Source organism: Sminthopsis crassicaudata, chromosome 5 (assembly GCF_048593235.1).
Source record: "Sminthopsis crassicaudata isolate SCR6 chromosome 5, ASM4859323v1, whole genome shotgun sequence".
In the NCBI taxonomy this organism is placed as follows: Eukaryota; Metazoa; Chordata; class Mammalia; order Dasyuromorphia; family Dasyuridae; genus Sminthopsis; species Sminthopsis crassicaudata.
Window position 1 is genome coordinate 195,157,246 of NC_133621.1, and position 70,836 is coordinate 195,228,081.

At 41.6% G+C, this 70,836-nt stretch overlaps 3 protein-coding genes and 1 long non-coding RNA gene across 5 annotated transcripts; 2 read left to right on the forward strand and 2 right to left on the reverse strand.

Annotated features, from left to right (window-relative positions):
* The first annotated feature begins 259 nt into the window (after positions 1–259).
* NRIP2 (nuclear receptor interacting protein 2) lies at positions 260–14,169 on the forward strand. Its single transcript, XM_074269293.1, has 7 exons — positions 260–510; positions 828–1,220; positions 4,863–5,015; positions 11,983–12,065; positions 12,221–12,342; positions 12,585–12,637; positions 13,085–14,169. The coding sequence occupies exons 2-7, from the start codon at positions 1,026–1,028 to the stop codon at positions 13,175–13,177; spliced, it is 699 nt and encodes a 232-aa protein (XP_074125394.1). The 5' UTR covers positions 260–510; positions 828–1,025; the 3' UTR covers positions 13,178–14,169.
* Positions 14,170–14,589: 420 nt separating this feature from the next.
* On the reverse strand, positions 14,590–31,053 carry ITFG2 (integrin alpha FG-GAP repeat containing 2). 2 transcript variants are annotated; one of them, XM_074269285.1, is made up of 12 exons: positions 30,758–31,053; positions 21,839–21,934; positions 21,186–21,227; positions 20,829–21,000; positions 20,141–20,280; positions 19,649–19,782; positions 18,858–18,955; positions 18,614–18,667; positions 18,441–18,532; positions 17,776–17,893; positions 16,946–17,119; positions 14,590–16,851 (listed from the first exon to the last, which is right to left on the reverse strand). In XM_074269285.1, the coding sequence occupies exons 1-12, from the start codon at positions 31,007–31,009 to the stop codon at positions 16,748–16,750; spliced, it is 1,476 nt and encodes a 491-aa protein (XP_074125386.1). In that variant the 5' UTR covers positions 31,010–31,053; the 3' UTR covers positions 14,590–16,747. The 2 variants fall into 2 exon arrangements, with proteins under 2 accessions (XP_074125386.1, XP_074125387.1); XM_074269286.1 differs by lacking the exon at positions 30,758–31,053 and adding an exon at positions 27,812–28,008.
* A 4,645-nt stretch (positions 31,054–35,698) lies between these two features.
* On the reverse strand, positions 35,699–45,248 carry FKBP4 (FKBP prolyl isomerase 4). Its single transcript, XM_074269294.1, has 10 exons — positions 44,204–45,248; positions 41,368–41,512; positions 40,592–40,734; positions 39,490–39,610; positions 39,010–39,166; positions 38,745–38,835; positions 38,553–38,636; positions 38,072–38,263; positions 37,545–37,784; positions 35,699–37,073 (listed from the first exon to the last, which is right to left on the reverse strand). The coding sequence occupies exons 1-10, from the start codon at positions 44,306–44,308 to the stop codon at positions 36,966–36,968; spliced, it is 1,386 nt and encodes a 461-aa protein (XP_074125395.1). The 5' UTR covers positions 44,309–45,248; the 3' UTR covers positions 35,699–36,965.
* Positions 44,507–50,043, forward strand: LOC141543688 (uncharacterized). Its single transcript, XR_012482491.1, has 2 exons — positions 44,507–44,654; positions 48,669–50,043. It is a non-coding gene; the product is annotated as an uncharacterized LOC141543688 (long non-coding RNA).
* The last annotated feature ends 20,793 nt before the right edge of the window (positions 50,044–70,836 follow it).

Consider the following 70,836-nt stretch of genomic DNA (forward strand, 5'->3'; position numbering starts at 1 on the left):
AGAAAAAAAGCGCTTTCCTCACAGAGTTATTGTAAAGATCAAGTGAAATTGTAAAGCGCTTGGCCCCTCAGCTTTCTCTCCCTTGCAGGTAGTAGGTCCTAAAGCATACTTGTGAAGTGACTCGGCTTCTGCTTGGATGAGAGAGGAAAAGCCCGGAGAAGTGATCTCTCCCCTTCAGACATAGACCCTTGGGCTTGGGGGTTGTATGGCGCTGGGGGCCGGGCCGGGAGTCAGGGGGTGGGGAAGTGCGGTGAGGGGAGGGAAGGAAAACAGGAGGAAGAGTGTCTTCCCATCTGCCCTGTAGCCCAGCTCCCATCTCTAAATCTGGGACAGGTCCTCCTGCTCTCCAACTCCCGGGCTCCTACCGTTCTTAAGCCTCAGTCCCGGCTCACAGAGAGGCGGCATCTGTCCACCCCTGGGAAGAGAGTCAGTCACCCTCCCTCCGTCGCCGCGAAGGGCAGAGCTGGGGACACGCACTGGCCGGTGTCCAAAGCACAGACGTCTGGGCAGGTAGACAGACAGGGGAGGATGCTGTTAGGAGCATCCCAACAGATTTTCAGTCGCTCCCTCCCCCGCGCCCAGCGTTACAGCAGTATAGCCCCCTGGCCCGTGTCCAGGAGATGGAGAGAGCGGACCGACTGCTGCGGGCTGCGGGGCCCACCAGCCCCCCCTCTCTCCACGGCTGGGTTTTTCCAGCTGGAGCCTCCCTCCCTCCTCTACCGCAATCACTGAAAGCCGCTACTCCACCGCGGCTGCTCCCGAGCATCCTTTATTTATTTATTTATTTGCTTATTTATTTCTTTCCTCTTCCCTCCCCCCCCCCCCAGTACCAGCAGACCCCCCTCGGAGTCAGAGAGAGCAACGTTGCAGTCCGTCAGGGAGAGAGTCCCCGCTGTAGGGGAGGAGGCGGCTGAGAGAGAGATCGTGCGCGGAGCGGAGGGAGAGCCCGGCGCAGGAGGGCTGGGCAGCTGGGCAGAATCTCCGCGCGTCCCCTCCGTGCCCCTCCAGCCGCCTCTCCCGGAGCCATGAGCGCTCCTGGACAGAAGGCTGAAAGGAGAGATGGGACCATGGGCGGGAGCGAGCACGAGACGGAATTACGGGACAGAGCCCACCTGAGCCAGGAGCGGAGGCTCAAACAGGCTACCCAGTTCGTCCACAAGGACTCCGCTGACCTCCTCCCGCTGGACAGTCTCAAGAGGCTTGGCACCTCCAAGGACCTGGTGAGACCCCCGGCCCCTACCTCTCCCCTGCCCCGTTGGGTCCCGGCTTCCTGGTCCCGGGACCTTCCCAGAAGGAGCGGGGGCCACCAGAGCGACTTTCGGAGATCCATCCCTTACTTAAAGTAACGTGGGGGCGATCCCACCAACTTGGGGTATTCACTGCGCCCACTGGTCAGGAGGCCATGTCGGATGTCTCTTGTCTGGGGAAGGGGCTGTTCAGCATCTCACCTTTGACCTTAATGTCAGCCTAGAGAAAGCAGGGTCCAGACAAGTGGAGGGATGCTAGGACAGGTATAGAGGCTTGAGGGAGAAAAAAAAAAAAGGCCCTTGGGATGCCGGGAAACTTGCTATCAGTAGAAGGGAGGAAGGAATACAGAGAAGGCCGGGACTGGCCTCTCCAAATCTATTTTAGCCACCAAAGAAAAAAAGGGTAAGAGGATTCCGATTTCAAAGCAGCAGAAATTACCAACAAGGTAATTTCTCCTCTCTCCGGAATTACCTAAAGAGCCGCCTGGCTTCTCGGCAGTCCTTCCTACCCTCCCTCCTCCTGGATATCAGAGTTTGGGCTGTCATTTGATGAGGTATTTTCCTTTCTGACTTGGTCTTCATCATTTCTCCCCTGGCTCAGAGGCATTATTCTCTGTTAACAGTCATCTCCCAGAAGAGGTCTCTCGGGACATTGCTGATTTTAGAGGGGAGGGCAACTGAAAGGGAGAGAGTAAGGGTTCCCCCCCCTTTTCCTGCTCTCCTTATGAATCAGAAAAAAAGTCCATTTTGGGAAGCTCTGAGAAATCTATGGGGACATGATGATAAGGAATGAAGGGCCTATGAGAACAGAATGTAAAGGATTGAAATAGAAAAAGTCACAGGGAAAGAGCTAGAAGAAGGCAAGAATGAAGATAATAGAACCATGAACATGTCAGTACTATCCCTATAGCTGCCCCCTTCTATTTCTATCTATAGCCCCACTCAATTGCCCTGGAGATGCCACCAAATACCTAGAAAAAACTGTCAGAACAATTACCTAAAACCAGGAATTCTTTGTGTCATGGATCCCTTTGGCAGTTATGATCTAGGAAGCCTTTCTCAGAATAATGCTTTTGAATGAATGAATGAATGAATGAATACATAGGATTACAAAAGAAGCCAATTGTATCCAAATACATTTAGTAAAACATTAACAATAACAATTATTAACAATAGTTAAGAACCCCTGCTTAAAAAGTATTCTAGTAACTTAGGGCCTTCTTGTGACAGCTTCCTCCTTAAGGAGGCTAAGAGAGTGGAGGCTTCTCACGGCCCCTCGTACTCCATCCCTGCCTTTGCCAGCAAAAGGTCCTGGCTCTCTGTTGTTAGGATGTAAGCCAAGAACCCTAGTTGCCAACTCACCAAACCCTCTGTGTACCACTCAACCCCTTCCTCTCCAAATCTATTTTAGCCACCAAAGAAAAAAGGTAAGAGGATTCAGATTTCAAAACAGCAGATCCAGATTTTATAGAAACAGAATTCCCTATAGCTGCCCCCTTCTATTTCTATCTATAGCCCCACTCAATTGCCCTGGAGATGCCACCAAATACCTAGAAAAAACTGTCAGAACAATTACCTAAAACCAGGAATTCTTTGTGTCATGGATCCCTTTGGCAGTTATGATCTAGGAAGCCTTTCTCAGAATAATGCTTTTGAATGAATGAATGAATGAATGAATACATAGGATTACAAAAGAAGCCAATTGTATCCAAATACATTTAGTAAAACATTAACAATAACAATTATTAACAATAGTTAAGAACCCCTGCTTAAAAAGTATTCTAGTAACTTAGGGCCTTCTTGTGACAGCTTCCTCCTTAAGGAGGCTAAGAGAGTGGAGGCTTCTCACGGCCCCTCGTACTCCATCCCTGCCTTTGCCAGCAAAAGGTCCTGGCTCTCTGTTGTTAGGATGTAAGCCAAGAACCCTAGTTGCCAACTCACCAAACCCTCTGTGTACCACTCAACCCCTTCCTCTCCAAATCTATTTTAGCCACCAAAGAAAAAAGGTAAGAGGATTCAGATTTCAAAACAGCAGATCCAGATTTTATAGAAACAGAATTCCCTATAGCTGCCCCCTTCTATTTCTATCTATAGCCCCACTCAATTGCCCTGGAGATGCCACCAAATACCTAGAAAAAACTGTCAGAACAATTACCTAAAACCAGGAATTCTTTGTGTCATGGACCCCTTTGGCAGTCATGATCTAGGAAGCCTTTCTCAGAATAATGCTTTTGAATGAATGAATGAATGAATGAAATACATAGGATTACAAAAGAAGCCAATTGTATCCAAATACATTTAGTAAAACATTAACAATAATTGGAGTAGTTGGGAAGTTTAAGTTGGAGCCAGAAGAAGGGGGTAAAGCCACTTAGATGTACTAGCTTCCCCCCAAAGTAGGGCAGGATGCTCATTTATTCAGGCAGACAATATGGTATTCTCTTAGACTGGGATAGATTTTTGATTTATTTTGCTATTTTTTGGCCTGAGATTTCATAAAATGAAGGAGTTTCTGGTGAGGGACCTTCTTCTCCCCTTGTAGACTGGCAAGGTAGAGTCATTGAAATAATAATGTTATTATTTAATTTTATTTAATATTTGTTTAATTTAATATTACTTTAATAAAAAATAATAGTCATCTAAATAATAGAATTCAGTTATCCTATTTAATAGCCTGAAGACAGTAGTACTACAGAAGAGAATTGGTCAGGTCAGCTGATGAAACTGAGCCTGTAGCCCCTTACTCACAACATGCTTCATTATTTCAGGACTTTGGGTCCTGGGACTCTATTTTGGGGAGCGAATTGGGAGAGGGGGGAAAAGACAACATCCCAGCTCTCTAGCTTGCCTGATTGGTGAACTGAATTGCAGTCAACCATGGGAAAAGGGGCCTCCGTGGGAAAGATGGGAGGGAAAAGCTGGAGAGATAGAAAGGAACAACTCTGCTGGCAGTCCCAAAAAGCTCTTTGCCCTTTTCCCAGAGCTAGTCCCACTGGCATGGCAGTTCAAGCTGTCAGGGAACAGCCTCAGGGGGCTCATTAAACCTTGGGATATAAAAATCCCAGGAGCTGGGCAAGAAGAGCAGGTGAAGGGGAGGAAGAGTGAGGGAAAGGAGAAGGAAGCCATTGATATCTTCTGTCTCCATAATATTTCTTAACAGCCTAAAGGGAGGGTATGAAGGGAAGGAGAGTCTTCCAAGTTCAGAAGAACCTACTTCTAATAGAAACCCTAAGTTGGGGACAAAGTCTCTGACAGAGATGATCCTGGAATAAAACTCTCCTTGCCTAATTAGCCAGTTTGATCATTGAGATGATTGTGATTATCTTTTCACCATTTTTTTTTTCATTGCATTCTCTTCCAGTACCATTCTGGCTGGTTTTAACAAGATAGGCTCTAGAGAGGGAATATGTTTTGGTTTTATGATTCACTGACCTCAATTAATAGGCTTTATTATGTATCCCAGGAAACTCCATCCCTTTCCTGTGACTCTCCATACCTTATTCTTTCCTACTCATCCCCTTTTCCTACCTAGTCCTGGGAAAAGGGTAGAGTTGGGAATGGGGAGGCCCAGACACTGCATTTAACTCTTGTCCAATTGTCTCATGATGGAGCCAGCAGCCACACAGTGTGATCCAGCGTCGCCTGATGGAAGGGAATCTGGACCAGTTTCTCGGGGAGTCCTCCTTGGTTTGGGGCCAAGTTCATGGAGCAGAGAGTACTAGAAAGCCCAGCAGAAAGGAGACCCCGGCTCTTCTTGTCCACTGTAAGGTGAGAGGAGCCTCTGACCATCATCATGGAAACTAGAAATTGATCCCTGGAAAGGGTTAACTGTGGATGTCTCCACCTTCTTTCCCTCTGTACAGGGGGGTACAAACATTCCTCAGATTTTCCTCTTAGTCTAGGTCAGAAGATGGAAAGCTTTTCTTGCTTCTTTACCTCTATCAGTTTTGCTACTTCCACCCCTGCTGTTTCCCCTTTGCCCTAAGTAAACTCATAGAGAGTGTGTATATATATGTGTGCATGTACATATGCATATGCACACATATACATGCATGCATGTGTGCATAAGAATATTATCTATACTATACATATGTGCATATACTCTGATTTTCATTTGTGAATTGTGAACACATGTGATTACAAGATTGTAAGTGGATATATTTTGGAGGGTAGGATTATATACCCATGTATATACAATTATATATGTTTGTATATATACATAAATGTATGCATATAACTGGATCTTTTCTTTGAAGCTTTTTTTCAGTAACCCTCTCTTTTGAAAAAAGAAAAGAAAAGAAAAGAAAAACCAAATCTCTGTAACAAATATGAGTCATCAAACAAAACGAATTCCCATAATGGCCCTGTAAAAATGAGCTTTGTTCTGTTCTTTGCATCTGGTACTTCTCTGCCAGCAAGGGGGTAGCATGCATCATCAGTTCTCTGGAATAGTAATTGTGATCATTGCACTGAACAGAATTCTTAAAGTTTTCAAAGTTGTTTGTCCTTACAATGTCGATGCTAAATAAATTGTTCTCCTGGTTCTACCCATGTCACATTGATTGAATTTATACAAGCCTTTCATAATTTCTTACAGCATAATAATATGCCATTATATTCATGTACTAGAATGTGTTTAGGTATTTCTTCCCCAGTTGAGGAATACTTTCTTAGTTCTTTGCCACAACACAAAGAACTGCTATAAATATCTTTATATATATAGATCCTTTTCATCTTTTTTTTTTTTTTTAAACTCTTTGGGTATAGACCCATTGATGGGTCAAAGGCTATGAACAGTTTGTAGATGTTTTGAGCAAAGTACTAAATGGCTAGACTTGTTCACTGTTCTCTCAACAGTGCATTAATGAATCAGTTTAACCAGTTAATAACATTTGTTATTTTATTTTATTTTTTGGTCAACTTTGTCAATTTGATAGGTATGTGGAGTTGGAGCTTGATAAATATGTAGAAGTTTTCACCTTAGTCTCTGGGAATGCAAAGATGAAAAATAATATGGGACTGGAGCTCAGGAGAAAGATTAGGGCCATATATGTGGAAGTCATTAGCGTAACTGTAATTAAACCCTTATGAGCTGATCTCATCTAGGGAGATAGTTCTTACTCTCAAGGAACTTGCAGTCTAATAGGGTAGTTAATGTGCAAATTGTATTGTTTAGGATAAAATAAAGAGAGGTATGAAAAATTCAGAGAAGGAAGGCTCATTTTTAACTGAAGGAATGATGGAAGGCTTCATAGAAAAGGTGGGCCCTAAAAAGGAAGGGAAGAATTTTAACAAGAATTCCCTGCAGGTATAGAAGATTAAATTAAGAAATGACTCATACAACCATGAATATATATGAGAATGTATGGTGTAAGAAGGGGAATATTATGAAATAAGGTTGAAAAATATGTTGGAACCAGGTTGTGGTATATTTTGAATGCTAGAGTAAAGAATTGTATTTTATCTTTTAAGCACTGGGGAATACTAGAGGTTTTTGATTAAGGAAATGCAGAACTATATATTAGCAAGATTTTTCTGGCAAATATATATTACAAACCCTTCATCTCTTTAATGACATAGTGAATGGACAGAAGGCTAAATTTGGACTCAGAAGACTCCAAATGGGGATAAAAGGGCTATGTGAGGATGAAATGAGATGATATACATATAGCACTAATATACTATGTAAATGTTGGCTCTTACTGAAAGATAATACAAAGTTTATGTTTTCTAATCATATACCAGACATTGTGGTAAGCTTTAGGGATGCAAAGACAAGTGAAACAGTCCTTTCTTCTAGGAGCTTCAGCCCAGAGAGAAAACATGTACAACAACAGAGATGTTCAGAGCAGATCCAAGGGGAAAGCACTCACACATTTTTAATGACCATGGAGGTGATGGCAGGAGGCCGCCCAGCTGGGGCCAAGTCTGGGAAGATGCCCCTGTAGAATGGTGGCTGGCAGCCTGCTGCTGGCCATTGCTCTTTTTAGTTGCAGGTGCCAGAGTAGGTTGCAAAGGTTGGGGACAAACGATAACAATGTTCTCTTCTGACCAGAGGGGAAAAATGTACAAAATGAAGAGGTGGAGCATGTATCCAAACTAGATTAGCTTCAAAGCTATCCCACTCTGAAGGATCTGGCTCTCTTGATAAGGATCAAACTCTGAATTGGGTCAGGAAAAGGCTGAACTAACTGGTTATCAATTAGCAAACTTGAGCATGAAATCTGATGGGACACTTTTCTAGGACTCATGCAATAAAAGCAACTGACATAATTTCCAAATACTTTACAGTAGTTAAAAAAAAAAACAAAAAACTCAGCATTGACTAGCTTAGTAGAGGTTTTTAATCTGGAGTCCACAAATTCCCAAGAGATCCATGGATAAATTATAGGTGGTCTATGACTTTATTTTTTCTTTTTTTCCCCCTTTTTAAAAAAAGTTTTATTTTTTTTCTGGTTATACATGTACATTTCTTTATGAATCATGTTGGGAGATAAAAATCAGAACAAAAGGGAAAAATCACAAGGAAAAAACAAACAAGAAAAAGGAAAAAAAATCATCATAGCATGTATTGATTTACACTTAGTTTTCCTAGTTCTCTCTGAATGTAGATGACTTCTTTTAATATTTTGATAACTCAAATTCCTTTATAATTCCATGTATTTTATGTTATGCATCTAAAAACACTATTCTGAGAATTATTGGGAAGAGAGGGATGGAGTAAGACATGATATAAAACAGGTTAAGAACCTCTGTGTTAAGGGAATGATGTTTCTCTGAATAAAACTCTGGGCAGTACTATGAAGATGGGGCTCATTCTGAATCTGCTCCTCAAATGTTATTCATATACATGTACCAAGCAAGAGGAGCATGATCACCTACTTCCTGAAGGCTAGCTCTCAATGTCGCTCCACAATGGCTGCATAACTCATATTTTTCTATTGATATTCTATGATTCTTCTAAGTGGAAGAAAGGCATTAAAGACCACTGTTTGAATGCTTTCTGTTGGCAGCTATTAGATCCAGCTCTGCCTTTCCGTTCTTGCAGACCTGCCTTTTTTTGGAATGATTGAGTAGGATGCAGGATTTCCCCTTATTTTTTCCTGTCTACACTTAAAAAGGTTGTCTAGCAGAAAACTGTCTAGCCCATTTCTGTCAAACAATAACATTTAGCATCTTTTGTAGCCTGGAAGGAAAAAGACACCACCAGGATAAATACCCGTTCCAGGATCCTGGATGTAGACGAGTTGCTTCTCTTTGACTAAAGCTTTTATCTCTTACAAGATCTATTACAAGAGACTAAAGCAGAAGTTTAGCATCTATTTATAATATGGCATGACATATTACTGATGTGACAGGTTTTGCAAGTCAGACAGTAGGATAAATTTAATCATAAGAAGATCTAACCTAACACTAAATTGCCTGTCGTCTAAGTTAAGTTTTTTTAAACTAAGTACTTCAGCAATATGCCAGTACTGGGTATGGTTATTTACAGTGGAACAATTTGAAGTAATATATTATGCAGTTGAACAACAACAAAAAGAAGAAGAAAGATATTTTTAGAGGAAAAGCTCTAGCATCTGGAAGAATCAGAACAGGCTTTATGTATATGGTGGTTCTTGAATTGATCCTGGAAGGAGACCAGGGATTCTAAGAGGTAAAGATAAAGAGGGATTACATTCTACTGAAAGGTAGACTATAACTAGAAATAGGAAATGGAATATTGTATATGATGGAGAATAGAAAGGCCAGTATGTCTGTAGTGTTTGTGACAGAGGTTGGGACTAGGTTGTGTAAGGCTTTCATTGTTAAAGAGAAGAATTTCCCATATATAGGGAGCTAATGTAACTAATGGAATAGGGGAAAACATGGTTAGACTTGCTCATAAGAAAAAATTGTTTTGAACACTGCAAGGAAGACAGATTGGGTTAAAAACGGTTAGGAAGCAGACCACTTTAGCTATTGAAATAGTCGAGGTGAGAGAGCATAAGGTCCTGAGTTAGACTGGTAGCTTTGTCAGTGGAAGAGAAGTGGACAGGACTTGGGGCTGGAGGCAGATCTGGGTTGGGGTGGGCTGGGAGCAGCACTCAGAATCCCATTAGGTATCAAAGAAATTGTGTTAGTAGAAAAGATGGAGATCTGGTAACTGATTAGTTATGTGGGGTGAGAATGAGGAATTTGAAAGGTGATACTAAACTTGGGTGACTGGATGGTTGTACTCCCAACAAAAATTGAAAATTTTGGAAAAGGCGAACTTCTGGGAGAAAAGACAAATTTCGTTTTGGACATGTTTCATGTGAGTTATCTATAGAACATCTGGCTTGAAATAGATAATAAGCGGTTAGTGATGTGGAATGGAGTTCAGCAGAAAGCCCTTGGTTAGCATATATAGTAAACATATATATAGATATAGATATTATATATAGATAAGGGAGTCATCAATATAAATAATATTGATAATGATTATGATTTAAGAAATGATGACAATGATAGCTTCAGAAAAATCTAAAAAGACTTATTTGAACTGATGCAAAGCAAAGTAAGCAGAATAAGGAGAACATTGTACGCAGTAACAATAATATGATGATCAACTATGAATGACTTGGCTATTTACAGCAATATGATGATCTAAGGAAGTTCTGAAGGATTTATGATGAAAAATGCTATCCATTTCCAGAGAAAGAATTAGAGGCTTTCAGACTCTGATTAAAGCACACTTATAAAAACTGTATTTTTCTTGATATTTTTTGCTCTGTGTTTTCTTTGACAACTTGGCTAATATGGAAATACGTTTTGCATGACTCACATGTATAAGCTTGACTTTTCAAGGAAGGATGAAAAGAGAAAATCTGGAATTAAGAAATTTTTTAAATAAATGCAAAAAAATTGTTTTTATATGTAATTAAAAAGAAAAACCCATAACTGATAAAAACCCATGACTTGATGAGGTCACCAAGAAAGAGTATAGCAAGAGAAGAGGAACAAAAGACAAAACCGTGGGATAACACACCCTCAGTAAAAAGACAAGATACCTAAGAAGAACCATAAAGGAAAACTGATAAAGGAGAATCAGGTCAGAACAATGCTATTAAAACTCAGAAATAAAGATAGTATTCAAGAGGAAAGCATAGTCAACAGTAGCAAATACTGCAGAGAAGTCAGGGAAAGTGAGATTGGAAAAAGACCATCGGGTATGGTAATTATGAGATCACTGATAATCTGGGAGAAGAAAGCTTCAATGAGTATGGAGTTTAGAAACCAATTTTCTGAAATTTGACAAATTTCAGGAGAGAGAATAATAGTGTATATTGCTTGTTTTCTAATTTATCTGAGAAAGGGGGAGGGGGGAGAATGATCACTAGGCAACAGGGAAGGACCTAATGGAGGAGAGACTGAATATTAGGGAAAAGGAAGCATATCTGGTGAAGATGGAAAATGAAATAAGGACTTGTAATAACTGTTAATATTTATAAAGTGATTTAAGGTTTGCAAAGCACTTTTTAAAAATAGTATTCTCATTTCATCATAGCAAACTTGGGAGGTAGATGCTATTATTATTGCTATTTTACAGATGAGGAAACTGGGGCAAGACTGGGTTTAGGGACTTGCGTAGGCTCACTATGTAACTGAGTTCAAATCCCCAGTCTTTTTGATTTCAGGTCCAGTGATCCATTGAATCGCTTAGCTGTCTTGTATTGGGGTAGACTTGGTAAGAAGATTCACCTCTTTATTCAAGCTTGAAGAAGACAGTTGTGAGATGTGAAGAAGATAAAAGGGAGTTCTCAGCACATGGCCATTTTTTTTTCAATAAAGCAAAAGACAGACAAGGTTGTGAGAGTAAAGGAAAGGAGGGTGGTGGTTGTGGGAAGCTTAAGGAGCTTCTTTGGAAAATAGGGTAGAGATCTCTTTAGGAGTCAAAGGATTGTCTTTCTATCCTGAGGGTCCAGTTGGTAGCGTAGAGGGCGATGGCGAAGATCCCAGGGAGTGAGCCTCCTGGGTATAGCTGGGTGAAACAGGTTATGAGAGTAGATTCAGGGAATGGGAAGGCTGGGTGTTTAATAGAACAGCAATAACACGTAAGCTGGACAGGAATTGGGGTGAAGGGGAAGAAGCAAGCCAGCTATTAAACTTCTTGAGAAAGAAGAGAGAATAAATCTGATTGCCTAGAGCAACAGCAACTAAGATCTACATTGGGTGACAGATCTGGATAGAATAAATATCAAAGGAGGAAAAAAAGTGGTGGTGGCAGAGGGGAATGGCTGATGGTTCCCTGTCAAGTGAAGAAAGTACTCGGATATCCATGTATATAAGAGACTGAACTCAACTCTTTTCTATCTCCAAGTGACATGTCCTCCTTACCTAAGAACTTCCTAATGTGAAGTTCCTTTCCCAGAAGTTCATTCCTCTTCCCAAATGGGGACCTTTCTCCTTCAGTTCCCCAAATATCCGTCTTTTGGTTCCATATCTATTGTTTGATTCAATATTTCCTAAATTTGTGATGTTTTTCATTTAACTTCATTCTTTTCCTCATTCTACCTTTTTATTGTGCTAGTCCTGGCTTTCCCATTTAATCTTTTTCTTTTTAATTGGGGAGTCAATTAAATTTCTTCACTCTTCTAAAGAAAAGTGCACTGATTTGGCAGGGGGTGGAGGAGGAGGAGAGAGGAATGGAGGCAAGGGAAGTTCCTGGGGTTGACCCCAACTCATTCAGTCCATTTGGTTTCCTCTCACCCAGTGCCGGGACCAGATATTAAGAGTGGCAGTGGATACAGGTACCCAACACAACCAAATCTCTGCCAGATGCCTCAGTCGCCTTGGGTAAGAACGTGATTCCCTGAAGGTATGAGGGGGTATATAATAGACATGACTACATGCAGTAGGACTCCAGGAAATGGTCAGCAGACCAAATGATTGGGGGAGGGGTTGACTGACTGATAATTGGGTCAGCCATAACCACTGCTTCTCTACCACAGGCTAGGGGAGGGAACTCTAACAGCCCCAAGTGGGAAAAAGGCTTCTGGACCCCTGACCCATGTGGAGCAGCTGGAGCTGCAGTTAGGGCAAGAGACAGTAGCATGCTCAGCTCAGGTGGTTGGTAAGTTTTGACTTTTATCAGTTTTTTCATATTCTCATCTCTTCTACCATTCTTTTTGTGGTTTAAAAAAAAATCCACAAAGAATTATTCTTCCCATCTCCTACTGGTAACTGGGAACCCCCTCTACCCCGGTGTTCCCACTGTTCCCATTCTTTTACAACATTTCTAGATCTGGGAGATGTTAAGTAGTGACACCCTTTGGGTGCCTTCCAGCTTTTTTCCTTTGCTCCTTCCATTTCTAGATGATGAGAGTCCTGAATTTTGCCTGGGATTGCAGACACTGGTATCTCTCAAGGTAAGATGCCTACCCTATAGTGCCTGGTGGGAGAGTTTATGCCTGGGACAAGAAATAAGGATCTGGGAGGTTACTGGTAAGAGGAGCTCTGAATTAGGACTCAGAATTTCTAGTTTCAAAGCTAAGCTTTGTTTCTCAGATACTGGAGCATTTCCTGGCCTGCTTTCTCCCAAGTAAAATAGGAGGGCAGGGTCTTGCTCTCTCCCAGATGGAAATTCAGAATGAGAAGATGGAAAGAGATAATTTTAATAGAGATTGGAAAGAAATGGGTGGGGATTGTGGTTATTATCTCAGAGGAAGAGAGAAGATAAGGGGTGGGGAAAAGATAGATGCAGACTTGTTGGGTAAATTGTTTTATGGACAGAAATCTATGGATGAGGAGGACTTGCTCCCTGGTAGCTTTTCTACATGGTTGTTCAATTTCCTTCTCATATTTTTTCCCAATAGTGCTGTATTGACCTGGAGCATGGTGTGCTACGGCTGAGATCCCCTTGCCCAGAGCTACCATTCCTGCCTTTCCACCAGGAGCCTGGCCAGTGACAACAATCCCTGTCTGTCCCCTGGAGAAAAAACAAAACCTTAGGGGAAGAGTCATGGGCAGTGGCAGGGCTGCCCACCCCCTGACCCTTATTCATATGTTTTGTTTGTCCACATGCATTCTTTGCATTTTCACCAACTTCTATATAAAAGGCCACATCCTAAATAAATTGGAGGAGTAGGGAAGTAAATGTCTTTAGCAACTATGGATTAGGGTAGAATTCATGACCAAACAAGGGATAGAGAGAATCACAGAAGATAAGATGGACAATCTTGATTACATAAACTGAAAAATTTTTATACAAATAAAATCAGTGCATTTAAAATTAGAAGGGAAAAGATTAACTCAGAAATAAAATATTTTCAGCAAGTTTCTCTAACAAAAGTTGGATTACAAAATAGGTAAGAATCTGAATATAGGAAGCTATTCTCAAAGCATCTGAACTGGCAGTTCTTAAAGGAAGCAATTCAAGCTTTCAATAGCCATATCTAATCAATAATGATAGGAGAAATAGCCTTGTTTTTCCAGGAGATAGTCCTCAGAATGTTAGGGAAAGTTTTGAACTAAGGTTTCTTTTTTCCAAAACTACTCCCTAATTCCTCAAAAGGCTTTCATAAAAGAAAGAGCCCTCAGGCAATGATGTCTCAGAAAGTGATGAAACTTAGGACTGGAGTCTCCGAGATTTGGTAACGAGTTCATTTGCATGACTGCCAGGTCCCCATCACTGATACTCAATATTGTTCCTTAATGTCTTAACATCTGCCACACCATATGAGTCTTCTTGATATCCATCACCTAACAGCTATACCTCCTAGTAGCTCCATGGCGGATGCTCTGACACTCACCGTTCTAATTCCCTGCATATCAGTTCTTTAATAGTTTTTTTTTTTTTTTTTCCCCCCCCGGATGCCAACCCACCTCCTGCTGCCTGGCCTTGATCCTATGTTGGTCCCTACATTTTCCTGAATTATAAACTCATTTGTAATCTTTCCCACCTCGGCTGCTTTTGTGTCCTCTATTTGGTCTGGTATTAGACATGATTGTTATTGTTTTTTTTCTTTTTTGTTTACTGATGACTTCTCTTCTTTAAGCTAGTCATTTTTAAACATATGATCTACCCTATGTGCCCACCATCAATTTTTCCTTTAAGTAAAGCAAGCCTTTAGGTAAAATCCAACCAATAAATCGACCCACTAATAGCTTATGATACATGCTATATCTAACGTCCCTTACCCTATTATGAAGAGGAGGGAAGAATATTTATCACTAAAGCTCACTGGTATAATTAATCTGTTTGTATACATTTCTATTTGCATCATTCTAGTCATTGTATAGGTTATTCTCTTGGTTTTATTTTTTGATTCATCAGTTTCTACAAATCTTCCCACTTTTTTCAAATATCTCACACTGGTTGTTTCTTATAGTACAACACTCCATTTTATTCATTTACCACAATTTATTCAGCCTCTCCAATTCCAATGGATTGGTAACAATTTTATTTCCACTTGTGTTGTTTTTTTTGCCACCACGGAACACTGTTGATTATTCTCTATATTATGTAAAGGACTTTTCTTTCTCTCATTAACTTTGTTAGGATATGAAATGGAATCACTGGGTTACAGGGTATGAAGAGTTCCATGACTGACTGCATGGCCACACTCTGTAAGGAATATTTCTCCCCTTAAGTATGAGAGATGAGAGTAGAAGTCGATGGCTTTAACCTTGGAGTCCCATCTAATTGCTCTGGATTTCTTTATATTTCCATTCTCCATTTCTACTCCCATAAACATAGAGTTCACCTCATCTGAATCCTAGTAGCATTCCTTAGCTGGATGCTGAGCCCAAAGAGAAAAGAATATCCTTTGATTTCATTTTTAGGAGAGAGAATGGATGCCAAAAGGTTGGGTCCTAGAGTACCCTTCTGGCTAATTGTCTCCCTTCTCTCAAAATATGGCTCAAGGGTAGAGAAAGATATGGCACTGACCAGTGGGCTAGGCTGCCATAGGAATGGAGTCTCCTTGGTTCTGGGGATAACTTTTACCCGTCTATTCTCTTGCTATGATTGAGGTGGATTAGAATAAGGAGGGATACTTCTTTTCCCAATCCCTTTCCAATAATTCCTCTAAAATGAAAGATAAGATCCCACTAAATTATAATCTTGCCATATCTGAGGTCTCAACAAGTCTCTTTCATTCCCCTTAATCTAATTTTCCTATGTTCTCTAGTCTGAAACTTCTTAAACTGAGTTGCAACCCCATATGGGGTCTCATAACTGAAAGTAGGGGTTGCAAGATCATGATTTATTAAAAGTAAATGTTTGATTTATATATCTTTTTTTATGTATCTATATACCCAGGGTCTTGTAAAAGTTTCTCAGGAGAAAAGGGAAAAAGTTTGAAAAGTCTTGCTCTAGTTGTTCCTTTTTCATTTCCCTCTATCTGCTATTAGCAAATCTCCATTAGACCCCGCCCCAAATGCCTCTTCATTTGAATAAATACTATTTTCCTAATGCTAAGTCTTTTCTGGCTCCCTCTTACCATTAGCCCCATCCTTGCTAGAGGAAACAACAATTAAAGTAATGCATATGAAAAACTGTGCAAACCTTAAAGCTCTATATAAATGATGACAATATTATTATTATTTGTCTCTCCTCAGGGAAAAGCGGGAGAAAGGATGGAACTTGAATTCCATCTGACTCATAAATAGGGCTTATTAATAGTATAATCCCAAAGGACAATCAAGAAAGCAGACAGATCAAATCAGGCCTAAAAAATGATTCAAACTGACTCCCCAAGTGCTATCCAACATCTAAGGCTACCACTAGATTTTACATGGTAATTTTCCAGGTGAATAGCCCTCCAAAGAGTTGAGAAGGGGAGGGGAGGTCTTTGATTCAGAAAAACAAAAACAAAAACAAAACTTTCACAATATATGTGACCAAGGGCAAGTCACTTAAAACTCCCTGGGCCTCAGTTCCCTCATCTGTAAATGGAGAGGGTAGGACTAGATGGTCTCAAAGATTCTTTCTACCTTCATGAGCCAATGAACATGGCTCTTGTAAGAGTCAGGTCAAATGATTTCTTTCTGTATTTGGCTCAACTTTCTGCCAAAATATGCTATCTTTCCTTCTGTGCTCCAAGTTTCTTTCTTGGCAACCTGGGAAGAAAAATGTCAGAGACGCTCTAAAGATGAATGTCAATAAAGTATATCTCACTCTTTGTCTAAAAAGTACAGGAAGAAAGAGAAGGCATTCCCACTAGTTACCATTAATGACGACGTGTCCAGCATCGCTACATACAATGTAACATTCCGGATAGGCCGGGACACCTGAGTAGTTTTCCTCCCCTGAGCCCAAAAGGGTACAGGAAGTAGGAAACATGACAAAAGGGGCCACAGATGATTCTATCTCCTCCTTTCCTTTTCTCCCCCTGACAAAATACAAGCAACAAATTGATGGTGCGAAGTGAGGGAAGGCTAAAGTTGAGCTTCGGCCGTTGGTCCCAGCCCAGTGGTGCTCGGACCATTAAGTGTCTGCATCACTCTATTCTGGTTATTTCCCTCATTCCCTCCAGTTAAGAAGGATCTGGGTTGCTTGAAGGACTATCTGGCTGCGGCTGATCTGGATAGTAAAGTGTCTGATGGATCAATGCTCGGACAGCAGTGAGGTCATCAGGATCTAAAGGCAAAAAAAAGGAACGATAGGAAGCTGCTGGACTCCTGGGAAACCCGTCCGGCTGGACTTCCCACTCCCTACTTTCCTAAGGACTCACCCACACCCAGCTCCTGTAGCAGGCCCCGGTACTCCGGCTCGGCCTCCAGAACCTTCACCAGATTGGTGGACTCCATGCGCTCAAGCAGCACGTCCCAATATATGTAAATCTTCTGGTTGAAAGTCACATACACTAAGCAGGGACTGTTTTGACCTCCTTTGCAGGCATACAGGCCTGAGGGTAGAGAATAAAGAAGAAGAGTTTAATGGTTCATGCCCACAAATGATTAAGTGGGGGACAAATCTTGGATTGAGAACTGGCAGTCTTCTAACCGCTCTCTAGTACTGAGCAAAACATAAAACTACCTGGGCTACTGCTGAGACCAGCTCATTAGAAAGCGTTTGAACCAGACTGGCAGATGTTTCCTTGCCCAGACTTGGCAGCAACAAATAGATGAACTTAAAAAAAAAAAAAAAAGTTGTTTTTGAAGCCTTTTCTCACCTAGATGACAGCACCTGAGTGGACTAGAGGGTCAGACACAGGAGACACACAATCAGCACCTGCCAGTATGCACTTACATAACCAAGTTCTTCTGCAGAGTTAGCCCCTTCCTGGGAAGGAATCTTTTCTTCTTCTTTTTTTTTTTTTTTGCTGAGGCAATTGGGGTTAAGTGACTTGCTCAGGGTCACACAGCTAGTATTAGGTGTCTGAGTCCAGGTTAGAACTCAGGTCCTCCTGATTCCAGGGCTGGTGCTCTATCCCCTGTGCCCCCCGGCTGCCCTCCAATTATATTTTGTAAATGAGAGCTTGTCTGCCAAGGCCTGTCTGCATGGAGGCAAGAAGGAAAATATGTGGCGTGTGACAGTCAAAGGAGAGGCAGGGAAGCTCACCTGCACAAAAGGCACGGACATTCTCATCCACCTGGAAGCGAGCCACAGATCGGTTATGATCAATAATGTATGTCTGTCCATCCCAGGCACACGCCACTACTTCCTCACTTCCATTGCCCTAAAAGGAGTCAGGGGATGATAAGAATATGGGAATGAAAAGGACTCTCTTTGAGGGTTAGAAACAACTGAAGTGAGTCTCAGCCATCACTTTTAGAAAATAAACACTGAAGAAGATGGAAAGCAAGAATTCCAGGAAACAAATCAAGGCTCCGCCTTTCCCCCCACTCCCTAAAGTTGGGAGAAATATCTCTATCCTGGGAAGAGCAGCATATGTGAAAAAAATCCAGTACATATTGGAACGAGGCCCACACTACAATGTTTCTTTTTGCCCCATGATCTACAACAGCATTACTAATTTTGAAAAATATCAAAGTAATACAGATTTAAGGCAAATATAGATTGCTGGGATGTGAGGGCTATTTTAAATTCACTTCCAAATGATTTGTCTAAATTTTAAGTGAATGCTGCTATTTTCTTTCACTGCAGATTTGGCTAACACAGTTTAGTGAGAATGGTGCAAATTTAGTGGCAGTATAAAAATGTCCAATTTGCCATTGGCCCCCAGGAAAGGAGAAGTGCTATCTTTGCAACAATCTTCTACTTACTGTAACGTCCAATTTTTCTAGAGCAAAAAGTTGGTGATCCACCTGCACTGACCACAGCAACTTGTCTGCTCCTTCCATGAGCTTTAGAGTTCCTGCAGAAGGAAAAAGAAATACAAGGAGGTTCAGCTCTGAGGCCGATGGACGCCTCTCCTAGTCCATCCCAGAGAACTCACCATCAAGGGTGCAAAGGGCAAAGAGACTCGAGCCACTATTCTCGTCTCTTCGACCTGTGTGGAATAAAAAGATAAGGGGATCAAGGAATCAGGGAGGTACATAAGGAAGATGAGAATAAGAACAAAGGTGGGAGGATGAAGCTGAAGGGAGATGACTGGGCATGGGAGGAGCAGTGGAAAGAGCAGAGGAAAAGCAGAGCTGGAGGGCCGTCACCCGTGTAGCCAAAGGGACAGCCTTCCTCACCATGTCGGATGTTGCCAATGAGGTGGGTGGAGACGTTCTTATTGTGGATACGGCCAGACGTCTGGTGCAGGATGACATCCCGGATAGCAGTGGCCTCTCTGTGGGTAGAAGAGGACACAACTCAGTGGAGAGGCAGCAGGGTCGAAAGGAAAGAAAACTGGACTTAGGGAATGGGGAGCCCTGGGATCAAATCCTGCTGCAGACACTTTCAGTGTCTGAGTGAAGATGGGCAAATTGCTTAATCTCTCGACCCTCAGTTTCCTCATCTGTAAAATGGGAAGTGAATTCCAGAAGTATCACAGTTACAGGACTGTTGCAAAAATCAAATTAACTTCCAACTGTAATTGTTAGTATCAGAAAGTCAAAGGAACTGATTTCCCAAAGGAACCTAAGCCAGCCTGAAGTCTCTATAATGAGTACCCTTGTCTCAGGGATTATGGAATATGCTACATTCCCTACACCAAGTAAGTAGAGATGAGGGAAATGAGGCTGCCTTGTTCTTTCTTCCAGATAGTGCAGAAATAGAAACCACAGTTCCCTGAGTCCTTGAATGTATTCTATGAAGTGAAGGGTTCATATCATGTCTCACAGGAACATTAGGTTGTGCCTAATTATGCTAAGCCCTTCTCTCCCTGCCCTCAGGAACCCTTCTCACACAACTTGTTATCCCTGAGTCCATCTTACTTCCCTGTGCTAATTCTACTCCCCCAAACACACACACACACACACACACACACACACACACACACACACACACACACACACACACGACTACTCCCAGTGGCTCTTACCTGTTGCTCTCTTCAGGGACAGGGAGAGATCCCTTGTTCCAGGTACACAGGAGGATGGCATAAGCACAGCCTGGCTGGGACACCATCAGTTCAGGGGTCCCCTGAGGTCCCAGAGTCACTGAAAGATTGTCTACCTGTATCAAGAAGAGGTGACTTAGTGTAGAATCGGAAGAGTGAGAAGTTTGACAAGGAAAGAAATGGTATTCTGCATGCAGTAGGGGGGAAAGACAATATAGAAGGATGCTGAGCAGACCATGAAGTATTCTGGAGTTCCCAAAATTATCATATTAAATGATCCTCTCTTTGTGGCCTTTTCCTAAATGCTCCTGCTTCCTATCAGTAATTTATCACAAGACCTTGATCCCTAAATGGATCCTTCTGATGTTTGCTATCAAGACCCCTCTCCTGCCTCATCCTTCAACCCATCAAACCTTTTCTGTTTTGCCCCGCCCCCCTCTGTCCTGATGCCTGGTCTCCATGCCCCCTGCTCACCTGTCCCTCCAGTAGCCATTTCTTAAGTGATACCAGCTGTCCAGTCACATGGTCTGTACCATCACCGGCATCCTCCCATCGGAAGGCTCTCACCACACGGTCTGTGTAGCCAACCACCAGCTCACAGCGCCCATCTCCATCTGTGAATACAGACATGAGGGGTGGTCTAGAACTCCAATTATACTCACTGGTCTTAGCCACACTTGCTCTCCCCACTACTGTTCCCTCCTCCACCTGATGTCCATATTGTGATCTGTTCTATAACACATTCACCCTGATACTTCTTACCAACTTATCTACTCAGTCTTTAACTCCAACCCACAATGATGTGAATCACAAACAGTCTGGATCTAGCTCTTGTTATCCTGTACCCCCAAACACCCTCTTATCCAACTTTATTTCTTCTCTCCTCGTCTATTGTCTTCCCCATTTGTCTCCCTCAATTTTCTTCTGTACTAGACTCCCTATATTGCAAATGATTTCTGGATACTACCTAGAAAGCACTCCCCTAACTGCCTGCCCAAGATTCATAGCACTTTCACAGACAAGGTTCTCCTCAGGAGATCTGCTCTTTCAGGGCTCATTCCTCTAAGAGGGGTCTTCCTGACCATCCTGCCCTTTCTCTTCCTCTACCAGGATCTGACCCTTGCTCTACCCAGCGGGTGCCTGAAAAGCCAGGGAGGCCCACCAATATCACTGATCAGTATGACTTTGGTGTTGGCAGGGATGTGCTGCTTGAACACTGGTCGATGCTCCTCGCCCGCCGGCGCCTCGTGGTGCCCAGAGCTATCTGCAGTCTTGGCAGGCATCAGGTCAAACAGGTGAAACCAGCCCTCAGCACTCACTGCCACAACCAAGTTCTGAGAGAAACAAGGCACACGTGAGAAACCCCGGCGAATGGAGAAGAATAAAGCAATAAGAAAGGGCTGGTCGTGTCATGGGTTACGGGCAGAGCCCTAAAGGAGGGCCGGGTCAGAGCCACTGCTTTGGGTGGGCTTGGGGGGAAGGAGAACCACGTCTTCAGGCATACAATCAGGATGCTTACCTTTCCCTTGTTACATATGTCTCCTACCCCAACACAAGTAAGCTGCAAGATAAAAGAGAAGATGGTGCAGAGAGCCACAAGCTGCTAAGGAAACATCAATTCACCTGATCCCTCTGGGATAAAGAGAGAGGAGGGAAAGCTTTAATAGTTGTCATTCCCTGAGAACTTGTCCAGATATATATTCTGCATACACAGACATGCTATTGAGCTCCAGGCCAGGTCAGTACAAAGAAGCTGAAAAGAATTGTGGCAGTAAGAGCGCCACAGTCTAACTAAGCCCTCCCTATATCAAAAGTTTCCTATGTGCAGGGCAGTCCGTGCCCTAAGAAAGCTTCCGTTCTAATGGGGGAGCACAGCCCACAAAGAGGCAGCCAACCATTGGGCAGATCCTCGGGTGGCTCTGAAGGAGGCAGAGGATTCTGAGGGGCGGGGCTGACCTGGATCTATTTCAGAAAAGAGTCTGGTGTGTCTGTAAGTGCAACAAGAAATATGGCTTCCTGGCTCTCCAGACTGATCCAGACTAAGCTCCCTCAAGCAAGGCTATGCTCCAGACCGAACAGCCTCCTTTCCCCCGCCCATACGAAGTCTTATAAAAGTCAGGGAGAGAGGGGACAATGTGCCCCTCTTGGAACCCCTTCGAGGGAAATACTGACCATTCCCTGGCAGGAGCAGGTGATCCAAGGCCGGGTGTCATCATTCTTGTACACTGACAGCTTCCCACCAGTGTCCCCCACCACCAGCTCATTCAGCTTCAGAGAGAAAAGAAGCATCTCGTCACTGGGCATGGAGAATAATTATCCTCACAAATTTTTCACTTTGCACTCAGCCCCAAGGAAATCCTAGAACTCCCACTGAATGTTGTTAAACTGTGTTCTTAGGGCGCCCATCAACTGGGGAATCGTTAAACAAAGCTGTGGTATATGGGTGTGATGGAACACTGCTGTGCTGAAAGAAATGATGAGCAAGTACATTTTAGAAAAACACAGAAAGATTTGCATGAAATAATAAAGAATAAAATGAGCAGAACCAAGAGAATGCTGTACACACTAGTAACAATACTGCTAAAAGAATAACTGTGAACGACTAAGTTATTCTAAGTATTATATAAATACTCAAATTGACCATAAAGGACCTATGAAAGAAGATGCCATTCACCTCCAGAGAATTAACAGAAGCCTGCACAGAATCGCTGCAGATATACACACATACATATACATGTATGTGTATATACACACACATATGCATACGCCAAATGATGACCTTTTCTAATACAGGGTGGGAAGAGAGACAGCTCAGAACTTAAATGTAACAAAAAATTAAATTAAAATAAAATAAAGCTTTGATTTTTTTTTTTCCATTACCATCAATTTGTTGGTTAATAGGCCGGTCTCAAGTCTTTCCCCACAACAATCCACCCTTCATTCAGCTATCAATGTAATTTTTCTGAAGTGCAAGCCAGACCACATCACCTCCCTATACAATAAACTCTAGTGGCTTCCTCTTTCCTCCAGATGCAAATATAAAATGCTCTGTGGCATTCAAAGCCTTTTATAACCTAGATCATTCTTACCTTTCCAGGCTTTTTATACCTCACTCCCTAGCACATACTCTTCAATTCAAGGGACTCTGACTTCCTGGCTATTTGTTCCACGGATAAGACACTCCATGTCTCTGCTCCAGGATTTTTCTCTGGTAATCCCTCCAGAATGGAATAATTCTTCCTCCTAAACTCTGCCTACAGGCTTCTTTGGTTTCCTTTAAGTTTCAACTAAAATTCCATCTTTTACAGGAAATCTTTTCAAACATCTCTTAATTCTAGTGCTCTCCACTGTTTATCTCTTATTTATTCTGTACCTTAATTTGTATGTATTTGTTTATACATAGTCTCTTCCATTAGATTGCAAGCTCCTTTAGAGCAGGAAATGTCTTTTGCTTTTTTTTTGTATTCCTATCACTTAGTACCTGGCACATAGTAGGCCTTTAATCACTATTGACTGACTGATCATAATCATTATTTTTATTTATTTTTTTATTTATTTGCTGAAGCAATTAGTGACTTGCCCAGGGTCACACAGCTAGGAAGTGTTAAGTGATTGAGGCCACATTTGAACTCAGGTTCTGCTGACTTCAGAGCTGGGGCTCTATCAACTGTACCAAACTAGCTGCTCCAATCATTATTTTTTTTAAAGCTTTACTTTTCAAAACATATGCATCGATAGTTTTTAACATCCACCCTTATGTTCCAATTTTTTTTTCCCCTCCTTTCCCTCTACCTCTTCCCCTAGATGGCAAGTAATCCAATATATGTTCTAAACATATTTCCACAACTATGCTGCATAAGAAAAATCAGATCAAAAAGGAAAAAAAATGAAAAACAAAACAAAACAAAACAAAACAAAAACAAAAAGTAAGCAAATAATAACAACAAAAAAGATGAAAATACTATCCTGTGATCCACACTCAGTTCCCATAGACCTTTCTCTGGATACAGATGACTCTCCCCATCACAAATCTATTGGAATGAGCCTGAATCATTTCACTGCTGAAAAGAACCATGTCCATCACTGTTGATCATCAGATAATCTTGTTGCTGTGTACAATGTCCTCTTGGTTCTACTCATTTCACTCAGCATCAGTTGATGTAAGTCTCTCCAGGCCTTTCTGAAATCATCCTGTTGGTCATTTCTTACAGAACAATAATGTTCCATAACATTCACATACCACAATTTACTCAGCTATTCCCCAGTTGAGGGGCATCCACTCAGTTTCCAGTTTCTAGCCACTACAAAGAGGGCTGCCACAAACATTCTTGTACATGTTGGTCCTTTTCCCTTCTTTAAGATCTCTGTGGGATATAAGCCCAGCAGCAGCACTGCTGCATCAAAGGGTATGCACAGTTTGATAACTTTTTGGGCATAATTCCAGATTGCTCTCCAGAATGGCTGGATTCTTTCACAAGTCCACCAACAATGCATCAGTGTCCCAGTTTTCCCACAGCCCTTCCAACATTCATCATTATTTATTCCTGTCATCTTAGCCAATCTGACAGGTGTGTAATGATATCTCAGAGTTTTAAAATTTGCATTTCATTATCAATCGTAATAATCATTACTTTAAAAGTACTACTGAGCACCTATTTGAATGTAGCGTACATTAAAGAAATGGAACCACCTGAGTCCCCCAAAGTCTCCTTTACTTTCTTCAGTGTACATGTTGGATGCCAGAAGGGGGAGACATCCTGCCCCCTCCAGTTCTGGAATTCAATGCCCCTACCTCTTTACAGCCTAGCTTCATCCACAGTGCTTAGAATGTGGTTTCCAACTTCAGTTCTAGACATTAAGCTTTGAAGAGATCAACCCCAGACCTCCTATGCAATCAGGCAAGCAGAGAAGAGAAACAATTAAGTAGGTACCAGCAAAGACGGGGCAATATAAAGAAGGATAAGGCTACTCTCCACACTTACTCCAGCAAAGACTGAAGAAGAGCAGGGAGACTTCTTTGTGACTAGGAGAGGGAACTGAAGAGGGTCATTTTCCAATCCACTTCTCCCAGAAAGCCAGAAGGCTGGGGGTGGGGGTGGGGGAGCTGGGCAAGGACAAGAAGCAGCTGTGGATCCACTGTGGACAAAGCCTGCAGGTCACAGTGGGGAGAGGAGGAGCAGAAGCGGGAAGCAGCTGTGTCATTCTGACTCCAAAATGAGGTCATGCATCCAGGCCGGACCTCAGAGCAGCATCTTGAATTCGGATCAGAGACCTGGCTGGGGGACACAGATGAATAAGGAGACACAGCACTTCCTTGGCTTTGAAGCTGCACAGCCTTGTAGCTCCACAACTGGGACTATCTCGTTAGCTGCTGTTTACTTGAGTTCGAACAATCTATCAGTATCACCCGGACCCAAAATAGGGTTGGAGCTGGCAAAGCACAGACTGGGAGGGCTGCAATTAAATTACATCACAGATCTGACCCTTTAGGCAATGCTGAAAGTCTACAGCTGTCAGGCTTAACTAAGTTCCTTGAAGAATACAATTCTAAATAGCTGGAAAAAGCAGCAGGAGGACCACAGAATATAGATCTGGACCAATAAAAGGCCTGAGATTTTCTCCTAAATTATGCAGAGACCAGCCCTAACACAAAGTCTTGATTCAGGAAATAAGGTTCGAGAGAATTTGAAAATGAAAATAATTTTTTAAAAAAGAAGTCCCTGTTTCTTATTCTTTTAATCTGTCATTTTATATTTTTGCACATACTCATCTATTTTGCTTGCCATAAAAATAATATTTGTTGCTTGAATTTATAACTGAAAGTAATTCTAAATTTCAGCTAGAGGCTAGTAAAAAATAAATATGTAACATATTTTCCAAATCAAATACACAAATGCCCTTAAACCTTTGCTACATATCATAATGAATGCTGAAATACAAATCTTAAATAAAAATATTAACAAAGAGACTGCAAAGATTGCATGCTATTAACAGGGTGGAAATATACTCAGAACTCAGAGTTGGTTCAAAAAGAGGAAAACAACAGATTATGTCAATAACAAGAACAGTAAAAATCATAAATAAGTACAGAAAAACTTTTTGACAAAATTCAAGACCAATTTTATTAAAAATACTAAAAAGAAATGGATATTTCCTTAATATGTAAACAGTTAAACCAAAAGAGAGCATTATATATAAGTATTTGCTAAAGACCTTTCCAGTAAGATCAGGATCAAAGCAAGGATGTCTATTGTTATCACTGTTATTTGATATAGTACTAGAAATGCTAAATATAGCAATTAGAAAAGAAAAACATTGAGGGAACACACAAAGGCAAAGAGAAACGATCAGCTTTCAGAGATGATGTAATATTTAACTTATAGAGCTAGAGAGTCAACTAAAAGTTAAATGAAACAACAACTTTAGCAAAATTGGATATTTAAAAATTCCCATACATCTGCAGCACTTGTTTCTATTATAAACAAAATCCAGCAGAAATAATGAAAAGAGAATCAATCAAAATATTTCCAGGGGCAACTAGATGGTTCAGTGGATACAGCACTGACCCTGAAGTCATGAGAACCTGAGTTCAAATTCAGCCTCAGACATCCTGGGCAAGTCATTTAACCCCAATTGCCTCTCACAAAAAAATCCAAAATATTTATGGAATGTGTAAAGTATCTGGAAGTCTACAAAACAAACTTCACAGAAATAAAGAGAGAGCTAAATAATTGGAGAAATCTCCATTGTTCATGGTTAGGCTGAGTTAATAAAAATGACAATATCACCTAAATTAATTTACTTATTTAATGCCGTGCCAAACTAATAAGGGTTAATTTTATTAAAGTAAAACTAGTAAGAACAAGATGTATCTGGCAGGACAAGAGGTAAAGCATTTCAAAGAGAATAACAAAAAAAGTAAGAAGAAAGACTACCTATCTCAGATCTCAAACTATAACACAAAATCAAATCAACAATGGGATTTAGTGGTGCTGAAAACTGAGAAGTCAATCAGCACATGAGGCATATAATATACAGAAGCAAATGAATGTAGTAGCTAATGTTCTATAAGACCAAAAACCTTAGCTACAGGTTAGATACTTATTCATCAACAAAAACTGGGGAAAACTGGAAAGCGGTCTAGCAGAAATTAAGTTCAGCAGAACACCTCACACCATATAATGAAATAAGCTCCAAATGGACACATGAGATAAATATAAAAAGTCAATTCAAACGGCCCTCTGGAACAGAGGAAAGGAAGAGACACTTCTAGAAATTTTGAAGATGTGAAAAATAAACAACTGAATGGTCCTTTATTAAATGCTACAAAGTGTAAGGTACTAAACCCTATAAAGACAGACCAAAAAACAAAAAAACACACCAAACTTCAACCCCCCCCAACAGTCCCACTTTCAAGGAGCTCACAGTCTAGTAGGGAAGAGGTAAAAAAGCACAAACAAGGTTTTATAGGGCACACTCGAGTAATGAATTGAAAGGAAGCACTTGCATTAAGCAGGGGAAGCCTTGTTGGGAAGGTAGGACTTTATCTGGGACGTGAAGGAAGCCAAGAAAGTCAGAACACAGAGGAGGGAACACTCCCGACGTGGGAACAACAAGCAAAAATATCCAGAGCTGGGACAGAAGAGTCTTGTAGGGGAACAGCCAGGCGGCCAGTGCCACTGATCACAGAGCGCTCTGTCCCTGATAAGGCCTACTATGGGACAGCTAGGTGAACCAGTGAATCAAGTGCTGCACCTGGAGTCAAGAACTCTTCTTCCTGAGTTCAGATCTGGCCTCAGACACTCGCTAGATGCGTGACCCTGGTGGGCAAGTCACTTACCTCTGCCTCAGTTTCCTCATCTGTAAAAATGAGCCAGAGAAGGAAATGACAAAATACTCAAAGAGCCCAAAAGGGACGGCTTAGAGTTGGACACTACTGAAAGTGCCTGAAAGATAACAGAGGGGTCCGAAGACTGAAAAATCTGGAAGGGGCCAGGTTTTGAAGGGCTTTGATCCTCAAAGAGAAGATTTTATTTTTGATGCTGGAGATGGCAGAAAGCCATTGGAGTTTACCAAACTGGGGATGACATGATGGATCTGTGCTTTAGGAAAATCACTTTGGCAGGTGAGTGGAGATGCACTTACCCACCAGCAGGTTACTGCAGCGCCCAGGTCTGTTCCAGGGAGATCCATGCTGGAGGTGTGGGGAGGAGCAGCCATCTTTTACTAGAGATGTTATCAAAGATCAAATCGATAGCATTTGGCCACAGTCAGAGGAAGGGGCTTGGATAATTACATTAGGTTGAGTTTTGTTATGTTGGGTGTAAGAAGACTATGTTGTGAGTCGAAGGTTAAAGCTGGATAACTAGTTCTGAGAGTCACCAGATATGGCCAAAGGAAAACGCGTTTCAAATCACTAATAACTTAGAGTATTGCACATTAAAGTGACTGAGATTCCATCTCAAAACTGTCAGGCTGACGACGACGACAAAAAATAAGAGCCGGGCAGGACCGTGGGAAAAATGCTCTCTAATTATGCTTTATTGTCAGAGCTGTGATTTGTCCCAGCTGCTCTGGAGAGCGTTTTCAAGCTATGTCCAAAAAGTTACTAAATTAGATACACATTCTTAGATTCACCGTTAGCACTATTAGAGCTATATAACAATGAGATTTTGTTTAAAGAGGAAAAAGACCTCAATGCTTGAAGATGTTTGTAGCAGCTCTTTGTGTGGCGGCAAAAAACTGGGGCCGAAGAACTGCCGATTCATAGGGATTTCCTTTTCAACTCTGGGGAAGGAGGTCACAGGAAGGAGAGAACACGAGAAAAGCCAGAGGGAGCCCTGCATCAGCAGGGCAAGTCTGAAAATTACATAACTACGTTATAGACTTTTAAAGAAAAGCAAGCAAACTTTACATAACACTCTCAGTTTCACGCAGTCACCCCCTATTACGCAACATATAATGGGAATGAGCTTTCATTTGGTGTTTGTGGAGTTCAGAATAAAAATAAACAAACACAGGGAAAAAATACAACCCACAGTATCGCTTCAACAGCCGATGCCTTTTTGCTAAGATCATTAGTGTATGTGTGTGTGGTGTGTGGTTTGTATGTGAGTGTGTGTGTATGTATGTATGTGGTGTGTGTGTGTATGAGATGAGTGTGTGTGTATGTATGTGTGTATGTATGTGTGTGGTGTGTGTGTATGTATGTGTGTGTATGTGTATGTATGTGTGTGGTGTGTGTGTATGAGATGAGTGTATGTGTGTGTGGTGTGTATGTATGTGACATGTATGTGAGTGTGTGTGGTGTGTATGTATGTGGTGTGTGGTATGTGTATGTGTGTGTGGTGTATATGTATGTGGTGTGTATGTGAGTGTGCGGTATGTGTATGTATGTGTGTGGTGTGTGTGTATGAGATGAGTGTGTGTGTGTGGTGTGTATGTATGTGTGCGTGTATGAGATGAGTGTTTGCGTGTATGTGGGTGTGTGTGTGTGAATGTGGTGTGTGTGTATGTGGTGTGTATGTGAGTGTGTGGTATGTGTATGTGTGTGGTGTGTATGTGAGTGTGTGGTATGTGTATGTGTGTGTGTGGTATGTATGTATGTGGTGTGTATGTGAGTGTGTGGTATGTGTATGTATGTGTGTGGTGTGTGTGTATGAGATGAATGTATGTGTGTGTGGTGTGTATGTATGTGGTGTGTATGTGAGTGTGTGGTATGTGTATGTGTGTGTGGTGTGTATGTATGTGGTGTGTATGTGAGTGTGTGGTATGTGTATGTGTGTGTGGTATGTGTATGTGTGTATGTATGTGGTGTGTATGTGAGTGTGTGGTATGTGTATGTGTGTGGTGTGTGTGTATGAGATGAGTGTATGTGTGTGTGGTGTGTATGTATGTGTGCGTGTATGAGATGAGTGTTTGCGTGTATGTGGGTGTGTGTGTGAATGTGGTGTGTGTGTGGTGTGTATGTGTGTGGTATGTGTATGTGTGTGTGGTGTGTATGTGTGTGTGTGTGTGTGTGTGTGGGTGGGTGGGTGGGTGTGTGTGTGGTGTGTGTGTGTGTGTGTATGGGAAAGTGGGGAGGGACAGTGGGGGAAGAGACAGAAGGAAAAAGGTCTATTTGTGTCTGGCACCCTCAAGTGGTGAACAGGTCCCTAAGTAGGGAGTTCCCACACCTTCCCTTCCTCCCTCACTGTGATTCCCATCTCGGGATGCGGACTTTCACTGCCCTCTTCTGCCGGGGAGCACAGCAGAGGCAAGGGGCTTGCCCGGGTGGTCCAGGCCGCATTTCTGACCCCGGAAAGTGAGCCTCCAATGGCACCTCGCTAGTGCTTTAGCTCACATAGGAAATAAGTCCGAATTTAAACTCAGGGCTCCTTCCGCCATAAAAGATGCACTCCAAATTCTCTAATAACAGCTGGGATCTGTGTGATGGATACACACTACAAAGCCCTTCATAACGCCATCTCATTAGCCAGCACGCTTCCTGAGGACAGGCCCAACGCCAGGTCTCCAGCACTCTGACTCCTGCCTTCTATGGACCCAAATTAACTGCTACTTCTTCCAGGAAGGCTTCCCGGATTCTCTGGAAGCAGTCACGTGCGCTTGGTTTGGGGCACCATTACTTATGTTTAGGCTATTCACATACTACGTATTTGCATATTTATATTCCAAATTTACGTTAACAAATTACACATTAGATTTACGTGTGTATAAATGACATTTACGTATTTGTACGTTTACATACTCTATCACGTGTTATGTTTACGTATTATGATACGTATTATAATTATATTATGTATTATCACTGTCCTCGCCTGGAAACACGAGTTCCTAGTTCGTCTACAGATTTTGTAATAAACGTCATTAAAGTCCTACTGAAGGCAGGGACAAAGCTGACGAAAAAGAATCGCATTAGGAGGAGGGGGACGGGAGACTGCAACCTCAATTCAATCACTTCCGGCTTATAAAGCCCCCTAGAGGCACAGGGCGCATGCGCACAGCTTTCCTATCGTGCTTCCCTTCCCCCTCCCGCTCTGCACGTCACGCGGTTGTCTGCTTCCTTCGTTGCGCGCATGCGCCATGACGTACCGCATCGTTGTCGACGTCGCCGAGGCAAATCGCATGCGGAAAGAGGCTTCCGCCGAATTCCAGAGTTACTCGCTGCACGTAGCTAACTGATCGCATCGCTCTGTCTGGGGCCGAGAGCTCCAGGTACCCTCCGCTCAGTCCTCGCACTCTCCTTCCACCGTCTAGCAGAGCGGAAGTCGTCTGGTGGGGAGCGGGGTGGGGTGGGCATAGGCGGCTCACGTCAGCACTCGTTCTCTGCTCTTTTTCAACCATAGAGAACGGGGAGTTCTAGGCAGCCGAGGCCTCCCAGCTCTATGGCTGCTCCGGCGAGGGGCGGGCTTTTTTGTGGACCGGAGTCACGAGGCTTGTCTGAGGCCTGACTCCTTCGGTTCATTGGCTGCGAGACTCTGCCCATCACCGGCCGCCCACGGAGCGTTTCCAACCCACAATAATTGACATTCATATAGCTCTTGAAGGTTTTCCAAGTGGTTAATGTGCATCCTCATACCTCTTGTCCGCTAGCATTGACTAAGCGCCCATGGACATCTTAAAGTCAACATGTTTGAAACTGACTTTTGAAATTGACTACATGTTAACGGACGGGAAATGTCTTATTAATAATGAAGTTGTCTCTGAAATAACTATTGTTTACAGTTAGATTATAGAAATTAATCATAGGATGAAGGTCAAAGTATCAAATAGGCTAACCCCTAGAAGATGCGGCATACAATTCAAGATTCCCAAACTTGTGTCCTCATTGATGTTAACAATAATAAAGAATAACAAAAAAATCACAATTTACAATATTGGTACTGAGTTGAGCAAACACATATTTAAGAAAGATCACATACTCAGATATAATCAGTTTCATATGCAATTAAGTTTAATTAGGTGGAATTTGTACGCTAAATATTAATTTTAAAATTATTGAAATTGAAAAATTATAATTGGATAAAGACATTAATGCATATTATCATTTCCTAAAGATATTTAGCCAATGTAAAAGTGTCAGTGTAATGAAAAAAATCAAGAAATTGTTTCAAACAGCAGATAGTATTTCCTTGTCAAAGACTATAAATTCATTTGCAAAAATGTATGGAATGGCGGAAGAGAAGGGAAGCTTACAAGGATTAATGCCTCAAAAATATAGTAGTACAAGGAACACACATGAATCAAAAAAAAAAAAAAAAAAAGGAAAAGATCATTTAACAATTTATTTTCTTCATTGGTGAGAGTGGAGATACAACACCTAAACTATCATGCAGCATAATGAAATGGATATAATTTAATATAAATGGATATATAATATATAAAGGGGAAAAAATGGCAAGACCAGCAAGACAAGTGGCAATTTTGAGGGCATTGAAAAATCGATTTTCAAGATATGTGAAAAAAAGAAAAAATACCAGATATTAGAAAAAAATACATATGGAATCATTTTTAAAAAGGGATGAGGATGTAAAATAGTATTTCATGTGCCTGCTTTCTCATATTTGCAATTTTTTATGAAAATCATTTACAGACCTATCAGAGCCATCTTTGGTGAAAACAGGCAGGTATAGCAGATCAAGCTTTAGACAGCTGACTGGACAGACCAGAGAACATATGACCCCAGTGTATTTGTTTTTTGTGGATCATTAAAAAACATTTGATTAGATCAAATTGCAATCTGAAATACTTCCAGCAGAATTCCCCATGCATGTTAAAATTACATCATAATCCTTGTTAGATGCAAGTATGGAAATGTTTGACAGTCTTCTGATTGTTAATCTTAAGCAGGACATAGAATAGGAACAATTACACACCAAAAGCATTTGTATGCCACTGTTATTGAAAATATCCATCAGAGTCCAAATAGAAGGGTGATTCTATTTAGATAATATGGTCTCCTAAGGTAATTCTGCTTAAAAGTTGAGCTTCACAATCCAGAGGAAAAAAACAAATATTGTCCAGACTTAACACAGAGTGGGAGAGTAAAACAGCTATACATGTAGTACATATGTCTAAGCAGATGCTGCACATGGACAATGAACTGGATCAAGAAATATACCAGAAGTGATTGGGCTAAATTTGGTTGGATTTGGGAAATTTATAATCCTTTCAACCACAAAACTCATCTTTTTATATTTTTCCTTACATGGCATATGACTTTGAATCTCTGAAAAAAAATCAAAATTATGGGTCACTCAAAAAGCAATATACTAAGTGAAGCATATCATGATCTCAATGATCAGTATCTCAAATATCAGTATCTCAATGATGATATCAATGATCAGTAAGTGATGTAAAATATGCCATCAAAAAGATGTCAAATTGAAAAGGGATCTAAATTAGTCATCTAGTGAGATTAAGGGATAATAGGGAATCTGTTTTACTAGTACCTGTATTATGTTAAAATGGCTGCTAGACTAAAAGCAAGCTGACTTCTGCAGACTATTCCTGCAAAACCTAGAAGTTTATGCCAGATAGAATAATGATTAAGAAAATACATGAAACTTTTTTTAAACTTTATTTTTCTCGAGGGAGAACCTCTTCAACTAAAAAGTTGTCTTAAGGTGTATGCCCTAAGAACCCACAGCAATATTCTCAAATTGTAAGAGACCCATAACCAGAAAATCTGGATTGTTATGTCAATAATGAGGGGCATGATATTAAATCACTTCACTTCCTTGGTCTTGTTTCTTCTTCTGTAAAATGAAGGTCTGCACTGGACCTGGGCTTAGATTATGGTCTGCAGACTCCTAGGGTCCCTTTTTAAAAAAGAGGATCCATGAGGTCAAAACTATTTAAATAGGCATTTTTTGCCTATTAAGATATTTCTTTCTATTTACACATCTTAGAGGCTGGATTTTTATATACCTCAATCAAAATATTGTGATATGCAGCAGCAGATTAAAGAAGCAGAAATGAAAATATACTTCTCTTCTGTTAAGCCAGATTTTAAGAGATCTGTAAAAGTATATACAATGCCGCTCTTCAATTTTTATGTTTTGGAATCTATACTTATTTTCATAAATTGCTATACTAATATGTAATTTGTTTTTAAATTTTAAAAAGATCAGTTTTATTTCTAATATTTTAAATATGCATAGATATAATTCCCCCAAAATTCATTGGGGTATTCAATAATTTTTAAGATTTCTGAGATCAAAAAGTTTGAGAACTGCAAAATTCCTTCCAGAAATCCAGAAAATTCCTTCCATCCTTCGACATAGAATTATGTTAGTGTATTGTAGTGAGACTCCAACATACTTAGCAATGCAGCAGTTTTTATGTGTTTGGAATCTCAAGTAGAGCCTGCCAATTCATATTCCTAAGACAGAAATATATAACCTGTAATGTGTTATGCAAAGAAAAATCAATTCCTTCTTGAACCTGCATCTTGAAAAAAGTTCTTAAGTAATGAACCTCCCAGTCAAGATTATAAATTGAGTAGTTTTGATACTGGTAACCCAGGAAATCTGCCCCTCCCAAGGTCTCAGTATTAGTTAAGGGAGTGTGGGCTATCCTATGCAGAGTACTTCAATTATAAACAATGAGAAAATCATGTGACCATCACTGAATTTATAAGAAAGAATCCATTTCCAAACTAGATTCTAAAAGGCAAACCTGTTCTTGGTTACTGAGCATGCCCAGAATGGCTAATAGAATCGTGGGGGGCAAGAATAAGGATTTGGGGTGAGGAAGCACAGGCTGGCTAGGGCAAGTCTTCCCTAAAGTGCTGGGAGAAATCATAATGGCTGATTTGAACTGGAAAGTGACAAGTCTTCTGTAGGCTTGTGGTGCCATTCACCCATAGACCATTGATCGTGAATTCATTCATACCCAACCTCAGACTTACTGTGACCCTTGGCACATCCCTTAATATCTTTTCAATTTTTTCATCTATAAAACTGGGATAGTAAGAGCACCACCTCCTATGGTGATTCATAAAATGAAATTTTCATAATGTGTTTTCCAAACCTTGAAGCATTATATAAATTGTAGTGTGAATCAGGGAAATAGAATACCAAAAAGTTCGGTCCTTTGATGCCTCTTAATGTGTTTTCTTCTAATTATGTAAGAATATGCAGAAATAGTGTTGGAACTAGAACAAAGTTTGCTTAAGGAATATCAAAGTACCTGATTAAGTTATCTGAGTACCTAAATGCTTCTACTATGCTATTAACAATGGTGAGGGCCGTTGAGAATTCTAGGATGTGAAACAGGGATAAATAGTTGAGTTTTAACCATGACTTTGTTGGACATGCTGTGTACCTTGGGCTGCTCTTAGCTATTTACTTCTAAGAGATGGCACAAATCTTTCCTAAAAGCAAATGTGTAACCCTTAGGCTTATCTATTTTCATTGTAGAAATGCCTGGCTTTAATCTTGAATAGTTTCTAATATGATAGGGGTTTCCAAAGTTTTTGCCAAAGGCTTTCTCATAACTGTGTTTTTTAAAGAAATTTAAGTAATCACAACAGAAAGGAATAGTACCTTTCATTAGAAATTAGAGCAATGTAAGTATATAATACTTTAGTTTAAAAAGTTCTTGGAGATTCCGACTCTCATTTGAAGCTCAGTTCTCCATAGTATCTTATGCCTATTTTGGAAGAAAATGAGTTATCAAGTGTCTAGGACCATCCAGCTAAGTAATCAACTCAGAGGTTCTATTTCTATCATGAATTGTAAATTTCCTGTCATACACTGAAAATCACCCAACTCCATGAAGACAAATTTTCTGTCAGGCAAAGATTATTAAAGTCTTGCAGATAATTGCCAGAGGCTGAGATAATAATCACAGCTCATTGTATGTTCCTTCTTACATCTTAATGACCCTAAAAGGTATTATAGCTATCCTATTTTGACTAGTTTGGTTAGAGTCAAAATTAGAAACAAATTCAGTGTTCTTTGTGTTGTACCACCTCATCCTGCTTTAAGTGGGGATTTGTAATTTCAGAGATGCATCAGGGGAATGCTCTCAGCGTTTAACAGTATTTTATTGAGCACCAAGCTATGCATTGCCATACAAACCAAATTCAAAACAGATATGGTCCCTGCCCTCTAAGAGCTTACAATCTCCTCAAAAAATATTAGAAGGTAACCAGGAGCCACCACCTTAACGACAATGCTATTCACCTAGAGTGTGAGGGGACTTTCAAGTGTCAATTCTCTTCTCTCGCAGAGTTTGGGGTACTAGGCTGGATCCAATTGAATGCTACCAGAGCTACAATCTTAGCCTGTAATTATCCTCCTCCACATCTACACCGTTTGTTTCTCCCTGCCCACTTCTATCGTCACTTGGAGTTGTTCTCAGTATCCTGTTATGAGGTACCACCTTTTGATGGATGGCCTGTACGCCCATGGTTTTGGCCTCAATAGTTGCTTATAATTGCACTAAACTGGCTAAATTGCTTCAAAAAGCACATCAGCCAATTTTATCAGACGAGTCAAAGTATAATAAAGCTGTTGGCTTCAGAGATGTACTTTCCAACAAATTGCTAATTTTTGCCTATTCTATTAGACTGCTCCCACCCACCCAGAGGTCATCTTCACTCCCCTTCCCTCTTGGGCCAAACAGGAAGCATAGCTTGACTCCTAAACTTTGGTTTTTTCCACTTTATTGCTCAAGCATGGAATCTGGGAGAACCTGGATCTTCAGCATCGTGCAGGTTAAGAGACCAAAGGAGCAGAGATAGGTACAACATAGAACAGGCAAGGGGAGACGGCATGGCCATGGTCAAGAGAAAATGGGAAGAACACAACAGTGGTCACTATGATACCAGAAAGGACCAATTGCCACAAAGTCTGGGAGCAGGAAAGGAACAAAGAGAAGCCAAGGAAACAGCAGTGGTTTTTGTTATACTCCTCTGCCACCAACAGAGAAGAGGGGGTGTTTTGTAGTTTTCCCTTTACACCCCACTTTAAGACTAAGCCCCACTCCCTTCCCAAATGTGGAAATAGATCAGGCTGCAGAAGGAGCAAAATAAATTAATATTTTTGGGGGGAGTAGAAAGGGTCACCTTTCCAAAAACATCCCCTACCCAACCTCAACAAACCTATTCCTTTTCCCTTCCCCAAAGTCACCATTCAACCAGATAGAAAAATAAAGGTCTAATTCACTCAAAATTCTTCAGGGTTTGTTTTTTTTTGTTTCATTTTTTGTTTTTTACAAAACTAACAGGGTGGAGTAGGAAAGGCTAGGACATGGGAGGTAGGCAGCCTTGGGAGTGGGGTGCGAGGGCTGGCTACGCTTCTGTCTCCACTTGAGACTTGCTCACTTCCACACCATTCTGCTGGTCGTCCTTCATCTCAGTGTCTGCAGGGAAGTCTCCTCCAGCTGCTTCTGCCTCAGGCTAAGAGAGGAGGGAAGAAAAGAACCCTGAATGTACAGTAAAGATGGATCCCAGTCACCCCACTCTTCTGCAAGAAGAAAGCTACCACACTCAGGCCCAGAGCCTTTCTTAAGCCACAGGCCCTACCATAAAAAAAAAATACCTGTGTGATGAGGCCTAGCCCTCACCCAACCCCCCGCATGTATCTAGCTCAGTACACACAGACCCCATTCACAACACCCACAGGCACTGATCTCAAGGCACTCCTCCTCCTCCACTTGCCTGCCTGCCTGGCCAGAAGGATAAGGCTGCAGGAGAGCAGGGAGCAAAGACTGAGGGAAGCCCTGTCTAGAGGCCTCCCCAGGTGTCCCAGTGGAACCCGCAGAGGCGTGCCAGGATCAGAGACCCAGAAAGCAGAAGCCGCCCTGCTTACCAACTAGAATCCCAAGAGAACAAGAACCCCCCTTCCCTTCCCTCGAGGCCGGCCCCTACCTTGTTCTCCTTCTCAGCCAGTCTCTGGAACATGTTCGCATAGAGCTTCTTCTCCCTGGCATGCTGCTCACGGATACGCTGTTGGCAGAGGGTCAGCTGGGTCCTGGCAGCCTTGTTGCTGGGATAGAGCTTGAGGACCTTCTGGAAGTCTTCCCGGGCCAGCTCAAAGTCATTCACAGCCAGATAGGCCTCCCCCCGACGGAAAAGGCCTTTCTCGTTGTTGTTGTCCAGCTCCAGGGCCTGGGGAGCAGCAGACAGACCCTGATTTCAGGGCCAGTCCTTCCCCCCAAAATCTCAGCTTCGGTACATGACCGTTTAAGAGGTTCCCAGAAACAAAACCAGATTTAAAAAAAATAGGACTCATTCCAAAAGAATCAAGTGAAAAATAAGGAAGGTAACACAAAGAGCTGGACCATGGACTCCTCTTGGGCTGCTGCTGCTAACTCACCTGGAGGCACTTAGCAACCCCTCCCCCCTTCCTCTTGCCCTGCAGCTTCTGACTACTTCATCTCCCAGGGAGCTCTCACCTTATTGCAGCTCTCCACGGCGGCAGAGTAGGTCTGCAGTTTGAGGTGACACATGGCCAGGTTAAGGTGGGAAGCCAGCCTCAGCGCCCGAGCCTGGGCACGCTGTCCTTCCTCTTCGGAGAAGCCCAGCTCGTACTCCAGCCAGGACACAATCTTCTTGTACTGAAGCATGGCTTGCTTATACTTGCCCTCCTGGAACCAGAGTCACCGCTGTCAGCTCCTTTTCCATCCCCAGACATCCCACAATAATGCTGGGGGACAATACCAAGCCACCCCCCGCTACAGGTGCCCAGGGATGTGTCAGGGAACAGGCAGTCCCAAGTTCCTAACACGTCCAAAGGGGCGGGCAAGGCCCACATAGGTCTGTATCGACCAGCAACACATAGACAGTTTTTCCCCTTCCCAGCAGACTTGCCTTAGACAGACGAGGTGGGGTAGGAGGAAAGAAAACCACCTGTCGGGCAGTGGGCGCCTCACTTACCTTGAAATACACGGTCCCCCGTTCTTTCACGATGGCACTCTGCTCCAGCTTCTCCTCTGCACTCATCTCCCAGGACTCCTTGGCCTACCCACCCCCAGAGAAGAAAAGCCGCCGTTGGCTCTCTGGGCTGGGCCCCGGGGGGCCGAGTGCACGCTGAGAGGAAGGGGAGCACTGCTCTAGCTTACTCCTTACCTTTTCAAAGCTCTTGAGCGTCACTTCATACTGGAGCTCTGCGTCCTGTGGGATCTGGAACTTCTCCTTCCCAGCAGTCCCAAAGCCGTAGCTAGGGAAGAGACAAACAAGGGCATTGGCTCCCTGGGGTTGGTAGGAGCTTCGCCACTACAAGGGCACGTGTCTGTGTGCCCAGCACGCAGCCGGGGATCAGAGGCTTCATGAATGCTCGTCTCTCCCCTCCCCCGGGGCGCCCAGCTCTGCCTACCTCTGGCCACACTCTCACCTGGGCTTAAGGTAGACAATAGAGTTCTCTCCCTTCTCCATGCGCTGAATCGCCTTTTCTAGTCCAGGGGGAAGGTCATAGTTCTCACCCTCTCCAATCTCAAAGCTTAACTCTCGCTGGTCAAAGACCCGGCCTTTATGGCGACCCTCTAGCACAACTGAAGTAATCGGAGACAGGCAGTGAGTGGCTGAGCAGAGAGCCTGTGGCCCCACCGCCCCCGCGCTGGCAGAAGATGCCCCCTCCGTACAGATGTCGGAAGTAGCAGAGAGGGAGGAGACAGAATCAGGAGCTACAGCAGGCAGAAGGGAGAGTCCTTCCGCCTTCTAGCTCTTTCCTTCTCACGACTGGAAGTAACCTCAAGAGACCAAGTGATATGGTCCTTTCATCGCATGACCCCTCAGGTACAGAACTTGCCCCAAGTGACAGTCAGGTGGCCAGGGCCAGAGGGAAACCCCAGGGTCACGGCTGCTTCTGCCTCACCTTCCACTATGGCTCCCTCATTGGGCTTGGAGTAGCCCTCGCCTCGGTTCCGTATCCTTCGGATGATTCCGCCATCCTCGTCCTCAGTGAGATCCTCTCCTTTAAAATCAAAGAGTTCCACCTGCAGGAGAGATCAGTCATAAATCTAGAGTGGGAAGGAGGTGCCCCAGACCTAGCCCAGGCTTCCCATTTTACACATAAGAATCAAGAATTGAGGGAGGTCATGTCACTCGCACAAGGAATAGGTGTCGGAGGTAAGATCTGAACTCAGACCCTCTGGTTCCAAAGCTTCCTTCCACTCTACCAGGGGACAGAAGCTGCCCCTTTTCATTCCCCTCTCACATGCGCCCTTACTCCTCACTCACATTTCCCTTCTTGTCCCTGCAAAAGGTTTCCAGGCCTGAGCAGTCCCAGACCTGCTCCTGGAACAGGTGCAGTGTGAGCTGGGAAGGACACACCGCCTCCTCACCGACCTGGCCCACAGCCACCCCCATCTGGTAAAAGCAAAAAGAAGCCCCACTCCCTGACTCTGGTCTCTGGGCTGCCCAGTTTGTGAAAAGAGAACACACTTCTGCAGTCCTGATTAGGACCAATTTGGTGGTGGTGATGATGAGACTCGGGAGAGGCAATGGTTGAAAAACCATTCCCGAAGCCCACCTGGTGGTGGTGAACCTGTCCGAGCTCAGTGCACTTTAAGGTAAGAGGTCCTCTGCTCATTCTTGGAACATACCTATCGTCCATGTATTTCTATACCAACCCCTCACCCATCTAGAAGCTATCTGGCAGCTTTCCAGACACGCTGCTCTGAAACGCGTGGGTGGGCAGCGAGGGGGGCACACTGCCGCCTGTTGGGGTGGGATGTTCCCAAGTAAGTGCCCTGACGCGGAGCAGGAAGGGAAAGGACACAGAAATGTCCAGCCTGGTAACAATAGGTGACCAGCTAGAATTCTTCCCCATCTTGGAAGAGGCAACTCACCCTATGTCCTCCCACTAGGCCAGGCCCTTAGCCTTAGTCACAATGTTTCCAAGTCAGGGCTGGCGGGCAGCCAGGCTGTTGGGCAGATAAGGCCCTGCTCTTACTGTTTCATGGCCTGTCACTCACCTCAAACACCAGGGTGGCATTGGGGGGGATCATGGGAGGGCTGCCAGATGAACCATAGGCATATTCTGGTTTGCAGGTGATGTGGCAGACTTCTCCTATTTTCATGGTGGCCACAGCAATGTCCCAGGCTTTGATTACCTCCCCTGCAGACATGAAATGCATTAGGTTTCCCCCGTCTTAGCTGAGGTTTCATCAAAAGTCAGCATGTTGAACTGAGAGCTATCCAAACACCAAAAATGAGGATTCCCTCTTTAAGCAGGAGGTCCCTTCCCTCACCAACTGTTAATTCTCAAAAGTCCAAATGGATCAAATGCTGTTGGCTTTTTTACCCTTTTATTTATCTCAGTGTTCCAAGACGACAGAGGAGAACTACATACTCCTCTCTTCAAAGTCTTGGAGACCAAGGCAGAATGAACTACAGAGGAGGATAAATGAAGGGAAGAAGTTACTAGAAGATTAGAGAAGGGTGCAGCTAGGTGGCGCAGTGGATAGAGCACCTGCCCTGAATTCAGGAGGACCTGAATTCAAATCTGGTCTCAGACACTTAACACTTCCTAGCTGTGTGACCCTGGGCAAGTCACTTAACCCCAGACTCAGGGAGAAAAAAAAAAAAGGGGGGGGGGGAAGAGTAAGAAAAGGAAAATGTCAAAAGAACCAAAAGATCTTCCTCTAGTAATCCTGCCCTGTGTTTAGGCCTTTCAAGTGGGATCACTGGAACATACTCCTGAGGCTGCCCACCACAATCCCTCAGAACTCTCCTTTTCCATCAGGTTTACCTTTGCCCAAGTCAAAAGAGAATTTGTCCTTGCGATCCAAGCTGGAGTCAAATTTGGTGCCATCCAGCAGCCAGCCAGTATAGTGAACAGTGACCTTATCGCCAATCATGGGAGTCTCTGTGCCTGTCCCCTCGCGCTTGATCACCTAGGGAGTTGAAAGTAGACCTTTACCTTTATCATCAGCCCCTCAGGTCAGATACTGAGTCACATACCTCTCTGTACTTTACCTTTGTGGGGAGAAAGGACTCCATTATTATCACCCTAATTATGGCCCCAAATGAATCTCTACCTTCTCAGGGAAAAGCCTTTCCCTTCTCTGATATAATATAATGGTAAGAATAATGGAACCAGAACTAAAGAATTAGAAAAAAAGTCAGCTTTTCTATTTCTTATTTGTGTGATTTTGGACATAAGATATCATCTACTTGAGCCTTGGTCTCAACTATAAAATGAAGAATTTAAACAATGATCTTTAAGAGGCTGCTTCTAGCACAATTCCTGTTATACAACCAGCCTTTCTATAGCACTTTTACAGTCTACAAAGTGCTTTACAAAGATTATCTCATTTGTTCCTCACAATAATCCTGAAGATGGGAGCTCTATTCCCTAATAGATATTCTTCAATCCAGTGACCCAGCCCTCCTGGTCTCTGCTCCCAGCATTTTCTCTGGCTGACCTCCAAGCATGGAACACTCTGCTCCTCTGCTCTGTCTACTGACTTCCCTGGCTTCCTGCAAGTTCCAATTAAAATCTCACCTTCTACAGGACTCCTTCCCCAACTCTTTGTAATTCCTGTGTCTAACCTCTGTTAATTATTTCCTATTTATGCTGTATATAGTCTCCTTGGTCTATATTTGTTTGCATGTTGCCTCCCCACTAGACTGTAGGCTCACAGAGGGCAGGGACTATCTTTTACCTCTTTTTTGTGATCCCAGTGCCTGATGCACAGTAGGAGCTTAATAAATGTTTGCTTATCCTACCGTTACAGGTGAAACTGAAGCCCAGCCTCACACTAAGACACTAAGTGTCCAAGGGAGCAGTTCAACTCAAGTCCCTTCCTGACTCCAGGCTCACTAGGTAAGAATCCCAACTTTTCCTGCCTCGTGAGCCCAGCGCTCTATCCACACACAGCATCATACTGCTTCTTATGAACTCTTCAGGTCAACAGGAGAAAGGGGACAGATTTGGAAGGAAAATGGGACAGGTAACTAAGACGGAGGAGGGCAAACCTAAGGTGAAAATGACAAATGTCTGGAGAGAGCATAAAGGGAAAAAATCTGGATTGTAGAAAGAGATGCAGGTACCCAGCACAACTGGTGTCTAGCCTTGGGCTTGGAACACATGGCCCTGGGCTTTTCTTGGGCTATCTACCCAGTCTTTCTGCTGTTCTGAATTTTGGAGGACTAGACGGCAATCTTACAGTTTGTCTACCTTTGGGAATGTCACCAATCACTGCTGGCGGGTAACTGGGCTCTTTCCACTCGCCCTCTTTCCTTCTGCAGAAGCTCACAGACAGGAAGGGAGAGATTTCAGTGGTCTTGGCATTTCTGGGACACTGCAAGGGGAAGATGCCTGTCCCACCCGCAGAGGTAGAACCCCGAAACCCAGACAAAACTAAGTAACCTGGGTAGGGTGACCTCCAAGCTCTGGCTGGGCAAGTCCCACAATGCCATGCTTCTGGGCTATTTCCTTTTCAGAACTTCTACAAAGGTAGCCTTCCTCATGGGCCGCTGGGTCCCCGAAGCAAGCTGCTCTCCTTGGGGTTTTCCAACTTACCCCGCGGAGGAATCAGGGTTTCTTTGCATGGGAAACTTAAGGAAGAGAGAGCAAATGGGGGAGGGGAAACAGGGAAAGATAATCCTTCCTAAAAAGGTTCTTTTGGGAAAGACAAAGTATGTGTGTGCTGTGCTTCTCTCCATTTGGCCCCCAGAAGGCTCAGAGAACAAAGTCAAGTTTATTAAGGTCCCGACCCCGGGCTCACAGTACTAGTGGGGTGAGGAGTGGGAAGCAGGGGAGCCTGGGTTCTGAAGTCCCTTCCAATCGCCCCCAGGCCGCCGGTCGGCTCTGACCCGGGTCAAGAGGCTGCCGGGAAGAACGCCCCCCCCCCCCTCCCGGGCTGCGCTCCTCCACCTTCCTCTCACCCCGGCAGTCACACCTCCTGCCGCCCCGCCCCCACCCTGTGGGAGGGTAACTCGATGCGGGCGCACGCCAGCCGGCCGGGACCCGGGGCGGGGGCCCTCACCTCCGGGGCTGCGGGAGTCCCAGGAGGCACCGGACCTGATAACGCTGACCCGGACTGCCCCAACAGCTCGCTAATATTTAACCGGCCTGGGCAGGCGCCTGCCCCCTTATCAGCCCACGATGGGCCACCGACTCCTGGGTGCCCTGTGGAAACGGGGTTCGAGGGGAGGCAGGGCCCGTCCCGGGCACCGGCTCCGGCGCGCCCCCGGGCTGCCGCTCTCCATCCACCGCGCACGCCGGAGTTTCCGTTGCCACCCCGGCCCCCCTCCCCTTCCCCGGGTCCACGCCGGGGGGCCGGGCCGGGCTCCGGGAGCGCACCGGCCCTTCGGCGGTGGGGGAGAAGCGCCGCTCAGCCCCTCCCGCGGCTCTGCAGCCCCTCCCGCTCTGCCCAGTCCTGAGTGGGAGGGGAATGCGGCTTCTCTAGTGCAGGAGCCGCACGGTGCGCGGCCGGAGGCTGCACACACGGCCCGCCTCCGGGTCCCGGGCCGTGCCCGCATGGGCTCCGTCCGAGCCTCGCGCCGAGGGCCGAACATGTGCGGCAGGCCCGCCCGCGCCCCCCCGCCCCCGCCGAGGGCTGCCCGGGCCCCGCGGGTACCTTCAGCACGCCTTCGTCTTGTTTGGGGCTGATGTCCACCCTCTCCAAGGGCAACGGGGCCGACTGCGCGCTGCTCTCCGCCGCCTTCATCTCCTCCGCGGTCATCGCCGTCCACAAAGCCTTTTTTTAATCCTGAAGCTGGGGCCCGGGAGCCGAGCCAAGCCGCTCCCCGTCCGCCTGGGCCGGGAGGCTGCGAGCGCGGGTTAGGGCGGCGGGAGGAGGCTGCACAGCCGGAGCCGAGGCCGAGGCCGGGGCCGGGGCGGCGCGCGGGGCACTCGCTCCTTCTGGAAACTCTCTTTTCCCGAGAAGGCGGGGAGGCGGCGAGCCGGCGGCCAGGCCGGGCCCGGTGCAGTGTGGCGCGGCGCGGCGCGGAGCGGAGCTAAGCCACGACCGAGGCAGCGGCACAAGCGGCGGCAGCTACGAGCGTGGACTGTGTGGCTGCTGGGGAGAGGTTGGTCCCACCCCGCACCCGCCGCCGCCGCCGGGGGAGGGGCTGGGAGGAGCCGGGGGAGGGGAAAGGGAGGGCGGCGGAGGGGGAGAAGTTTCCAGAGGCTGCAGGCGCCGAGCCGCTTCGGGCTCCTGGGGCCGACGCAGTTAGCGTTAATTTATTCCTACCCCTCCCCAACCTAATCCGAGGGAGAGTGGATCACCCCGAGACCCTCGGACTTGTAGACGCGACCCAACGCCTGCTCCCTGGGCACCCCCACCACCTACCACCCCTCCTCTCTTTTCTCCCCCTCCCCCTCCCGCGCTCCCCTCTCCCGGCTTAAACGGACTCTTCCAGATCCTTCTCGATTAGGCTAGAGCCTTCTCTAGCTCATTTCAAAACCCTTCCTTGCCCCAGTTCTCTGCGAGCAGGGCCCGGACTCGGGCGCTAAGGCTGTGGATAGTAGAGATCTGGGAGCAGCCGCCCCGTCCTCTCACTCTTCTCGTCTGCCGGGCTCGGGGGCTAGTTGGGGCTGTTTGAAAAGAAAGGGCAGCAACCTTTCTTTCCATCTCTCTCTCTGTATCTCTCTGTCTCTGTCTCCCTGTCTCTCTCTCTGTGTCTCTGTCTCTGTCTCTCTGTCTCTTTTTCTCTTTCATAAGAAGGGACATAAATGAAAGGAATCTGGGAGCTTGTGGGTGACATGCTCAGGTACATAGTTTTCCAGAAAGGAAAGAATGAATCCCCTTCCCCGCCTTCCCCCCGCCTAGAAAATCTATCTAGAACGGCCTCGGAATCGGCCTTCCAAATACGTAGTGGAGAGCTCCAACGGTCCTCCCGGACCTGCCCGTCACCCAGGGGGTACAGGAGCGCTGACCCGGCGGGACGCGAGCACCCCCAAAAGTGGAAACGTTCGCAGCGCACCCCAAATTCCTTCTGTTAGTACTGGAGAGGGAAGTGGGGGGGAGAATTTTTTTTTTTTAGTTCGTAGATATCTATTGACTACACAGGATGTAGAGAATATACAATTATATACAGTATAATAATATGCAACGTACGAAGAACAACATTCATCTCAACACACGTCTTAGTTCATACAGAGAGGGCAGAAAGAACTGGGTTCAAGTCCTGTGTGATTATTACAAAATTATGACAATATAACTGATTCTAAGGGAGTTCCTTTTACTAATGAAATATCGCAGGTTCCCTTCCCCGCTCCCCTGCCGCCCCATTCCCATAACGAGAAAATCACACTCGAAGCTGAAAAAAGCAAAGCAAAGTGCGTTTTGTATATTAATATATGCAGTTAAAATGTCATTGCCGTCACGGAGCTTATAAGCATAGGTAGGGAGATTTGTCATGTATTTAAGTATGAATCCGGGAAGTGCAAGACCTCTGAGGTCTTCCACAGTCGTTATTGATGTCCATAGTCTGACGTCATCCCACTTTCAAACCTTACAATCCAGTCAAACCGACTTGTTTCTTCCCTGAGACATTTCATCTTCATGTATGCGCTGCCACTATGCGGTCCCGTACCGAGGGAGGGCTAAATATGCAGACACGGCGAGAACAAATCCGAACTTAGGTGAGACAGTTTCTAGCTAAAACCCTCGAGGCTCATCCCACTTATTGAAGCTCATAAATTCATATTCACTCCTTAGTGCAAGACTTCCCACCCTGTTCAATAATATAGCGCTTTATTATTCCTCATTCATGTCCTTAAGATGTTAAAAAGAGTTTTGAAATACATTCCTTCAGTAATCCTCAAAATACTTCTGATAAAGCGAGTAGTTCGCTTTTGTTTCCATGCACATTGCTGCTTAGCTAAGTCATTGCCATGTAGATTAGTGAGTCGGAAGGGCTGCCCTGCCTAGGGGGGACCTCAATTATTCAGAGAACTCCAATCCTTCTAGCCTAGACCTTGACCTTGAAGGATGGCCCTAGAATAATGGGGGGGCCAAGACACCTTGGGGCAGGCACATAAACCTGGCCCACCACACCTCCTCGGATGTGGAGCACTCCTTTATCCATTCAGCCATTTACTTCCTGTTTCCTTCCACCTTGTAGGAGGGATGTGGAGGAAAGAAAGTCCTTTGTCCCTTTTTAGTAGCAATTAAAGTAGCCTTTAAGTTTTTTTTTTAATTGCTTATTCTTGTTTCTATGGCATTTGATGTTGTTATTTAAAAATTCTCTCTTCTCTCTGTGTCTCTTATGGAAAGTGACCGTGAATGCTTGCAGTGGGATTAGAAGAAGGCAAAACTCAGGCAGTCTAGTTGGGAGCAGAGCTGATGAGAGATAGATGGCATCTATAATTAATAGTGATCTTTCAGAATTCGTGATTCTGTCCTTTTCCTTTTTGAACCTGGAGAAAATTAATAAGGAAAATGTGTTAAAAAAAACTCACTGGGCAACTAAGTGGTGCAGCAGACAGATTGCTAGGCCCGGAGTCTGGAGTTCAAATGCAGCCTCGGACACTTTCTAACGGTGTGACTTTGGGTAAGGGTATACGTTTTGTCTCAGCTTCCTCATCTGCAAAAATGAGGATAATAATAAAAATGAGGATAGTAATAGCACCCACCCATCCCTGGCCCCCGCCACTGTGAGACCCAAACGATACAATGTTTGTAAAGTGCCCGGCACTGGTAGGTGCTATATGAATGTTAGCTAGTGTTGCTATTGTGATTAATCAGTCACAGGCATTGCTGGTTTTGTGATGGCTCTTCTTGAGCCTTCTTTGGCACAGAAATGGCTGAGATGCTAGCTTTGTCTTAGAACATACCTTCCTGTTAAGGCCCCTTGAAACACACTCAAATCACGTTTGTCACGGGACCTGGCCTCTTTCAAGACCACTCTGTTTTACAAATAACGAAAAGACGACTTAGAGATTGCACAGTTAGTAAAGAGAGCTCTCCCCAGATCCACGGTGGCGGTCATTTGTAGTTTTTCTGTAATCTGTTTGAGGACCTTGCCCACAGAAAGGCCAGAGAGAGTGCTTTGTTCTGATTCGGCAACAGCCAGGTTCCATAATCTCGCTTCATTAACTGGGATTTTCATCCCCTGTCATCCTCTGACCTCTAAGGAGGATTTCCCTGTGATCCTTCTAGATAGATATGTCTGTTTTGTCCTTGAGTATTTAGAGTCTTTTCTACTCGATTCAGCACTTAATAATCTAGAAGAGCCGGCTGATGGGATGGAATGTTGGATTGGAATTCCTAGCTGTGTGACCCTGGGCAAGTCACTTAACTTAGCCTCTATTTGCTCACTGGGAATAATAATGGCAAGAAATAGAAGTGAGGCACCCGTGACTGATGCAGTGAGGGCTGTTGGAGGAAGATGCAGCAGAGAATTGGACCCCAGAACACTTGCTGTGAAGTGATCTATGTGTTTTATGTGTGCTTATACATAGTTATTGTGTGTTTTGTATCTGCCCCTGTGTTGTCTCCTCTGAGAATGTAAGCAGGGCTTATTTCACTTTTACTTTTGTGTCCCCAGTGACGTGAGCAGCATTTGGCATAGTTAATGAATGCTTGCTCAATGGGTTGTTTGATAAAATGACTATTAGAAAAAGATAATTCTGCAACTTCCCCTTACTACTTCCGGGACTCATATTTTCCACGTGTTCCTTTTTAATTCTAATTTAATTCCTATTGTTACAGATAGGACAGTTTCTTTTTGCCTTTAGAGAAAATGGAAAATATATGGTTCCCATTCAGTTTTGATAATAAACCTTTGTGTCTTTAAAGATAGTTTTTTAAAAAGCAAAAAAGCACAATAGATTAGGTGCTGGCCCTGAACTTGGGATCCTAGGTACTGACTTGCTTTATGACACTGGGCACATCAATTAATCTCTCGGCTTCTGTTTCTCCAAATATAAAATAGGGATAATAATAACACCTATCTTCTGGGGTTCCTACAAAGGCTAAATGAAATAATATTTGTAAAGGATTTCACATGGGGTATAGAATTAGCTATTGTTATTTTTATCCTTTTCATTCTTCTTTATGATGAATTATCTCAGTTCTTTTTATTTTTTTCTAATAGGGAAGAAGATCACTGAGCATGCTGATAGCTTGAATGGAACACTACCTTTGCCTAGAAATTTAGACTCATGAAGATAATAGGTTGTGAGAAACTTATCTATAAAAGATGTTCACCTAGATCTCACAAGACCAGTTTTAAGTATGTTCTGGTTTATACTGTTAATGACTGCCATATACTTGCTACCTTTACCCCTTTCCTCTTTTCTTCATGAAGGGAGATATGGACTACCAAGATTTTTCTGATATTTTGGTTCCTCCTCTGTCCTCTTGATTACTAGATATGCTTAAACAGGAAGAAAAAAAAAATCAAAATCCTTTAATGGCCTACTGAATTATCCTTAAACTAAGTAAACATTTGTGACAAGTGTGTGTTATTGCTAAATTGCCTGCTTTTGCCATGCTATTAAGTTCTAACTAGTGTTCCACTTTCTGCAAACCAAAGAGAAGCAGAATCTCACATAATTAATTCATTTGCCAGATTGGTGACTGTAGTATATAGTTTGGCCACCAGGTGACACTACCCTTGGACCACCAGCCCAGGGGTTTCCTCAAAGCACAATGAGTGAACTTTGTGGCCATTCTCGACGGCTCTAGCATCTCCACGGTTACCAGAGGATACTTGCTCTTAAGACCATTATGGCTCCTGAGCTCTCTTTTGTAGGTGAGACAGTTCTGCTTACCCTGATTCCTAACTGACCTAGGGAAATGAAAATAGAATATTGATCTGAATTATTAGCTATATATATATTTCTATTTCCACTCCCATGTTCCACCTGGAGAATTTCTTTAAGTTCGACTATATAGAGTCACTCAGAAAAAATTGTTAAAGGCCAATGATGGGTTCAACACTGGGTTAAATTCTGGGGATGTAAAGAAAGCAGAAAACAACCTCTGCCCTCACAGATCAAATAGTTGAATGGGAGGGAAGCATGCAAACAATTATGTTCAGACGAGTTAGATACAGAATAAATTAAAGATACTCAACAGAGGACAAAAGGAGGAAAAAATCTGGTGTGAGTGACCCCCCAAAAATGGGAGATCTTGAATTTGGAAGGGAGGCAAGTCTGAGAGCAGAATGAAATGGGGAGGTCAGAGACCAGTGCTATAGGGGCCAAGAGAATTTGATGCTACTGTTCTGGGCTTGATACTATCAAGGAGAGAAGAAATCTGATAACCCTAAGAAGAAAGTCTAGGGAAAAAGAATTCGAATCTGGTCAGTTCCTGAGGCAGGCAGAGGTCACTGTACAAGTCATAGGACTTGATTTCTTTCTCTTTATGAAAGTTTCCGAATCATATCTGCATTTCTTACCCTCCCTTCACAGCTCCTGAGCAACTTCCCTTGCTATAGTGCTTCTATTTTAATTGTACAAATAAAAGGAATAAGATACTTGCTGATGACTACTCTGTAGAATACGAGCCCTATCGTGTCCCTCCTTCCATCACTATTCTGTTTTCACAAAGTAGAAAATCTCCTTTTAAGCGCCCTCCACTTTGGTGGTGAAAGGATAAGGGACAGGATTCATGAATCTAGGGCCTCCTTTCAGAGGTCTGGAGCTTCAATCAAGAGGACAAAGAATTGTTGTTAGAAGAGAAATTGGATCCTTCATCTCACCAATTGAAGAAGCAGAAGCTGCTGGTCGAGGCATCCTGGAATTTGTCACACAGCAAGTCCTCAGGCTTGTGACCCTCAGACCGAACTGTCCTTGGCTGCTGGGATTGCTTCACTAACTTACATGCAGCTTCATCACTCCCCATGCATTGGCCCTGGTAGTGCCCACTTCCCTCTCCCTCATTGCCTCAGTCCCCGAGGGTGGCTATGCCAGAAGATGGATGTGTGTGTGGCCCAGGGGTGCCTGGCTTGGCAGCCTTGCTCTTCACTCTAACCCTGTGGTGGGTTTGAGGCTTTGGGAACACACGTCTGAAGCTCCTTACTGTTCCTGTGATCATGCCGAATTATTTCAGGCAGGGGGCATTGGAAACACTGATTGTACAGCTTTCAAACACCCCCCCATGACTAGGCTATGCTAGGGGCTGTGGAACATGGATCGATAAGGCCCAGGCTGTACTCTTAAGGAATTTATTACTATTAACAAATCTATTACAAACACAAACACATAGATAATAAATCATGGGGGTGGAGGAGGAGGAGAGGAAAAACAGCTAACTGTTGTAGTTGGTGCTTCTCTATTGCTGCTTTATCTCTGTAGTGACCTGAAGATCCAGGAAGTTTCCACACATGGAATTAACAGGATTTATGGGATGAATCCATCATCTCTAGGACAGAAATATATTATCCTAAGAGCATGATGCAATAGGAATTGGAGATAGGTGGTACAGACAGATTATCCCTTTTTTTCCTTTAAGTCTCAATGCGTCAGACTTTTTGATTACAGTACAGCTGGATGGAGAGTTGCAAGTGCTAGACAGGAACGACTGGGGCTTTGGAGACTATAACTTTTGGCTGTAGTCTGTAACTGAGACTGCTGTACTAGCTTTGTGGAGGCTACTGTAGTCATCCCAGAGAGACCAGGGATCATGGGGATAAGTCTTGTGACTGCTGACTATTGGGAATCCTGTTGGCTCTGGGCTAGAGGAGTTAACTGATTTTCTTACTGCTTTTCTCGCTTTCCTTGTTATGATCTCAAGACACATGCACATCCTTTCTCTTACTGCTTTCCATGAGCTATGGGTATACCTGGTTTGGAAATTCCTTCCACATGCCCCAAAGGTCTGAGAGGGCAAATGAGAGGGGGATGCCTGGAGGCAGATGGTTTCGTATAGAAACATGGGACCTATATCCTTTCATTTTATATTCCTTACATTATGTAACCACAGCATGTTAAGTATCTGATGTGGATGATGACCTATGGGTATTGAAGGACCAGAGAAAGAAGAGCCAAAGTAGATTGGGTACAGACTATAAGTTTACTATTTTCATACTTTGAGTAATATGTCATTTAAAGCTCCTAGCTGAATTCTGGACCTGGCCAGAACCGCCATTCCAAATTGTGAGCTGGTCATTGAAGTGGAAGCTGTTGTCTACAGGCTGAGCAACATACTAGTGGGGATACTATAGCTTTTAAATAGTTCTTCTAGTCATGGAGCAGAGAAAGTTTGATGAGCCTAGGCTGGTGACTCGAGTAGAGAACTATTCGTGGAATTACTCAGCTGTGTCATTCCCTTATTGGGAATGAATATACTTACTATAATGACACTTGTCTTTCTTTTGGTTTAAGGAAGGCAGCCTTTGAACCATATGAACCTGAGGGAACCAGGGAAGAGTTCACAGAATTATAAGTATCTCAATAGAATAAATGGAGAGTGAGATTAGACAAGATAGATTTCTCACACCCAAGATTGGGGTTGGGATGGTCAGAGAAGGTTCCATGCAGGAGGTGGTACAGGTGTAAAAGGTAGGACAGCAGCCAGAGATTGGCAGAAATGAAGGGAGGTTCCATTATTTAGTGTCATCATCAAGGCTTTCCTTGCTAGTCTTCTTCTGGACTCAAAGAACATTCACACCTACCTTTAATATGTACATAAATGGTAGTCAAAAAGCAAGAAGAAATAGTTCCAAGAAGAAAAATTTTACCTTTTAGTTATTGTAATTTGGCAGAACGAATTGAGTGAAATGGGGCTCTGGTCAAATATACCTTATTTATGAAACAGGATAGGAAAAGGGGAAAAGTTTGGTAGAATTACTTAAGGAAAAAAAAAAAAACCCATGTAAGGAAATCCAAGGATTAGGTGAAACATCCTATATAGCATACATAGCATCACCCTTTCTAAGTGACCACATATAATGATTCAGTACTTAAACATATTAGGGATGACCTGAGTACTCATGTGCTTGTATACTTTAGGATGTGAGTGTTCTGAAATGACAAAGTGAACCCCTCTTTCAATAAGTTAATGGATCTTTAAAAGGAGACAGCTTCTGACTTGGTCTCTTGGTTCCACAACTTGTGACAAGTAATGTTTTCTTTCTCTAAAGCCTCTGTGAGATTGGTATTAGTTTATGGATAATGATTTTATTCCCCTTTGCTCTCTGATCCCATTTGGATTGTAGACTCAATTAGGCACAAATTGCTCCTGGGCCCCTTGCTGCCTTTTCAGAGTTTCCTTTCCTGTGTAGATAACTGCACATTTTTCTCATAGTCCAGTTTTGCATGGGATATTATAAAATCAAAGCCCAGGGGTCCTAGATCCAGTGAGTATAGCTTTGGTGGAAGGGAAGCTTTGGTTCAGAGAATACAATCACTGGCAAAAGGAGCTCAAGCTCCTAGTCCGTTCTCTAGACATCAGGGACTTGGAAGGAAGCAGCTCAAAGTAGAGATGAAATGTAAACTACTTAATTAGCCAAACTTCACACCATTTTATATTTTGATAACTTTTAATCCCTCTGGAAAATGACTTGTAGTTATAAGATTAATCGCTAGATCCTGTTTTAAGCAATTCTGTCAAGGTACTTTTGGGGGAGGGGTGTATAGGAAATAAGTACAGTCCTATATTATTGAATATCTTTTTTACTCTTCACTTTGAGATCTATGAACCAAAAATTAAACTTTCAACAATTCACCTCTGGATGCTATGTTGGGATTTAACAAGCCAAAGAGTATGTCAAGGTCATGCTTCTCTGGACATTAGCCAGGGTGAAGAGTAGAGAGTCTCAGAGTGCACACAATGATTCAGCTCCCTGGGCTCATCCATGATTCCTTATTGTTAGACAAGAAACAGACACGAGAAGCATGGAAAACCTGTGGATACAGGGCAAATGGAGGAAAAAAATGGAAGCAATTTTGTCATCACAGTGTACTACACAGAAAGGAAATGGATGAGGAATTCAGGAAACAGCCAAGCCCGGTACTGAGGCGTTTTATAGAAATGATGGGAGACTTGAGCTTAGGCCCCCTGATCCCCAGCAGCAACAGCCGCTGATCAACTCCGGCCTTCCCAAGCATCCTCCAGGGAAGCAATTCCTGTGAAGGGGGAGCTAGTTGTGGTGGCAGCTGCCAGCCAAGTGCCAGCCATGGACCAGGCACAGCAGCCCAGCAATCCTGCAGGACAGCCGGGAGCAGCATCGGGGCCCTAATCCAAGGGCTTTGGGAATAGCGGCCCCGGGCAGCAGCCCGACAATTGTTTCTGTGGGTGCTACAGGAGCTAGTGTTCCTGAAAACCTAGGAAATAAAGTTCTCGCCTTTGGCACTGTCAAATGGTTCAACATCAGAAACTTGGTTTTATCAATGGAACATTGAAGAAGAAACGCTGACAGCTACTTTGCTGCTGCACCATCAGGACCATAGAATCTTTCCATTTGACTTGCTGCTGAGATCTTCCATATTGTCTTTCTGATTAGAATATGGGGTTTTGGGGGCAGCCCGGTGGTGCAGTGGATAGCGCACCATCCTGGAGTCAGGAGCACAAAGAAGCAGGGAATGTTTTCCTTCCCTTAGCACTTTTTCTAGGTGCAGAGCATAGTACGTTGTGTGTAACAAGTGTTTAATAAATGCTTCATTCATTCTAGCCCGGGTATCAGCTGGTACTCTCAGCCAGAATCAGAGCGGGTAATAATTACTTATCTTGTCTTAATTTATCTTTCAAATAGTGGAGAAACAAGGGGAAATTATGTGCTGGATCTGGTACTAACAGATTAATGTAGATAATGGGAACTGTAAGGAAGAAGTGACCATGGACTCTGAGAGGGAAAGAGAGGAAAGCTGGATATCGTCTGACATGTGCCTTGTATTTTGGGAAACCAGATTTCAGAGGAGAGCTAGGTAGAATACCTCTCACAGATAAATCTGCAGAGAAAGTCAACCCAGGAAGTAGGAGAAATTCTCAGGAACAAAATTCTAAAGACAAAGCATACAACTATAAAGGAGAAAAATGCATTGTCTGCATGTGGAATTCACACGCCAAGTTGGGTTTTTAAAAGACATGCACAAAAGATGGAAGAAAGCGCAGGTAGCAAGATGAATTTAAGAGTCCTATAAAAAATTTAACAATCCTATAAAAATAACATCAGTGGAGCTAAGCTCCACTGGTAAGGGAAAAAAAGGACATTTTAAAATCTAGTTTGGGGGAAATGAAAATCAAAGTATATGGAATGCTTTGCTTCAAATATATGGAATAATGATTGACAACATAGAGAAGGAAAAACTGCTCAGTGGTTATTATTCTATTTTCTCTGCCAAGGAAAATGACCTCTGCACTGGAAATGAGAGAACAAAAATAGCCATTGGATAGTTGATATCCAAGAAAAGTTAGGAGATAGTAAGAGAACACCTACTTGGCATATGATAAATTCAAGTCACCTAGCCCAGAACTGTATACTCAAGTACTGTAAGAACAAATTGATTTTATAACTGAGCCAGTCATTGATTTCTGAAAGATCATGGAGAATAAGAGAGGGCTGAAGAACAAATGTCTCATTTTTTTTTCATAAAAGGAGAGGTACAGTCTGCAAACTATAGGCCACGGAGCTTGGCTTTGAGTCTTGGAAAATTCTAGAATAAATCATTAAAGAAATTGTTAGTGACTCCCTTGTGGTGGTGATAAAAGCATAGAGCTCAGCTCATGCTAGACAAACTTTATTTCCTTTTTGACAAGGTTACTTTGATTTTTACAAAGCAACTTCCACACATCAGTAGTGGGTCTGTCCTTTGGGATTAAACAGGAAATCTAATCCTTATTCCGTGTTTACTATCCTTCAAGTCTTTGATGATAACTGTTGCTCTCCCCTGAATCTTCTTAGTTCAGGCTAAAAATCCCCAAATCCTTGTTCCAGGCCTCAGATGCCTCGGACTCAATGCCTTTCAAAAAGGGATCTGTGCTGTTTTCTTACTATCCCCTTTGGGTTCCTGTCTTGTTCTAGTTGTGGGAAGTGACTTCACATATATAATTGATAATACGTTGGCCTTCAGGGGATGGGGGAAGAGGCAGAAGGAAGGGAGAGAATTTAGAATTCAGAATTTTAAAGATTTTAAAGATTGTCTACATGTAACTGGGTGCAAATGTATAACAGCTCTTTTTGTGGTAGAAAGGATAAGTTATGGCATATGACTGTAATGGAATATTATTATTCTGTAAGAAATGATCAGCACACTGATTTCAGAAAAGCCTGGATGATCTTACAGGGAATGATGGTGAGTGAAGTGAGATCATTGTACACAGTAGGAAGATTGTTATGATTAACTATGATAGACTTAGCTCTTATCAAGACAGTGATCCAATACAGATGGAAAATGCCATCTGCATGCAGAAAAGAAGCATGGATACTCAATGTGGATTGAAGCATACCATTTTGTACTTTGTGATGTTTTGTTTTTTCTTATGTTTTTTTCCCCATTTATTCTGATTTTTCTTTCATGACCAATGTGAAAATATGTTTAAAATAAATGTACATGTGTAGCATATCAGATTGCTTGCTTGTTTTATTGAAAACTTATCTTTACATGTAATTGAAAAAATAAAATACTGATAAATAAAAAAACGGGAATAAAAAAGTTATTTCCTGGGATAGACACATAGGAAACTTGTGTGGCCAGAACATACACGTAGCCAGCCATCTCGTGCCCCTGCTCTTGGAGGCTCATGGATTTCTTTGGGTGAGCCCATCTGTTTCTACTGGGCTGACATTTCAATGGTCATGGGCAATATGCAGTCTTTTGGGATGCATAGTCTCTTTTGGACATGTGCTGTGGCTATGTATGGTCTTTATCACATGTTGGTCTCTCCCCTAACTTCTTGTTTGATGCTGTTGTGAAAGGTGGATCCACTGCACATGGAATCCTAAAGCTTCTCTTTGTTTTCTGTCATCAGTCTTTGCTGGAGTATCCACTTGTCCTTGTAGAAAAGTTGGCTTGGCTGAAATGCCACTTTCTTGCACAGAAGATACTTTGCTCCGTGTGCCAATCTGTTTGAAACATAAAGAAATCCCAGCTAGCTAATTCTCTCAGGTTTAAAACTTTTTCTTGGTCACCAAGGACTGTGTCTTAGTCAGGGGTCTCATTAGGATCACTTGGGATCAGAGAATTCATGTAAGTCCTTGCTAAAATTTTCCCACTCAACATCTACTTAAAAGGCTAATCTTTTAGAAAATTGCCAGGGACTCTTGGAGTTCAGGGTTTCTCTTTTTCTTAACTCCAAAATTATTTTAGTTTTCTATGAAAATGAGACTATAAAAAGGCAAATGAAAAAAACTAATCCTAGGGGACCTAATAATATTCTTGGCCTTTATATGTATCAATAGATATCTTTGTATACAATACCCTCCCCCACTTCCTTGATGCCCATAGAATTCCAGAAATCTCAGAGACAGAAAATACGTCAAAGCTTAACTAATTCAGTATATATTCAAGTAGAGATTTTTTTTTTCAAGAAGGAATTTTAAAAAGGAAACATTCCCAGCAAGGAGTCACTAAACTTCCATTTATTGCATCAGATCATAGGGAACTTACTAGTACCAAGGCATCCCGTTTTATTTTTGAACAACTTTGGTTTTGAGAAATTTTTCCTTGAGACACAAATCTGCATCTCTGCATCCTCTTTCACTTATTGTTCCTGGATCTGAGTACAAGCAGTACAGAATGTAATTGTTGTAATTCCTTGTTCAGCTATTTTCCAATTGATGGCCATCCTCTTAAGTTCTAGTTCTTTTCTTCCCCTACATCATAGCCCTCCAAACACTCGAAGAGAGCTCTCATGATCCACTCAAGTCTTTTCTTTTCTGGCTAAACATCTCTTACTCTTTCAGCTGATCCTCATACGGCAAGGTCTTCAATTATCTTTGCTATCTTATCCTATTCTATCATACCTCCTCTGAACATGATAGAACACAATTCTAAATGTAATACCTGTAACTAGACAGACTATTCCAGAGCTTTGACTAAAGAAGCGTTCAGGAGAACTATCCTTCATACTGGATGTTGCACCTACCTATAGACCCAAACACAAACATAGCCATAGTGCTTTCCTTTGGAGGATTATTTCCAAATTAATCTTGCACGTAGGCTGTCTACATGCAAGTTGTTTGCTCATTGTGTTTTCTTTTGAACTTCTTTTTCTCTTTCACAAATTAAAACAAAATCTAACCTTAAGTTAGAATCTAGCCCTTTGTAAGGATATCCCTATAGGCCGCTACAGTCATGGACTGTGTGAATGTGTCTGAGATGATGAGGATTCTGGGAGAGAGATGCTGGGAAGCAGTTGGTGTGTGTAGGTGCACCTCCATCTTGGAAACATATGGGGAGGCTCTCCCAATTAAGCAGTGTCGCTGGTGCCGGGGGAAGAATGATGAGAAACTGTGGGGCCAGACTGACCTGGATGGGGGAGACGCCCCCGCAGAGATATTTTCTCTTCCCTCTGCTAATCTGAGCTTAGACATGGTGAGTTCACCGCCCACCTCCCACCTTGTTCAAGCAGAAGGGCAAGTCAGAAGTTTAGCCCTGGCTAATGGATTGTGCTGCTCAGCACGCTCCTGCAGGGCTGCTTTCTTTGATACTGGATGCTTCCTGGCAACATTTCCAGAAAATAAGTGCTCTGAGTTGTATTTGAGTTGCTGTTTGGTCCAATGGCTTTTGGGAGAAAAAAAAGAGTCTAGAATTCTGATCAAAGCTGTAGCCAATGGCAACTTCGGCCCCTTCCTGAAGGACCCCAGGTAAGACAGAAGATGTAGAATGAGATGCATGTTTCTGAATCTAGCCAATGTAGGAATTTATTTTGTTTGACTGTACATATTTGATATGGGGGGAGGGAAGAAAAGAAAAGAGAATCTGGAACTAGAGCAAGAGTTCTTCCTCCGAGTGATATGGTTGCAGCCACGGAATGGTTGGCTCACCCCCAGAAATCATAAATCACAGGAGCTGGTTGTGACTACTTTCTAAGTCAGCCTGAGGTGATAAAGAGGAGAAATAAATACATAGCAGCAAAAGGGATCTATAAGCTGAACCTGGGAAAGGAATATGTATTCATATGCACATATGTGATGTGGACACATGTTTATAGTGTGTATGTGTCTACATGGCTGTATTTATATAACTACCCAAGTATAACTATAACCAAATACAAAAGGGGATGGGGGAATGGCTGCAGTATTCTGGACTCTTCTGCTACACTGGGAGACTTTATCAAGCCAGAAATGTGTTCAAAATTTTGTTCACATGGGATCTGATTCATACTTTTTCTGGTTGCTTCTATTTTTTTTAAACTTAGGAATATTATTTTTCTCCTTAAAATTGAAATTTTGTTTTTCTTTTAAATGAAATTTTTTTCCCCAAAATATATACATAGATAAGTTTCAACATTCATCCTTACAAAACCCTGTGTTCTAATTTTTTCCTTCTTTTACCCCCACTCCCTCCCTGGGACAGTAAGTTATCTAATATATGTTAAATGTGTGCAATTCTTCTATATATACTTATACAATTATCTTGCTGCACAAGAAAAATCTGATCAAAAAGTAAAAAGAGAAAACAAAATTCAAGCAAACAAACAACAAAAAAAGAATGAAAACACTATGATCTACATTCAGTTCCCACAGCCCTCTGGATGCAGATGGCTCTCTTCATCACAAGACCTTTGGAACTGGCCTGAATCATCTCATTGTTGAAGAGAGCCTCGTCCATCACAATTGATCATTGTATAATCTTGATGATGCTGTGTACAATGATCTCCTGGTTCTGCTCATTTCACTCAGCATCAGTTCCCGTAAGTCTCTCCAGGCTTCTCTGAAATCATCCTGCTGATTGTTTTTTACAGAATATTAATATTCTATAACATTCACATACCATAACTTATTCAGCCATTCCCCCACTGATGGGCATCCACTCAGTTTCCAGTTCCTTGCCACTACAAAAAGGGCTGCCAACAAACATTTTTGCACATAAGGGTCTAAATTTAGGAATATTATTGATACTATAAATTTCTATGATTCACAGAATCTGATCTTTTTTTGTGAAGCTGACTGGAATTTTGGAATTTATCTTTTTGCTTTTCTAGAATCTTTTTTGTTTTAACAATTATAGACTGGAATGAAGAGCACAAAAGCTCATGATATAACCAGAGGAACACACTCCTATTATAATCATGGATGAGGTGCTCATTATACATTCTGGAAATACTATAAACATAGATTTTGTCATGTGAAACTAAAAACAAATCTGATCTAGCTTTGGAAAGCTGACTCAAGGCCAGAGAAAGGCCTTGGACGCCAAGACAGTCACACTGATATTATCATTGATTGCTTAGAAGTCTATGATTATTCCATTCCAGGTCTATTATTTGGACACGCAGGACCCCATACAGAAGTGATGGTAAAAGCTGAGAATGTGGAATGCAATGCTGTCCTGGTCAGTGTACCACAAGTTGCCATCACTTTTTGATAAATTTTTGGAGAGACATTTGAGAAAAAAAGCAACATTTGAACTTAATGACAAGAGCTTGGACTTGGTGGGTTGAGTGATAGTCTTTGTCTATTTATTAATATTTTTGATCCATCAAGGTGTGTTTGATGTTCCATAAGGAAGTTGTGTCATGAAGAAGTGATATTAAGTCTTCTTAATGATATTCTATAATATGTTCAGAGTCACCAATGCTCACTAATGTTAGCACCCAGTAGAATCAATTGTATTCAAAATAATAGCAAGCTGCTGCCAGCAATAAGTTGGCACTCAATGCCTTCACATTTTGACCATCTCTTCAGACTTTGTAGAGGCTTACAAGGCATTAGAGACAAAATTTTCCAGTAAATATCTCTGGCCTTTTCCAACTGTGGATTAAATCCTGAAGTCTTTTAGCCTGAGCCTTTCATCAAAGAATTCAGTAGTCCTTATGCCTCTCAAACAGGAGTGGTCACCAAGAAGAATGGGAAGATAAGAATGTGTGTAGATTTTGTACACTAGACTTTGAGCTCAAGAACCAAAGGGGACCTGTCCATCATGTGGTGGGTTCAAGATGCCTTGGATTTTCTGCTAGGTAGCCAGTGATTCTCAATCTTGGATTGTTATAGTGGATATTCATTCCTATGGATGAAATAGATAAAGAAAATACTGATTTCATTTATCTAACTAGATTTTACCAGTTTAGATATATGCCCTAAGGTATCTCAAGGGCACCTATTATTTTCTTCTGATTGATAGAGAAAGTACTTGGTGATATGAACTACATGGAAGGATTGGTATACTTTGACAAAAATCTTTGTTTTTAGAAAGACACTGGAAAAGCATGGAGAGTGATATAAGTGTTGGAGTGGTAGTAGGAAGCTGACCTGAGATTGTTAATAGCTAAGTGCTTAAATGCCCATTTTTCAGAATTAAGTGTTTTATGTCATATTATGTCCTAACCAGAAGGTAGCATTGATTTTGAAAAGGTAGAATCTAAGAGACTTCAAAACTTTTCTCAAATTTAGTAGTTATTGAAAATGTAATAGCAGTCTTGTTAGAACCACAGAAGCAAGAAATGCAAAATTGTCTTAAAGTCCTTTGGAGATTGACTAATAGAAAAATGTAAAATCCTTCAGAAACTTAATTCAACTGCCTAATACAAGTACCATTTTTTTGGATGATAGATTTAGCTTTATTCCTTTTAAAAAACAGACCAGCTAATGCTTTATCTATTTTATTGTGTGTGTGTGTGTGTGTGTGTTTAAACACTTTCTAATTTTATTCTTTTTTTTTTTTTTTTCCTGAGGCTGGGGTTAAGTGACTTGCTCAGGGTCACACAGGTAGGAAGTGTTAAGTGTCTGAGGTCAGATTTGAACTCATGTCCTCCTGACTTCAGGGCTGGTGCTCTATCCATGTGCCACCTAGCTGCCCCTAAATTTATTAATTCAATGATTTATGGGATTTTTTTTTTTTTTTGCTTTCAATTTTGGGAATCTCTGATTTTTTGAGAATTTCTATTTTGGTGTTTTATTGGAGTTATTCATTTGTTGGTTTTCTAATATTTTTAATAGATGAAAATGTATACACATAAATATTTCCTTTTCAGGATAGCTTTGGCAAAATCCTAAAACTTTTGGCATGTTGTTTCATTATAGTCATTTTCTTTGATGAAATTCTGCATTATTTTTCTGATTTATTCTTTGACCCACAAATTTTTTTAGGATTAAGTTATTTAATTTTCAATTGATTTTTAATCCTTTCTTCAAAGTTTCTTTACTAAATTTTGTTGGTTTTTTTAAGCTGCTGCATTATACTGCTGACTCAAACTGACCTTGAAGGCCACTAAAATCCCCAGATCTTTTCTATATGGACTGTTTCTAGTTGTATTTACCCCTTCCTATATTTATATAGTCTATTTTTAGAAATTTAAATGTAGATCTTTCCTTTTATTCCCATTAATTTCATTAAATTCAGATGTCTTTCTAGACTTATAAGATCTTTTTGGATCTTGATTCTGTCATCTGATATGTTAGCTATCTTTCCAAATTTCTGCCATTTTCAAATTTGATGAGTACAACATTTAGGCCTTCATCCAAGTCACTGAACAGAACAGGGCCAAGGACAGATTCTTAGATCAAACTTAGCTAGAAACTTTCTTCTAGCTTTATTGATCCACCTATCAATTTTATTTTGCTCTACTTATTGGCCCAATTTCAAATTTACCCAATTGTGCCATTATTGAGCCTTTATCTCCCTATCTTGTCCATGAGAATAATAATATAAAATAGTTGTCAAACACTTTTCATAGATCTAAGTAAACAATGATTAGGAAGGCTGGACAAACATTTATGAATGTAATGGAATATCCCTCTGCTGTAAGGAATGATGAATATGAATATTTCAAGGGAACATAGGAGAAGGTGAAGTAATAGAGTAAAAAAAAAAAAGCAGAACCAAGTGAACAATATTTACAGAGTAAATAATACATTTGAGATATGTAGAGAGTATGCTTTGGGCATTTTTACCTTAAGGTTCAAGGATTTCACTTGGGGGTTAGAAGTATAATTTTCTTTTCTTTTTTTAAATAACAGCTTTTTATTTTCAAAATACATGCAAAGATAGTTTTCGACATTCATCCATGCAAAACTTCATGTTCCAAAATTTTCTCCCTCTCTTTTCCCCACCCCCACTCCTAGACAGCAAACAATTCAATATAGGTTAAACATGTACAATTCTTCTATACATATTTCCATATTTATCTACATTTTCCACATTAATCATGCTGCCCAAGAAAAAGGGGAAAAGAAAGAAAAAAAGCAAGTAACAACAAAAGAGTGAAAATATATTGCAATCCATATCCAGTCCCCACAGCTTTCTTTGTGGATGCAGATGACTCTCCCCATTAGAAGTGTCAATTTTTAATGCCATCAGTTCAGGCCCACATTCTGAGTGTGTTTCTCCCATTTTTTAACTTCAGTTCCATTTAACCAATTAACTTGAATTAGCTTTTCATAAATATTAGATAATAGGTAGAACAGAAGTATAAATATATTTGTTTTCCAAAACCTTGATGGACATCCTTCCCACCTTGATCTCTTAAGAAAGTGGGTTCAGAAAAAACCAGTTTCTACATATTTTTGCTTCCCCTCAAATTCACATCCACATTTGCTTTGGCAGCTGGATGAGTCCTTATTTCAGCTAGGGCCTTGGTAGCAACCTAATTCAAAAAGCTGCTTCTTAATTGTTTACTCTCCCCAAGATTTCATTACTCCCAAGTTTCCAGAGTAATCCATTTTGCCTAAAATAAAATAACAAATACTGAAGAAAAGAACTGAAACAGATTTTCATGGAGCCACATGTCAATATTAATAGGAGAGAAGACTTAGGGCTTCTTCTCTAACAGTATGGCTTTTTAAAAAAATTTGTTACTTGAATATCCCCCTGTATCACTCCTCCTTTCTAGAGAGCTATTGAATATAATTTTAAAAGCAACAAAGAAAAAGAAATTTTTTTTGCATGTTCCATATCTGTGGAACTCCCACTTTTGCAAAGAAGGCAGAGGAAGATATTTTCAAACCCTTATCTCCTCTTTTGGGATAAGCATATATTTTTGTTAATAACTCTGTAACATCCATTTTTGCTTTTATGTATGTGCTTGTGGTTCTTTTCATTTACACTATTGTGATCACTGTGCCTCCCACTCAGGTGCTGAATGCTTTTTTTTTTTTTTTTTTTTTTTTTTTGTAGTAGTAGTGATCTCTCTAAGCATCAGTTCCTTACAGATTATATTCATTCTAACACTCCCATTTTTTCCCATCATTGAATATCTCTTCCTCTCCTCCTCAACCTGGAAATGTTCTGCAATGGGACCCTTCCCCACCACTAAAATGAGATTTCTTTGATTATTTTCTCTAATTTGATTCTTTTTTACTATAACCTTCTGAGACAGGCCCACTTCTTCTTGAGCATTTAATAGGAGTTACTGTCCCTTCTTTGTTAATTTTAAACTTGATTATACATTTCCCTCTTTCTTCTTCCTTCTCTTTCCTGTTTTATGCACCCTCCCATTCTTCAGTTTAGTCACCCCCTCAAAAATGATTCATTTCTATGCCTTGTGTTAAGAGGAGTAGTCAATGATATTTGAATCCTGTTCCTCTTCACTTCTAATTGATTTTCATTCTGATCTTTGTTTCCTTGTGTACTTATTGAATAAAAATCTCTTAATAGGTTTTATACTTTTTTGTTTTTGCTTTTGTTTTTGGAGTTTTTCTAGTTTTTTCACTCTTTTCCCTAAGGTTATTAATTTTGTTAATTGTGTCTTCCTTAGTTATTATATTTGTTTACTCTTCTTGTATTTCTGTTATCTGTCCTGTTGGCAAAACAAATACTATGCTTAGATATGGCTTTCTTTGTAGTAATTCTTCATATGCCCCTTTTTTGATTGAATGTTCATTTTTTTTTCACTGATGAGTAGGCCCTAATTGGGAGAGTATTTCACTCTGAGATACCTCTTGAATTTGATACATAATTCTATTCCTGCCTGCAATTTCTGGTGGATGCAGAATAGTTTTTTGAATTTTCTTTCCTTTTATGTTTGAAGTCCCCTCCCTAGTTCTTTCTCTCCGCCTTGGAATTGGAATTGTTAAATTTAACCTCTGTGTATTTTGGAGTTTGTAACAGATTTTTGTTTTGTTCTCAGAATTGATCTTCCAGAAAAGTGGGTTCTTTTAATCAGTACTTTGTTTTCTATGTTCATAAGTTCTGAGAAGTTTTCTTGCATTATTTCTTGCATCGTAGAATTCAAGTTTTTGATTTGGCATATTCTTCTGCAAGACCTGTACTTGTTTTTATGTACCCTAGCTTCAAGATCAATGTTTTTGTTATATAAGGATCATGGGTTTTTAAAATCTGTTTTTAAATGTTATTGTGGGTTTTTTTTTTTTTCTCTTTGTTTAGGTTGTCCATTTCTATCATTGTGAATTTCTAATAATTTGTTTTCTCTTTTGTTTCTTTGGTAAGGTTTGCCATTGTGGATTTATTCTGCTGCTTATTTCTTCTTTACAAGCCATAAATTCTGTTTCCTGATTCTCTTTTCTCTCTTTAACTGTTCAGGAACATCCTCCTGCCTTGTTCCATGTTCTCTTGAGAATGCACAGGATCTTCCTCCTCATCAGGTTGATTCATTTTCCTTTGTTTTGAAATATTTGTTCATGAATATCTAGATTTCTTTAGGTGATGTGGAGTTCATGGATCCTTCTCTCCTGCTTCTTTTGTGTCTTTGCCCCAAGTCACACATCGGAGAGGAAAGAACAATCCCCAACTGGATGCCAGTTCCCTTCCCTTGAGGACGGCAGGGACCCTCACCCATGCTGGTCCTCACCAGCTGAGCTCCTCTGCAGCCCAGTGTACCTTTGCCCTGCTCTTCAAGGCTGCCGGAGTTGACATTTCCTGCAAGGGTTGGTCTTGTGCAACCCTGCCAGATCCTGATAGTTACTGGGGGAGTTCACTGGGATGTAACTCCATTAGGATTCTTAGGTTGTGGAGACAACTGGAATCTCTTGCACATAATTGTAATACTTTGCAGAGGCTGGAGAGGTAGTGAGTGATGACGTCCTGATGGGGTGTTGGTCGGAGAGAAGCTAAAGAATTGATCCCTGAGGCAGGCAGGGAGAAGGCTCTGATAGAGCTCAGTTTAGCTCCATGGCCCCAACCTATGGAGAGCTGGTCCAGTCTGAAATCCAGGTTATGTCAAATCCCTGAAAAACCCGCCCTCTGCACAGGTCTCCAGCGGTCTCACCTGCCTTGCCCTGTCAGAAATCCCAGTCGTTCCCTGAGGTTAAATTTTCCCTATAAAACGCACTTATGGCTATCCCATGCTGATGCCTTTTTTTTTTTGGGCCAGCCCATCACAGTATTCTGCCTTGTGATGTTTTTCCTTTCCCCCATGCTATGTGGTTTCTGTTCTGAGTCCACTATGCTTCCCAACCCCACTTCTCCTCCTTATAACTGACCCTTTTATGGGGCTAAGTGCCTCTGAGGATTTACCCTGCAGGATTTGCCCCAGTCTCGTGGGGTGCCCCCTTTCTACTGGGTAATTGTGAATTCCACTGAGGAACTTGTCTTGCATGTGCTCCCCCACTCTATTTCATATTTACTATTCCTGGTGTCTATCGTAGGCCTTCATTTGTCCTTCCCCAAATAAACCTGCCTTTTGCCAAAGAGAATGTTCATTGTGAGTTCTTCACATGACTGAGCCCCAACTTTTGCTGCCTGACATCATCTGGTGTCTACATCACCTACATCATTTTGTTATTACATCATTGAGGATTGCAGGAAGTATTTTGTCCTTTACCTTGTTTGTTACGTAATCCAGAAATGCCAAGTTAAATGTTTTTCTAATCTAATTTTATCATTATTTTTCCAGTTAATAAGGATTTATTTTCTTTCCTTCCCACTTCTCCCCCACCTCCAGCTGAACAATTAAACAAAAAAGAAAAAGGAAACCTTCATAACAAATAAAATTTCTACATTGTTTGCATTAAAAATAAATGTCTTATTTTACATTTTCATTCATCAAATTGTGCTCTGTCATTGCATTATTTGTCATTCTAATCCTGTCCTGGCATATTTGTACAGTGTTGTTTTAGTTCTGCCTACTTCATTTCTTATTTTTTGAGAATAATATGTCTAATCTAGTTTGATAGAATTGTAGTATAAATCCATATAGGCCAGGATTATTTTTTTCTTTTGGAAATTCTTTTACACTTAATTCAATTTCTTTTTTTCAAGATTGAATTATTTTAACATAGGTACATAAGAAAAATGTAGATGTACCTGCATATATACATGTATTTATTTACCTAGCTATTTACTTGTTTATTTATTTACTCATTCATTCATTCATTCATTCATTTATTTATTTATTTAGATAGATAAACACTGCCTAAGACAACACTGTACAAATATCGCAGGATAGGATTAGAATGACAAGAATGCTATCCAGATTTCCTCTGAAACTTCTTATGGCATAATATTCTGCTGTGCTCCTGTGTGACAGTTTATTTAGCTATTCCCCATAGGAAGGCATACTCTTAGTTATCATCACAAGCATGTGAACACTTGTCATAGTGAAATGGGCAGAGGAGAACAATTGGGCACTGGGTGGCTCTTAGAGCTTGGTCAGAATAAGAAATGCCGGGGTCAGCCCCCTCATCCTGGGCCATGTCCAGTCTTGCTATATAACTGAAAAAGAGTCTGTGCTTTTGTGCAACCCTGCCTCATGTAAATCCAATTCAGGCCCAAGACACCAAGTCATGATGCCATCTGAAAATGAAGGATGTTAGTGGCAAAGCTAAGTCAAAAGGCATATACCAAAGTCACTAGACTTTTAAGAGCATTGTTTCAATAGTAGATAATTTCCTGTATTTCCAAGGTTCCTTCAACAATTGTCATCTTTTTTGCCCCCATCTTTGTTACTCTTACAGGTATAAGGTAAAACATTTTAAACATTATTAGTGACTTATAGCATTTTAAAAATGTGGTTGTTGATAGCTTGGATTAATTCTTCAGAAAGCTTGTTTAGATGGTATTGAGAAGAGTCAGGAAAATAATTTATACAACAACAGCGACATTATAAAGAGAACAACTTTGAAAGACTTCAGACTTTTAAGCAAGAAACAACTATGATTTTGAAAGACTGATGATGAAACATGCTACCAACTCTTGACTGAAAAGTGATGTACTCAGGGATCAGGACAACATTCATTGTTTGGCTATGATCAATGAGGTGATTTTCTTGACTATGGATATTTGTTATAAGAGTTTTATTTTTTGCTATCCACCTTCAAAGGAAAAAAAAAACTGATGGAAACTGAATGCAGATTGAAGCATACTTTTTGAACTTTCTCTATTTAAAAAAATTTGGGGGGGAGGCAGAATTCTTGCATTTTCTTTTGTAATATGGTAAATATGTTTTGCATGACTGTATATGTATAATTTAAATCAAATGGAGATAGATAATTTGGAATTCAAAATTTAAAAATGTAAATATAAAATTTTTCCATGTAAAAAATTAAAATTTAATAAGGTGTTTTCTTTTTCTTTCATAGGGGGATAGAGAGGTAGGAAGAAAAGGAAATAATTTTTTAAAATTAAAAAATAAAATTAATTATTTAAAAACTGCTTATTCCTACCCTTTGACCACTTACATATTGGTGAATATCTCTTAGTCTTATAAGTTTTAATCATTTTCCTATAGAATTTTCTGGGTTTTGCTAGCAATATAGCTTAATGCTAGAAAACAAGAAAAAACAAGTAAGGGAATAGGCATGGACAAAGAAGAAACAAAATTACTGCTTTTGCAGATGATGATTTACTTGGAAAACTCCAAAAAGTAAAATATTATAATTGAAGCAATTATATTGCAAAATTACAGCATATAAAAATCTAACAGTGGAATTAATTCTTCTTTTAACATGTGATGAAATTCACTTGTAAATATATCTGGTTTGGGAGTGTTTTTCCTTAGGAATTCATTCATGGCTTATTCAGTTTCTTTTTTCTTTCTAACATTGAACTATTTCAATAACTTGTTTCTTCTTTTGTTAATTTTATATTTTAGCAAATATTCACCCATTCATGTATCTCCTCAAAAATATAATTTTTTGTTAGCATATTATTGGTCAAAATAGTTTCTATTAATTTTCTTGATTTTTTTCAACTGTTTACTTTTTTTCCAGAAAATCAGTTTCTAGTTTAATTTTAGCCAGCTTTTTTTGCTTTCCTTCATTAATCTTTCTTTATGTCATTTAGTTGTGAGGTTTTGATGACTTATTGCTCTAGGCTTTTTCCGTTGCATGTCTAATTTTTGTTAATGAATTTGAATGCATATGTACATTTCCATAAAGAATGCTTTAGCTATATTACATGTTTTCATATATTATATCATTATTTTAATTTTCTTTAATGAAATTTTTTGTCTTTATAATGTGTTCTTTGACTCATCTATTCTTTAGAATCAAGCAATTTAGTTTCCAATGTTTAATTCTTTCTTTAAAGGTCTTAATTGAATGTAATTTTTATTGAACTGTGATCAGTAAATTAGTGTTTCTGCTTTTCTGTATTTTGGGGTGATGTCTTTATGACCCAATTCATGCTTAATTTTTGTAAAGGTGCCAGGAATGGCTGACAGGAATGAAAATTCTTTTGTATTCCCATTTATTAATCACCAGAGATCTATTATTTTTGATTTTTCAAAAATTTTCTTCAGGTTCTTTAACTAGTTTCTTTTTTATCTTTTGATTATATTTGTCTAGATCCAAATTTGTCTAGACAATATTGTAGTCTCCCACTATTATAATTTTAATGAATATTTCTCTCTACAGTTTGATAAAAATTTAAGTATTTAAGTACTATGACATTTAATGCATGTATGTATTATTAAGTACTGATATTGGTTTATCATGCATGGTATTTTTAAGCACAATGTCATTTCCCTGATTCTTTCTTTTCATCCGGCCTATATTTACTGTAGTTTTATCTGAAGTGATTGTTACCCTTATTTTTTAAGTTGACATGAATAATAACGAAACTTTCAATTTTTGCAAATCTTTATGTCCCCTTATATGTTTAATAAGCAAAAAATTTTTACATTTTGCGTTCTAATCCATATTGCTCTCTTCTTCAATTTTATAGTGTGAGCTCATTTCATTCTTGCTCACAATTAGGATTATTTATTACCCTTTTGTTCTCTTGCATTTTATCAGTTCTTTATTCCAACTTCCTTTTTACCAATAAGAAAGTGGTAAAATAGATTTGAGTTTTCCTAATCTTTATGGTTTATTAAGGAAGTGACTTGTTTTTTATTCTGTTTCCCTTCTATTCCTCTTGCCCTGTCCCAATACCACGTTTTTTATTTGTTTGTTTGTTTGTTTGTTTGTTTTACTTTTTTTCCTATTTATTTACTTTTTCTTTCATGGCTCCTTTTCTGATGTTGGAATTTATTGTGCTGATTGTTCCTGAATCTATATGTTCAGTCTTAAACTTCTTTCTCTCCTTATCCCCTTTTCTTTCCTATTTCCCTTTTGAACTTAATACATTTCTATACTGAAATCTACCTCTGTGTATATTTGTTTCTGTAATTGTGTTCAGCTTTTCTTTTCCTAGTGCAAATAAAAATGAGGTTCACAGGATGCTTATATTCCTCCTTGTATTTCTTTCTTCTTTCTGTGTGTATAATTCAATGTTTCTCTTGACTCCCGTGTTTCCATTTGAAAAACTTTTAGTCAGTGCCGGGCTTTTCATCAAGAATGCTTGGAAATCCTCTAGATTATCAAACATCCTTTCCTCCCCATCTTGCAGTATCTTATCTGATATTAAGTCTTTATTTTTTTGCCTTTTGTAAATGCTTGGCAAGGTCTCTTCATTATTTAGAGTGTCAGCATTTAAGTATTTGAATGTTAGCTGTTGGCTTGGCAGTTGACCAATTTTGTATAATCCCGACTCTGGATCTTGGTGCTTGTACTTTTTTGTACTTGATGCCTCCTTAACTGATTGGTTGATCTGGAAATTGATCTGGAAATCTGGATTTTAGCTGTGATGTTCTAAAAAGTTTTCATTTGGGGCCTTATTTTAGGAGGCTACTAATAATTTTTTTTCCATTTTCACTTTGCCTCTGGTTTTAAGAGATTTTGAAAATTTAATATATGATTTATTGAATTATAATATCCAAGTATGTTTTGGGCATTATGTTCAGATGCTACAATAATTCTTAGATAATCTCTCCTTGAC

Excerpts from the sequence above, each read along its gene's own strand:
- NRIP2 (XM_074269293.1), top strand. The coding sequence starts at position 1,026 with ATGAGCGCTCCTGGACAGAAGGCTGAAAGGAGAGATGGGACCATGGGC. Across the intron at positions 5,016-11,982 it reads CTCTTCTTGTCCACTGTAAG|TGCCGGGACCAGATATTAAG; the intron begins GTGAGAGGAGCC and ends CCTCTCACCCAG. Across the intron at positions 12,066-12,220 it reads AGATGCCTCAGTCGCCTTGG|GCTAGGGGAGGGAACTCTAA; the intron begins GTAAGAACGTGA and ends TCTCTACCACAG.
- ITFG2 (XM_074269285.1), bottom strand. The coding sequence starts at position 31,009 with ATGGTTGAAAAAGAGCAGAGAACGAGTGCTGACGTGAGCCGCCTATGC. Across the intron at positions 21,935-30,757 it reads GCGACGTCGACAACGATGCG|CTGAATGAGCTGGTGGTGGG; the intron begins GTACGTCATGGC and ends TTCTCTCTGAAG. Across the intron at positions 20,281-20,828 it reads CATACTGATCAGTGATATTG|ATGGAGATGGGCGCTGTGAG; the intron begins GTGGGCCTCCCT and ends CTGTATTCACAG.
- FKBP4 (XM_074269294.1), bottom strand. The coding sequence starts at position 44,308 with ATGACCGCGGAGGAGATGAAGGCGGCGGAGAGCAGCGCGCAGTCGGCC. Across the intron at positions 38,836-39,009 it reads ATTGTCTACCTTAAGCCCAG|CTACGGCTTTGGGACTGCTG; the intron begins GTGAGAGTGTGG and ends TCTCTTCCCTAG. Across the intron at positions 37,074-37,544 it reads TGGCTGAGAAGGAGAACAAG|CCTGAGGCAGAAGCAGCTGG; the intron begins GTAGGGGCCGGC and ends CTCCTCTCTTAG.